The sequence below is a fragment of the Lactuca serriola genome, chromosome 3 (assembly GCF_051521515.1).
Source record: "Lactuca serriola cultivar US96UC23 chromosome 3, Lser_US96UC23_V15, whole genome shotgun sequence".
Classification (NCBI taxonomy): domain Eukaryota; kingdom Viridiplantae; phylum Streptophyta; class Magnoliopsida; order Asterales; family Asteraceae; genus Lactuca; species Lactuca serriola.
In genome coordinates this window covers 55,169,556-55,241,644 of record NC_136410.1, presented here as the reverse complement: position 1 = coordinate 55,241,644, position 72,089 = coordinate 55,169,556, and the positions used below count along the sequence as shown (strand labels likewise).

At 35.7% G+C, this 72,089-nt stretch overlaps 3 protein-coding genes across 5 annotated transcripts; all 3 read left to right on the top strand.

The window, feature by feature from the left end:
• Positions 1 to 21,984: 21,984 nt before the first annotated feature.
• LOC145092304 (external alternative NAD(P)H-ubiquinone oxidoreductase B3, mitochondrial-like) lies at positions 21,985 to 25,563 on the top strand. The gene is made up of 10 exons (XM_079030233.1): positions 21,985 to 22,195; positions 22,994 to 23,267; positions 23,334 to 23,540; positions 23,603 to 23,853; positions 23,945 to 24,164; positions 24,245 to 24,349; positions 24,427 to 24,696; positions 24,821 to 24,942; positions 25,012 to 25,131; positions 25,219 to 25,563. Exons 1-10 carry the CDS (start codon positions 22,101 to 22,103, stop codon positions 25,304 to 25,306), a joined length of 1,752 nt encoding a protein of 583 aa, XP_078886359.1. The 5' UTR covers positions 21,985 to 22,100; the 3' UTR covers positions 25,307 to 25,563.
• An 8,069-nt stretch (positions 25,564 to 33,632) lies between these two features.
• On the top strand, positions 33,633 to 39,665 carry LOC145092303 (zinc ion binding protein). 3 transcript variants are annotated; one of them, XM_079030231.1, is made up of 24 exons: positions 33,633 to 33,772; positions 34,112 to 34,253; positions 34,601 to 34,773; positions 34,919 to 35,131; positions 35,201 to 35,340; positions 35,431 to 35,526; positions 35,602 to 35,669; positions 35,770 to 35,871; positions 35,974 to 36,262; positions 36,358 to 36,477; positions 36,573 to 36,629; positions 36,721 to 36,780; positions 36,850 to 36,957; positions 37,064 to 37,203; positions 37,269 to 37,347; positions 37,447 to 37,509; positions 37,595 to 37,725; positions 37,803 to 37,908; positions 38,006 to 38,194; positions 38,268 to 38,495; positions 38,576 to 38,731; positions 38,833 to 38,994; positions 39,078 to 39,197; positions 39,298 to 39,665. In XM_079030231.1, the coding sequence occupies exons 3-24, from the start codon at positions 34,614 to 34,616 to the stop codon at positions 39,469 to 39,471; spliced, it is 2,961 nt and encodes a 986-aa protein (XP_078886357.1). In that variant the 5' UTR covers positions 33,633 to 33,772; positions 34,112 to 34,253; positions 34,601 to 34,613; the 3' UTR covers positions 39,472 to 39,665. The 3 variants fall into 3 exon arrangements, with proteins under 3 accessions (XP_078886357.1, XP_078886356.1, XP_078886358.1); XM_079030232.1 differs by having other exon boundaries at positions 33,640 to 33,772; positions 34,095 to 34,253; XM_079030230.1 differs by lacking the exon at positions 34,112 to 34,253.
• Positions 39,666 to 42,469: 2,804 nt separating this feature from the next.
• LOC145095273 (uncharacterized) lies at positions 42,470 to 43,456 on the top strand. Its single transcript, XM_079033184.1, has one exon. The coding sequence runs from the start codon at positions 42,470 to 42,472 to the stop codon at positions 43,454 to 43,456; it is 987 nt and encodes a 328-aa protein (XP_078889310.1).
• Positions 43,457 to 72,089: the final 28,633 nt, after the last annotated feature.

Below are 72,089 nucleotides of genomic sequence, written 5' to 3'. Positions count from 1 at the left end.
CCATTCTGGACTTAGAACACTCTAAACATGATTTTTGAGGATTAAACATGAGTTTACTGCCCAAGAACATGCTTGGGCCGTAAAATCATTATCTTGGAGAGTAAACTCATTTTCAAGTGTTTAAATGCCACTTAAACACACCAATAGCCTTTGAGTAAATTCTAGAACCAACCACAATCGATTTAGGGACCTTAAACATGACAAAAACAACTCCCTAAGGAGTTCACGGCCATAAACCCTCCAAAGATGGGTTCCTGGGCCGTAAACTCCTAAAACTTGGTCCATTGATGCCCTAAATTCCATCCAAGACTTGTAAAATGTGTTTAAATCACATGTAATTGTCCTAGTATCACCAAACTATATAAGGAATGTGTGTGGGGGAGTTTACGGCCGTAAACTCCTATTTTACTGCCGTAAACTCCAATAAATGGTCCTTAAGTGAGTTTAATCCATTCCAAGGCCCTAGATTTAATCCTAGCTAATTTTCCCAAGTGTTATCATGCCATTTAGCACCATAAAACCCTCAACCATGAGTTCACGGCCGTGAAATCATGTGGTTATAGTGTTTAGGGCCGAAAACTCCATGAGGAGTTTACTCTTGAAGAGTAAACTCATTTTCCAAGTCCCACACGTCCGTAAATGTCACCCGAGTCACTCCAAACACTTGATTTGAAGTGTTTTCGCTCATTAGAGTGTAATATCATATCTAATTAGTGATTTAAAATCTAATTAGATATATTTGTATATCATTTCATATTACATAGGAACCTCGCACGTTATCAAGCCCCGAACCGACACTTAGCATCCGAACCAACATGTTTTCTCGTCTAGTGAGTTCATACCCCTACCCTTTTTCAATGGTTTTTCAATGTTTTTAGGGGGGAATACAAGCAAAAGTACAAGAATATCTTGTACTTAAATTCATTATTTCATTTAAATGGTTTCATAATTCGCACACTTTTTAAGAATTGAAAACATATTAACGAACTATTTTGACTTGCAGAGTTGTTGTTCAAACCGATTTCAATTCTTATTATATAGTATTATACTTTATACTTCACAATTGATTGTTCACACTTTTACAGTTGAAATCATAAATCTTTTATATTGTCCTTAATAAAACACCCCCAGACGCGAGTGTGAAGGACATGTATCATTAGAACTTTAGTTAGGTCCTTAATAGTACTCCTCCTAGACACGAGAGTAAAGGACTAATAAAAACAGGGTTTTCATATTAATCATTTCAGTTTTAAATTCATTAATCTTAAGATTGGAGACACGTCCTTTGTAACACTTCTCTTAGACACGAGAGTGGAGGACCAGCCCTATAACCAGAATCTCCGGAAAGAGGGAGAGCGTGACTTGAGTGTATAGATCTATACGGGACTAACTATCCCGCACCTGGCTTCTAGCTACAGCCGAACCGAAAGGTTCAAGGGTGACGAAATTCATAAAGAGATACTGACCCTGGCTCGAGTCATATCTAGTCTGTAGTATGGTTATGGAACTCGCAATCAAGATTATGAATACTTTACACTTAATTATTAGTTTTATATATGTGTTAAAACTAATGTACATTTAAGGGTAATCAAACTTTCAGGAGACTTCACACACACACACTTTAAGTATAGTAGATACTTGTACAATACTTTCAGATTCGGTAACAATTCACACACATTTAGGAAAATATGGGATTTTCCTGGGTTAACATTTGTACATAACCAGAAACGTGTAATAACTCAGATAACTAAACGTTACAATTCACAAGGGTAAACATGTTGTTCAATGTACATCTTTTACATCACATTTTGGATTTGATAAACATTACTTTTAAGAAAATATGGGATTTTCTTGGGTGTAACTTTTTTCAGAAACAGAAAGGAACTCGTACATTTTCAGAAAACAAACCGCTTATGAACTCACCAGCTTTATGCTGATTTTTAAACTGCTTGTACTCTCAGGTCTGCATTAGACAGGTACACGACGATCTTTTTTGACGAAGACGGAGTACGTAGAAGACACGTCTTACTTTTGTTCGTATATACTATGTATCACACCTGTACAACTTTACTTTCAAACAAATGTAAACTTTTATATGTAATGTAATGGTTGTTTACTTTGCTTACTATGTACATTGGATTTGATACTCAACGTGGAGTCCGCCCCGAAAATGTTTCCGCCTTCGGTTTTCGGGGTGTGACAGATTGGTATCAGAGCCCTTGTTTATAATGAACTGAGTGTACCAAACCTTACATGGTATAAGACTATAAACACAAAAGGGCCTAAGTGCTCTGAACTAAAAGTATACCTTAAAGTATAAGTATTTTCAAAAGTATACAAGTATACCTAACCGTCGAAATCCATAACTACAAGTAGAACAAAACATAAGTAAATGGGTGTTGTACGCTGCGGTTAAACCTGGGTAGTTATGTCGTCGTGTCTAGGATCAATATAGCCTAGCCAACTATATTCATTCGAGACACGGCCAACATGTGCTTGGGAGTGACTGTGGTATGCGGCATGCCTAAAACTTACCCTAATACCACAAACATCGAGCCAGTGTCGTAGCGAATCATGAAATACTATAGGAGTATTTCTCGAGCCAATCCTTTGTAGAAATCCTCATTCACGTGTTATTCCTTGACCATTCCTTTAGCGATAATTTACCTGCTTTGATAACTCTTTCCTGCTTTATCGCTTATTCAAAATATATATGTCATATCTCTTGATTCAATTCAGAGGACTTATCATCCTCTCTTTCTTGATATTATTAGATCAAGATGCCGCCAAGAAAGAGACACAACTCCAAGACCAACAACCCCCCGCCACCACCTCCTCCCCAAATTGACCCTGTAGTATTCCAGGCAGTTGTTACTGCCGCAGTGGCAGCTGCCATGTCTCAAAGGAACTCCGGTTGTTCCGGTGGTTCGGGAGGTGGTACCCAAACCCAAAACCAAGAAAGCAGTCAGGGACACCGAAAAGAGGGTTCCTATAAATATTTCATGAACGCGAAACCCACGTCCTTTGATGGCACTGGAGGTGTCATTTCCCTCACCCGATGGTTCGAGAAGATCGAATCCATCTTTGAAATTTGCGCCTGCTCAGAATCTGACAAGGTGAAGTTCGCCGCCTGCACTTTCATCGACAAAGTCCTGACTTGGTGGAACGGCCGATTAAAATCCCTAACCTTACCTGTAGCCAACGCCATGGGTTGGGAAGCCATGAAGGAACTTCTGCTGGCTGAGTACTGCCCTCGGGGCGAAATGCTGAAGTTAGAACACGGACTTTGGAACCTGAAGATGAAGGGTTCCAATATTGCCGCTTACGCTTCCAGGTTCGATGACTTGGCATTACTCTGTCCGAGAATGGTTACCCCGGAGAGTAAGAAGATAGAGAGATTCATCTGGGGGCTGACCCTGCCAACAAAAAGAAACGTCCTAGCTGCAAGGTCGGATACATACGACAGCGCCAAACGCTTAGCACAAACCTTAATCGATCATAGTGATGACCTTGAGGAAGCAGCTACCACTCCTGAGCCGACAGAGAGGAGTGGCGAGAAAAGGAAAATTGGGAAGAAGAAGGAAAGTTAGATATCGCAAGAGTCTTCGAAGAAGCAACAAACGGTGGCAGTTCACGCTGCCACTTCCCCTGCGGCTGTTTTTGTTGTTGGATCCTCAGCTCGAAAACCTGCCAGTAGGTATGCTGGAACCCTTCCTACTTGTGACAAGTGCAACTATCATCACCTCACTTCCAGCCCATGTATAAAGGTGTTTTGCAACAATTATGGCAAAAAGGGTCACACGGCGAAAAACTGTAAGACACCAACTCAATCTACCAGGCAAACTTCCGGAGCGAGCATTGGTCAGGCCTGCTATGGAAGTGGAGAATTCGGACATTACAAGCGAAACTGCCCCAAGGCAGTAACATCTGGAAACACCGGAAGAGTTCTAGCGATAGGACAAGAGGAGACAGTCATCGATCCCACCGTTGCAACAAGTATATTTCCCCTCGATGAATCTTATGCCTGTGATTCTTTTCGATTCTAGTGTTGAAAGAAAATTGCTAACCATCCATTCAAACATCTTTCTAAACTCTGTCCTTCGTTAGTAATCGAAAACGTGTACCGTCGAGATGGTTAACAAGTGAGAAGGAGAACGCTAACGTCATATCCATAGATTGTATCCTCAATCCGGACAATTATTCTTTTCCATTCGATCTAATGGCAAACTTTACATGAAATGCTTTGATGCCATCTTTAACATGTAATGATCGAGCCTCATTCATGCTATTATTTTTGGTTTTGAGAAAGCCATCCGTCTTAACTTCCTTCGACCCGACTCTCATGATCTTCGGGCATCAAAGCATAAAAAGTTTTCCCATGTATTCCTCGTCCGTGTGATCATCGAGAAACGAGAAGTCTGCAACTCTTTCCCCGATGCCTTTTCCGAAGATTTCCTGAGAATTCTTTCCGAACGTGTAGTCAAGTATCGCATCGACCTAATCCTTGGAATTAACTCATAGCCAAAACCTCAGTGAGGATGATGTGCCCAAGACAGCAACCAGGGTTTGATATGATCACTACGAGATAGTAGTGGTACCCTTCAGTTAAACAAATTTTCCTGGTCATGTAGATAAGCAAAGCAGTCATACTCGTAGACCTTTCCAAAAACTAAGGCGATAAAGAATTAGTCGGCACCGGAAATACCCATAGAAACCCGTCAATTCTTGAGTTCGCCGGCTATTATCGCAGACCCACCTAGAAATTTCCTTTAGAACCATCAGACCCTTAGCTACTCTGCCACATGAAGATGTACCCTCTTGTTGGAAGTCTTACTCCGGAAAGACATAGTACGCCTTGGGAAGTGCGGAAAAACTTAACTAGTGGTATATTAGACCCTTCGAGATCCTTGTTAGGAATCGATTCCGTAGCCCTCTTCGAGCTATCTTCAGAACTCAGCAGCAACCATCTGGTATTCCACATCTTCGTTCATAAGGAGTGCCGACCCGAAGAAACCCTAGTAATCCCTTTGATGAGATCGAAATCAAAGGAAGTCCGAACCTCCATGGAAGAATCAATTGAGGTCATGGATTGAGAGGTTGAACGTACGAAACAAAACCGCATCCCGGTAGTGAGGGTTCGCTGGAATGTCAAGCTGAGACCCGATTCCACTTAGGAGCGTGAAGACCCGAAGAAGTAGATTCATACTCATCTCTCTTTTCACATCATGATCTGTATCCAAATCTTTGAATTTCGAGACGAAATTCCCTCTAACGGGGGGATAATGTAACAACCTGAAGTTATCCATCGTCGAAATCCATTTCGTCCGTAAGACCCGTTTTTAGCAATTCGTTCTGGTTTCGTTTTTAGGCTAAGTTATTCAAACTTATATGATTATTACAATCTAATGAGTGTATAAACCCCTTAGGAACTCATGAAATTGACCCAAATTATTGATTTGAAAATTTTTAGAATCGTTCCCGCCGGATTACGACAACTTAATCGGGTGCGACCAAAAGCCCCGTTTAACGTCGGTATCGGGTAGAATTCCACCGTGTCCAAATCTTAGAACATATTTAAAGAGGTTTAAGCTTCCATTTTAAGCTTTTGCTCTCTCTCACTACTCTCTCTAACCTCTCTCCTCAATCCAAATTCAAGGTCCAAAAACTTTGATTTAAGGCTCCAAATCCTTAAGGTAACTTCCTTGACTTGTTATTCAACCTCTTTAGCCTTCAAATTAATTTGAAGTTTGATTTTAGACCTCAAACATGAGTTTACGGCCCAGGAGCATGCTTGGGCCGTAAACACATAATAAGAGGGTTTTATGCCTTTAAACCCCTCCAAACTAACTTTGGGACTTAGATACGACTATATGGCTTACCATTCTGGACTTAGAACACCCTAAACATGATTTTTGAGGAGTAAACATGAGTTTAATGCCCAAGAACATGCTTGGGCCGTAAAATCATTATCTTGGAGAGTAAACTCATTTTCAAGTGTTTAAATGCCACTTAAACACACCAATAGCCTTGGAATAAATTCTAGAACCAACCACAATCGATTTAGGGACCTTAAACATGAAAAAACAACTCCCTAAGGAGTTCACGGCCGTAAACCCTCCAAAGATGGGTTCCTGGGCCGTAAACTCCTAAAACTTGGTCCATTGATGCCCTAAATTCCATCCAAGACTTGTAAAATGTGTTTAAATCACATGTGATTGTCCTAGTATCACCAAAATATATAAGGAATGTGTGGGGGGGAGTTTACGGCCGTAAACTCCAATAAATGGTCCTTAAGTGAGTTTAATCCATTCCAAGGCCCTAGATTTAATCCTAGCTAATTTTCCCAAGTGTTATCATGCCATTTAGCACCATAAAACCCTCAACCATGAGTTCACGACCGTGAACTCATGTGGTTATAGTGTTTAGGGCCAAAAACTCCATGAGGAGTTTACTCTTGAAGAGTAAACTCATTTTCCAAGTCCCACACGTCCGTAAATGTCACGCGGGTCACTCCAAACACTTGATTTGAAGTGTTTTCGCTCATTGGAGTGTAATATCATATCTAATTAGTGATTTAAAATCTAATTAGATATATTTGTATATCAGTTCATATTACATAGGAACCTCGCACGTTATCAAGCCCTGAACCGACACTTAGCATCCGAACCAACACGTTTTCTCGTCTGGTGAGTTCATACCCCTACCCTTTTTCAATGGTTTTTCAATGTTTTCAGGGGGGGGGGGGGAATACAAGCAAAAGTACAAGAATATCTTGTACTTAAATTCATTATTTCATTTAAATGGTTTCATAATTCGCACACTTTTTAAGAATTGAAAACATATTAACGAACTATTTTGACTTGCAGAGTTGTTGTTCAAACCGATTTCAATTCTTATTATATAGTATTATACTTTATACTTCACAATTGATTGTTCACACTTTTACAATTGAAATCATAAAAATCTTATATTGTCCTTAATAAAACACCCCTAGACGTGAGTGTGAAGGACATGTATCATTAGAACTTTAGTTAGGTCCTTAATAGTACTCCTCCTAGACACGAGAGTAAAGGACTAATAAAAACAGGGTTTTCATATTAATCATTTCAGTTTTAAATTCATTAATCTTAAGATTGGAGACACGTCCTTTGTAACACTTCTCTTAGACACGAGAGTGGAGGACCAGCCCTATAACCAGAATCTCCGGAAAGAGGGAGAGCGTGACTTGAGTGTATAGATCTATACGGGACTGACTATCCCGCACCTGGCTTCTAGCTACAGCCGAACCGAAAGGTTCAAGGGTGACGAAATTCATAAAGAGATACTGACCCTGGCCCGAGTCATATCTAGTTTATAGTATGGTTATGGAACTCGCAATCAAGATTATGAATACTTTACACTTAATTATTAGTTTTATATATGTGTTAAAACTAATGTACATTTAAGGGTAATCAAACTTTCAGGAGACTTCACACACACACACTTTAAGTATAGTAGATACTTGTACAATACTTTCAGATTCGGTAACAATTCACACACATTTAGGAAAATATGGGATTTTCCTAGGTTAACATTTGTACATAACCAGAAACGTGTAATAACTCAGATAACTAAACGTTACAATTCACAAGGGTAAACATGTTGTTCAGTGTACATCTTTTACATTACATTTTGGATTTGATAAACATTACTTTTAAGAAAATATGGGATTTTCTTGGGTGTAACTTTTTTCAGAAACAGAAAGGAACTCGTACATTTTCAGAAAACAAACCGCTTATGAACTCACCAGCTTTATGCTGATTTTTAAACTGCTTGTATTCTCAGGTCTGCATTAGACAGGTACATGACGATCTTTTTTGACGAAGACGGAGTACGTAGAAGACACGTCTTACTTTTGTTCGTATATACTATGTATCACACCTGTACAACTTTACTTTCAAACAAATGTAAACTTTTATATGTAATGTAATGGTTGTTTACTTTGCTTACTATGTACATTGGATTTGATACTCAACGTGGAGTCCTCCCCGGAAATGTTTCCGCCTTCGGTTTTCGGGGTGTGACATCAACTCTTCCTTCTTTGTGGGCTTGGGCCGAGAATGGAGAGGGAAAAGAGAAAGAATTGGGTCTTAAGTGCTTAGCCCATATTATGACTCACTTTAGATGATGTTTGGGCCCAATTAAATCAAAGTGTAATTTTTATGACCTAATAGGGCTAAATTAATTTGGTTGTGACCCATTAAGGCCCAAAAAATTATGTTTCATGTATATGGGTCCATTTAGGGCCCATTAGAGAGTTCTAGATTCATGATGGATAATTTGGAAGTTCATTAGTCCATTAGGCCCAATAAGGAAATCCTAGTCCAAAATGGACTCAAATTGGGATTTCAAAGGTTTCCAATTCTTTGTTGAGCATTTGTAGTGCTAGAATGAAGTATTTGATGAAGTTTTGTTGTTATAGAATAAGCATCATGCATGCTTTCGTGTTATTGATTCATAGTTGTTATAAGTGTTGTAGTTACAAGGCCTCAAAATTCCTAGTTGTGACATCATCCCCCCGTTAGAGGGAATTTCGTCCCGAAATTCTTTTGAAAGCTAGATTTGAGAATGCGAGAATAGATGAGGGTACTTCTGCTTCATTTGATCTTCACGTTCCCATGTGAATTCTGGTTCGTGTCGTGCGTTCCATCGAACTTTCATAATTGGAATGCGGCTCTGCTTGGTATGCTTTACCTCTCGGTCCATGATTTCAATTGGCTCCTCGATGAACAGAAGGTTCTCATTGATTTCGATTTCCTCTAATGGAATGAAGAGGGCCTCGTCAGATAAGCACTTCTTCAAGTTGGAGACGTGGAACACAGGGTGTACACTGCTGAGCTCGGCGGGTAGTTACAATCTATAAGCCACTGGACCGATTCGGGAAAGAATCTCAAAAGGTCTAATATATCGAGGGTTCAGTTTTCCCCGCTTCCCAAAACGAATCACTCCTTTCCAAGGAGAGACTTTTAGTAACACCCTATCTCCGACTTCGAATTCCAAGGGCTTTCGTCGTTTATCGGCGTAGCTCTTTTGTCTGTCTCGTGACGATTGCAGTCGTGCTCTGATCTGAATTATCTCCTTGGTCGTCTCGCATATGATTTCCGGTCCTGTTAAGGCGTTGTTTGGAGTCTGCCCTCCCGCTAGTTGGGTGTCTCCTACCTCAGCCCACCACAACGGTGATCTACATTTACGCCCGTATAACGCTTCGAAAGGATCAACTTTGATACTCGAGTGATAACTGTTGTTATACGAGAACTCGATCAAAGGCAAGTGGGTATCCCATGATCTTCCAAAGTCTATTACACACGCTCGGAGCATATCTTCTAGTGTTTGAATGGTTCGCTCTCTTTGACCATCCGTTTGTGGGTGGTAGGAAGTGATCATATCGAGTTATGTTCCCATAGCTTTCTGAAGCGATTGCCAAAAGCGTGAAGTAAATCTACTATCTCTATCTGAGATGATAAACACCGGTACTCCGTGGAGTCTCACGATTTCTTTGATGTAGATTCTTGTCAGACGCTCCATCTTGTATGATTCTTTTATTGGTAGGAAATGGGCGGATTTCGTTAATCTATCAACTATTACCCAGATCGTGTCCAAACTGTCCGTCGACTTGGGTAGTTTGGTCACAAAATCCATGGTAATCCTTTCCCATTTCCACTCAGGAATTACTGGCTGCTGTAGTAATCCAGATGGCTTCTGATATTCCACCTTAACTTTAGCACAAGTGAGGCACTTGCTCACTTAAGTGGCAATCTCTGCCTTCATATTTGGCCACCAATAATGCTGTTTAACATCCAAGTACATTTTGTCTTAACCCGGATGGATGGAGTATCGCGTCTTGTGAGCTTCATTCATGACTACCTCTCTGAATCCCCTAAGTTTAGGGACCTGTATGCGGTTCATGAAGTAATATGCTCCATCTTCCTTCACCTCCAAGTTCTTCTCCATTCCACGCAACGCTTCACTTGTTTTGTTTTCTGCTTTCATGGCATCTGACTGGGTCGTTCTGATTTGCGAGGTCAGGTGGGATTGGATGGTTATCGAGAGAGTTTTCACACAACGATTTGAGTATTCTTTTCGACTCAAGGCATCGGATACCACGTTATCCTTGCCTGGATGGTACTTGATTTCGCACTCATAGTCATTTAGCAGTTCGACCCAACTTCGTTGCCTCATGTTTATCTCCTTTTATTCAAGATGTGCTGAAGACTCTTGTGGTCAGTGAAGATAGTGCACTTGGTACCGTACAGGCAGTGTCTCCAAATCTTTAGGGCGAAGACCACTGCTCCTAGCTCCAGATCGTGGGTCGTGTAATTCACTTCGTGTGTCTTTAGTTGTGGACGCGTAAGCTATCACCTTTCCATGCTGCATGAGTATACAGCCTAAACCCTGATTTGACGTATCGCAGTAGACTATAAAGTCATCCATTCCTTCGGGTAGTGATAGCACCGGTGCACTGCAGAGTGCTTGCTTCAGAGATCGAAATGCGGCTTCATGCTTGTCCGTCCGTACGAAGGGTACGCCCTTTTGTGTAAGCATGGTAAGCGGTTTGGACGTCTTAGAGAAGTTATGGATGAATCTCCTGTAATAGCCTGCGAGACCCAGAAATTGGCGAATTTCTATGGGTGTTGTTTGGATTACCCATCCTTCGATAGCTTAGATTTTAGAAGGATCCACATGAATTCCTTGCTGACTAACAACATGTCCCAAAAAGTTCACGCTTCAGAGCCAAAACTCGCACTTGGAGAGTTTTGCGTACAACTTTTCGCTTCGCAGGGTTTCCAGGATTTGTCAAAGATGTTGGCCATGTTCTTCTTCGCTTCGGGAATATACTAGGATATCATCAATGAAAACGATTACAAATTTATCAAGAAAAGGTCGGTAGATTCGATTCATTAGGTCCATGAATGTGGTAGGAGCATTCGTTAGACCGAAGGGCATTACGACAAATTCATAATGTCTGTAACGAGTTCGGAAGGCGGTTTTTGGAATATCCTCCTCCCGGACCTTGAGTTGGTGGTATCCAGATCACAAATCTATCTTTGAGAAGTGACTAGCTCCTTGGAGTTGGTCGAATAGGTCGTCGATTCGTGGAAGTGGATATCGGTTTTTGACAGTGAGCTTGTTAAGTTCTCTGTAGTCGATACACATCCTGAATGTACCGTCTTTCTTCTTGACAAAGAGAACTGGAGCTCCCCAAGGTGAGAAACTGGGTCGGATGAATCCTTTATCCAGAAGCTCACTGAGTTGGCTGGACAACTCTTGCATCTCCGCAGGAGCCAATCTGTAGGGCGATTTGGCGATGGGGGTAGCTCCTGGTACAAGGTCAATTCGAAACTCGGCTTGTCTTTCTGGTGGTATCCCCGAAAGATCATCAGGAAAGACATCCGAGAATTCACAAGCTACTGGAATGTCTTGAACGTACCAGTAACAACAGTGGGATCCTGAACTGTTGGGTTTTGAGCATTCTAACACTCCTATGGTGTACATGCAACCCTATAAACCTTGGATCTATGTTTTCTCTATAATACATGCAAATAAGAACTTTCCAAGGCTTTAATCCTAACTAGCATATTATGAAGTTCTTATACTACAAAGTACTAGTTAGATGACATACCTTTTGATGTAGCTTGATGTCTTCAAGCTTTAAGAGCTTAGCCCCAATAGTGTGGAAGCCTCAAATGGAATCACAAATCACCAAAACACCTTGGAAGACTTTAGAGAATATGGATACTTGGTTCTCTCTAGTGAAATTGGCAAGCCCTTCTTAGTGTACCACACTAGTGCCAATTTCACCAACCAAGGACATCTTTATATAGTGTGGAGGATTAGGGTTAAACCCTAATACCCATGACCTTTCATTTCCTAGGATCCATGGGTTAAACACTCCATGGACTATCCATGAAAGCTTAGCCCAACCTAAATGAACTTGGCCCATTCCATATATATAAGAGTCCATATTTAATTAGTTCCTTTTGATCACTTAATTAATTATAAATTAATTCTTGATCAATACTAATTAAATAATATGATTCCATATTAATATATTAGAACTTATAATATATTAATATTAATCATAAACATACTATTCTCAAAAGATTATCCATATAAATTGTGTCGGTGAAGTGCAACCCAAATGGACCATGCCGGGTCGGGTCAAGTACATACCAAATATAGTTATGGACTTAGACATTAATCCAACAGTCTCCCACTTGGATAAGTCTAAAACTATTATTGCGTATGACTTCAAACCTAACTGGAAATCGTAGCTCTTAAAGCCGTTGTCGAACTCTGATCTTGTCAACGAACTTGTCCATTAGATAAGGGATCATATTTTCCTCCATTCTAGATATCATATGGACTGAGACATGGATTATAATCATTCTCTCTGTCCATTTGTTGTTTCCCGATTTCCGATTTATGACGACTGACTAATTGAACAAATCAAATCAGTCCTGGCCCGGCCGAGCACTTCCATTTGTCATCATCAAATCATCAAGGGGCCCACAGATATCACTTTTATCCCGAAGGTAAAAGGAATGGATAAACTTCGACTCATATGGCTTGTTCTACTATTTGTTGAATCATACACAAAGGCACGTTTTATAACACCGAGTTACCGAATGCGTTTTCATGCAATCAATGTACAACCAACTCATAGTAACAACTCATATCTCTAGGTTTGAAGAATATAAGATATTATCGTCTCATGATCACTCGTGATAAAATCCATGAAGTGATTCCAATGAGCGCGGGATGAATCCAATAATCAGAACTTATGAGCACTCATGAGTGTTGTAGCCCTTTGTCCAACACCTTAGACCTCTACAAGCCAACCCATGACAGTCTTAATTCATATCTACTTCCAACATATGACCGACTGTGGATGGTTTGAATAACTTAGTCATTCCGGAAGAATAACCTAGTTTATTCGGGAAGTCAAAACATGCAAAATGAAACACAAGAATAATTGAATCCAATATGGTATCAAAATCTATGAACATAAATAAAACACCTTTTATTTATCACCATATGATTACACATTATTCATTGTATATTGTTTCGGCTATCAACTTTATTCTTGAATTTAAAACAATAGTTGTCCCATGCTCCAAGCATGTACACTATGTTTTCTAAACACTAGTCATGCCACACACCAAGTATGCATACTATGTTTGTCTATGATCTTTACTTTGTGAACTAGATCAATCGAACATAACTTCAATGATTCTCTTTTCACACTCCCAAATCCTTACTGCAAATGCAAGAATTCCAAATTCATGCCATTTATTGAAATCTGTCAGATTCTAAACTTATATACATTGAACCTCTTGTAATGATTATGCACAAAGTCAGAAGGACTTGACAACAACCATTACAGACCATTCCAAAGGAGATCAGCTCCTTGGGAACATCCTTCTTGCATTAAGTTTCCTAATCTTAAACAGATTGAAAATTCTAACTTTGAAACATTTCCAGATTCCATTTTAACTATCACTTCTGAACAAGAGTTGCCTCCTTACAGATTATGTCAATATGGTCCTTCCAAAATTATCACTATACTTCCAACTGTCCTTGAGCAACCAATCTTTGGTAAACCTTAGATTGTCCCCGACAATTGTTTAATATTTTTAGTCATATCCAGTTCTAAACCTTTTCCCTTCTTAATGCCCCAGGCATTTGGAAAATTTTAGAAAGAATGAATATAGCACATATAATCGATCCTATATCCGAAGCATATGGGAAACGATTCATGATGTCTCACATAAAGACTAAACCAGTCTTTTGCTATACTATTACCATTTCAATTTGCCAAGTTCTCATAATTCATATTATGAAAAGTGATGCCGTAATCATAATCGAATTTTAGAACGCAAATAATGTATCCATATACAGAATTTCCTTATGTTGATCCATTCCAACATGAAATTCATATATATATATCCTTGACTAAATGATTAAAACCTCACGATCTAAGCTTATAGATTTGAGATGAAGTATAATTTCCTCTCCCTTAATTATAGCAAAACAACCTTTTTACCAATTGAAACCTTTTGTTTTCTATAACTAACATTGCTAACTTGCAACCTTTATCATAATTATCATGCTCCCACTAACATGATGATTATTCGCATAACACTTATGCTCCCACTAGCTTTGACATGTACTCAGAAATCAGCTGACTTTCTTACCAAAGTTCAGATTTCTAATACTAGATTGTTTTGATAAAACTTTATCAAAATCATACACCTTCCCTTAGATAGCACACTTGTGTGTCTAAACAATTATGAAGAGGGATGCCGTAATCATAATGGTTAGACCTTTTTGCCACTTCTCACAAGTCCAAGTTAGTGTGCCGGTAAACCACACACGCTCCACTAACGACTTTGAGAATGCAAATATCACAATTGCTATCTAAGCTAAAATCTACTTAGTGAAAGTGTTTCCTCACCATCATTTTCATGAATCGGAGAGAACCCTTATGAGACTTAGATTTAATGGTGTATGTGTTCTTATCTATGTGAATTATCAAAACCATAGTCGCAAGACAAGGATAATGACAAATCCAAACTCATATGGACTGAACTCAATCTTAATTCCTTGCCACCTGGCAGCTCAAGGGCCTGCCATTGCTTCCAAGTTGAGGTGCAACAAATTGAGAACTCTAAGAACTCATATGCAAAGCCAACTTTAACTGGAATGGGCACAGAATATGTCAACACGATAAGTTATAAACCTCAAGTCGTGTGCTAGTGAAGAACTTCAGGTTTTATTCTTGATTCGTTCTTGAGACTTTCAAAACCTTTAACACTCCCACTGTCCTCTTGACATATAAGACTCCCTTGTCAAACATCCAAGAGATAGTGCGGATTCTAATCAAGACAAACACTTCACACAATTGGCCTTAGTTCGTCTTTGTTTTATCCAAAACATCACAACTTACCAATTTCAAATGTACAAGAGTAGAAAACTTTTACTCTTACATTTAACAAGTGTTTTAAACCTTCTTTAAGACATGTCACTCAAGTTACACTCTTAGAGTATAACTCTAAGAATTGTTTTTGGAACGAAGTATGAATCATCTTCTTGATTTAACCACTTCAACAATTCAAGTTCCTCTTCTTAGCTATAAGAAGGCTCTTAGAGGATGAATTGTGATAAGGTCTCTAAATCATTAAGATGATCACAAAACTGATACGAAAGTACCCTATCCCATCTTTTCAGATTTGAGAAACTTTTATCCTTCTGCCTAATTTGATTCTTCTTATTCGCTCTGCCATACATTGGGACCTTTTCCAATGTCTCAGAATTACACTTAAGCTTGTAAGTATAACCATATTTACTGAGCTATAGTAAATTATGACGAATAATCTTATCGATCTTTTGTGGTGGACTTAATCAGTGCACAAGACTGTGTACTCGATCCCTTAGTCCTTCACTCGACTCACACATCCATGTGAACAGGTAATTAGTCTTAATTTTCCAATACTTGAAAGTTCTCATTCATCATGCTATACAACTTGCATGATTCCAAGTTCCGGTCCAATTGAAACTTGGGTGATGAGAATCTTTCCTTATTTGGTAAATTTAGACATTACCACAAATGAAAGAATTAATTTCATATTTCCACTCTTGCTATTAATGGAATCATATAAGCAACAATTTTTCCTCAAATGCCATTGTAAGGATATTTTAAAATAAATAAAATCTAAAATTTTCTTTTATTTTCAAACTTTGCAGAAAAAACTTATCCTTACAATCCATATGAAAACTTGTTGTTATCTATTCCTAAGCAATATCTCATAACTCCTAAGAAGTAGCTCAAGAATCCGATCTTCAAGCTACGCGATAGAAATCCATCTACGCGATCAAATTCAGCATATTCTTTCTTTAAGTTCCTTTACTTTTCTTTGATTCTTAAAACATCAACATGTGGCCCAGTCACATCATGTAATAAGAATCTCAGAATAGAAACTTAGCAGAGTTAGATAATGGACTTTACCTAAAGTAGAGTCAAACTTACTGACTTTAACACCCTTAGGTAAATTGGCAGATTCGCAACCAATGCCCCTTCCTTTGGCAATATAAGCATATGGACCCTTTGGTAATGGTACACGGGACTATCACAGACTTAGCCTTTCTCTTTACCATTTGGTCAACCCAGTTGACTATGGTCGATCCCTTTCCACTGAGAAGAAAGAGCTTTACTAGATATCCAATGTCATCATTGTCAATGTCCATAAAGTTTTAGGAAGTTGATCTTATCAAATAGATAATATCATTAAGGGTCTTGTCATAGTCTGTTTCATAGGTGTTCCAAAAGAACTCACTATGTGACTTAGAAAGTGATTGAGCCACCAACTTTCTCAAGACTTTGACACCCAACTCTCCCGGCTTGTCAATATGTGACTATATCTCCAAGATGTGACCACACATAGACCTTGCCTTGCCAATAGGGCTTGAGTGACCTTAAACTTTTCAAGAAATTATGGGTTAGGGAGAATAATTGGAGGAGGTGAATGAAGTATGATTTCCATGGGACATCATCTTCATTTAGGAAAGCTTGTTTCAAGAGATTTGGGAAGATCATAAATGTCTAAACCAGACATTTTTTGGGAGATATTCAAGATAGTTGATTTAAAGTCCTTAATATGATACCCAATATGAAATATTAAGGCTAGGACCCAACAAACTATTTTATAACTTAGAAGAGGGATGTCGTAATCCAAGCTATAAAATATTTGAAGGTAGGTGAATGACGATTCACCAATTTCCACCATGAAACACGAAATAATAATTAGGTTTTTAATTGGTTTTGAAACTCCTAGATCTTTGAGATTCATTGAACTATTCAATGACATGTTTCAATCTCGAGTGTGCCCTTCAGGATTTGTGACTGAGATGCCGAGGATCACAAAACAAGGTGTGAAGTAACCATGCAAATTACTTGGTACCCTTAAGTGTTTACCCCTCAATCGATGTGTCGGTTAACCACACACGCTCCATCGATACTATGATAAACATTAAGTTACCCTTTGCCTACCTTGTTAAATACGAGTTAGTGTGCCGGTTAACCACACACGCTCCACTAACCGACTTAAACAAAGTGCAAAGTGTAATTTCATGGATTAGCACCTTATTCACATTTTCCTAAGTAACTAAGATTGGGTATTATTAAGAGTTTAGTTACTTAGTATTTATCATTAATACTTTTAATGAAGGGAGAATTATAGTCCTGTCAAACCCGTTCGGCTAACGACCCTCCACCAGTCAAGCAAGCGGTGGGTGAGAGTGGACACCCATTAAGTTGCCATTTTATAGGCAACAACCTTATACCCACCTTATAGACCGGCTTCGTGAATGAGGCGTACTAGCGGTAAGACTGACTTTACTCTTATACATATATATATATATATATATATATATATATATATATATATTAACTTATAATATTATAAAGTATAAGGGTTGAATTTTAACTTTTTAAAATTCTAAGGGCTAACTTGGAATTAAAGTATTCATAAGTGAAAACTTTTCAAATTCCAAAACTTGAGGGCAAGTTTTGAAACTATTCAAAACTAATTAATTCCATAACTTATGTCTTTAAAGTAGTTTTAATCCAAAAACTCTTCAAGTTCCATAACTTGACGACAAGTTATGGAAGACTTTAAATTATTAAAGAATGTAACTTTTTCTTTATTTTGTAACTTATGGAATTAATTAAGGTTACATATTTTATTACTTAATGAAGTGACTCTTGAACCTCCATAACTTAAGGACAAGACTCTTCATCTTTTGTAACCATTGCCAACTTTTATGAGTTTTATGAAACTTAAATGTGACTTTTCATATAACTTGAGGACAAGTTACAAAAACACATTTTAGAATCAACTCTTAGATTAATTTGGATTGAAAACAACTATTTCACTCAACTTTTCTATGAATCTAAGCAACTCATAAGAACAAGATAATTCAAATCAAACTTTTTCATGTAATTAGTCTAAACCTTAAACTAATACAAAACATGAATCTATTGACAATTATCTTTGAAATTGGATTAGCATGAACATTACCACATCAAAAACAAGTTTATAAGTCCAAAAACATCTTAGGGTAATGTTCCTAGTCCAATTCCAGCCAAAAAAGTCGAATTTATGCTGTCTGGGGGTCCAACTCGTCGAGTGTATGAACCAACTCGGCGAGTTGGATCGATTTGATCACTTTTTAGGCATGGACTCGCCGAGTCTGATGATCAGACAGCAACAATTTCGATTTTTTAAGCAGTTTTGCAAGTATAACAAGAAAACAAGCCTAGGCTCTGATACCACTGTTGGGTTTTGAGCATTCTAACACTCCTATGGTGTACATGCAACCCTATAAACCTTGGATCTATGTTTTCTCTATAATACATGCAAATAAGAACTTTCCAAGGCTTTAATCCTAACTAGCATATTATGAAGTTCTTATACTACAAAGTACTAGTTAGATGACATACCTTTTGATGTAGCTTGATGTCTTCAAGCTTTAAGAGCTTAGCCCCAATAGTGTGGAAGCCTCAAATGGAATCACAAATCACCAAAACACCTTGGAAGACTTTAGAGAATATGGATACTTGGTTCTCTCTAGTGAAATTGGCAAACCCTTCTTAGTGTACCACACTAGTGCCAATTTCACCAACCAAGGACATCTTTATATAGCGTGGAGGATTAGGGTTAAACCCTAATACCCATGACCTTTCATTTCCTAGGATCCATGGGTTAAACACTCCATGGACTATCCATGAAAGCTTAGCCCAACATAAATGAACTTGGCCCATTCCATATATATAAGAGTCCATATTTAATTAGTTCCTTTTGATCACTTAATTAATTATAAATTAATTCTTGATCAATACTAATTAAATAATATGATTCCATATTAATATATTAGAACTTATAATATATTAATATTAATCATAAACATACTATTCTCAAAAGATTATCCATATAAATTGTGTCGGTGAAGTGCAACCCAAATGGACCATGTCGGGTCGGGTCAAGTACATACCAAATATAGTTATGGACTTAGACATTAATCCAACAGTACGGCTTCTCCCTGACCCATAGCTAGCACCTTCCTATCCATCATTCCCAAGGTTGTTGATGTTGGGGCAATTCCGACGGATATGCCTTGTCCTTCCACGTCCGTAGCAAGTGGGGCTTGATCCCATGTTATTGCTGCTGTTGTTGGTGTTGTTGTTGTTGTTGTTGTTGCGGTTGCTGTTGTTGTTGTTGTTGTTGCGGTTGCTGTTGTTGTTGTTGTTTCCTTGTGGCTGATTTTGGGGAGGATAGGTCCTGCAATACTTTGCAGTGTGACCCTTCCGATTGCAACTGGTGCAATGCATTTCCCTGCATTCACCATTATGGTGGTAGTTGCACCTGTTGCACTTTGGGAGATTCCTAGAATACTGCCTAGGAGCACTTGGATTAGCTGAGGCTGGAGCATGTGGTGTGAAGGGTACTTGAGTGGTTGCAGCATTGACCGTCACCGTTTGTTGCTTCTTTGCTGATTCCGAGCCTTTTCGCCCTTTTCTCTTTTTGTTCTTTCCTTTCTTTTTGTCATTCTCTTTCTTGCCCTCGATTTCCGCTGGCTTTTCGCCCTTTTTGTTGTTGTGGTTGTACATTAGTCACTATTTATAGGGGCTGAATAATCGAGTTACGCTGGGCGTAACTTTAGAGTACGCGGGGCGTACTGCCTCTTCCACCAGTACATTGGATGTACATCAAGTATGTTGGGCGTACAAAGAGATCAACCCGGACGCGTCAAGGCTACGACACGTGCCCATCATGCGAAAGAGTAGGGCTACGTGGCCAATCCTGGACCATAAACACGGGTATGTTGGGCGTACTCCTGTACGTTGGGCGTACTCCGAATTTTCAAAATTCAAAAATTCGTAACTTTCTCATACAAGCTCCGTTTTTTACGTTCTTTATATCCACGTGTAGGTGAGACTATGCTCTACAACTTTAGTTTAGACTTTGTCGACTAATTTTGACTTTATTTTTAAAGTTATATTTTTAATAGGCCGGGACAGGAAAAGTTCGTTAAAAATTCATAACTTCTTCATCCGACGTCTATTTTCATATGTATTTTTACCGTTGAACTACTATCAACAAGATCTTCGATTCTCGTTTAGGTTGTTTCGGCTAAAAATCAATCAATCTAAAAATCGAGTTTCGGGCTGCATACAACTAAGTTGAAACTTAGAAAAATCATAATTTCCTCATACGAAGTCAGATTTGGGTGTTCTTTTTATGCACACTCTCGGTTTAACGAACACTACGACTTTCATTTAGATTACTAAGGCTAAAAAACACTTTATCGAAAAATAACTTTTTTTACGTCACACAACGTTGTGTCGCACTGTCGCGAAACTTCGACAAGTCATAACTTCTTCGTTATAGCTCGGATTTCGGTATTTTTTATATCTCCGGAATCCTTATTTCAACCACCACAACTTTCTTCATAGATATCGGGGTTATCTATCATTTATTTTTTAATCCTTAATTCATTAAATTGTAATAATTATGTATAAAACACATAATACTTAAATTATACATCTTATTATTTCAAAACAAATAACAAAGGTTGACCTAGACTATTACATCATCATTAATGCCTAGCCTAGAAACACGGACGTTACACATATGACCCAGTTTCTTCTGTAATTTAATAAATAATAAATTTTATTAAAAAATGTCGTTTTTTCTTTGAAACAATGTATGAGTGCCATGTGATTATATAATGTATAAGTCAATACCAAATAAGGGTTGTGATTGAGAGTGTTTAAGCAGTTTCAAAATTTTCTAACAGAGTGTCGTTTTTTTCTCGGCACCATGTATGATTGTCACATCGTTGCAATGCCAACATGTTTTCAAAAGTGGTCCCATTACACCTGAATGATTACTTTATAAATATTTATAATTTTTAGAAATTTAAAGTATTCATTTAATCATCAATATTGGGGGGCGCTTCACTAGGCATCATTAATTTGTTTTCCATGTGTAAGCGTTATTAACAAACAAGAAATTGAAGAGTTTTTTTATTTATTTTCTCGAAGTTTTAGATTTTCTGCTTACTCCTTGCCATTGTGTCTTGTGTACCTGCTAAATGAGATTGTTAACCTAATTTGATTTGGGCCTAAGACTAAATGAGATTGTTAACCTAATTTGATTTGGGCCTAAGACTAAATGCAGGCTAATATAGATTCTAAAAAAATTTGAGTCCTATGATTTAGGGGACTCTGTTCATACGCACTATGTTGCACTCCCCATGGGTCGGCCTTGTTCGGACCAATTTTGCATTATTCAAAAACCTAGAACCAAACGTATTCTAAGAAATCGGTCTAGGTCAAAGTCTGGTAAACGTCCAGTATAATATAAGCACGGCTTGGTCTAGTCTACGAGGTGAAAAAGTCTAGTCCAAAACAAGTTGGACTTGTTTTGAAATAGACTTTTTCAAACGTGCAAAGACTAGTTCGGATCGACGGGTCTAAACAGACTGAATTTGCACCTTATAGACTAGACCAAGTTGTTCTTATATTATTATATTATAATAGACGTTTACCAGATTTTGGTCGGACCGAACTTTTAAAAAGAAATCTTATGGAGTCATAAGAAGTAGAAATGTGTAGTATTTGTACTACTTTTATATGCTTTGCGGCAAATGAGGGTGACAAATTTATATTTTCTGGACATACGAGAAAAGACTTGAGATGAGCACATTTTCCCCTTAGTTTCTTGAAATTAAAAATCAACAAAAATTAGTACAAACTTTCATTCTATAGGGGTGTAATGTAAAAGAGTAAGTTCTCCGAAATTACTTGGCTATCACTCCATACCGCTCGCGCCTCTTCTTATGTTTAAACACACACAAACATACACAGTCTCTAAAAAAGGGCAGAAAACCGCTCCATTGCCATATATACTTCCTACACAAACATACGCAATCACACACCTAGGGTTTGCAGAAAATTAATCGATCGGAACGATAGGAAAGGAAAATAGAGAAGAAGAAGAATGAGAGGATCTTACTATACGTTTTACCAGAGAGCTTCCCATGCGTTTCGTGATTATCCTTCTCTGTCCAAACTTGTCGTAATCTGCACCATCAGGTCTCTTTTTCGGTTCTTCTGCTTTTATCTGATCGGTGATTGAAATGTAGATCGTTATCCTGATCGAAATTGATTTTTATATTCGGTTAACGGTGATATGATTTTATGTGTTTCCGTTTGTATTGATGTTGTCCTCATGTGAAGATGTGCGTAGGTTTTCTGCTTTTTTCCATAGATACTAATCTAAAAAAATGCCAGGGGAATGAGTCAGAATTGTGGAACCTTTATACGCGAAACTCTGCATTGTTGATTAAATCATGACCATTTCCCTCTATTCACGGTGGAATTTAGGATGCATACTTAGCGTTTCGCTTGTGGAAACTTATTGTTGTGTTTCATCTTTTCATTTGCACATATACGATGGGATTACTGTATAAGGATACGAAACACATGATAATTACTCTCAACGGCTTACTAATGGATTCATGTTTCATCATGTATTTTATGTACCCAGTGATGCCCTCTGTTTTTAATTGATAAGAGGCATCATTGAAGCCGATGATGATTTGTCCCCTTTGTTTTCAAAACAAATCTGAGAAATGTTTTATGTACCCAATGATGCCATCTGTTTTTAATATTACATACATATCACTTTATGCCAGCCATAATGTAATTCACATAGAAAATAAAACGAGAACCCTTAACAACTTGCTTGAATTGAGGTATATAACTAATTTCAAGGCTTCATTATATCGTTTTTCAACCTGTTTTTTTGTTGTTTGATTGCTAACTATAATTGGACAAATGCTCTAGTCTGTTAATAACTCATGTATATATCCTCTGTTTTGTTGAATCCAGTGGTGGTGGACTTGCAGCCTACTCTGATGTGAGGCCATTTGGAAACGTTTATGCTGATGCAGCTCAACCTGCCATCAAGAAAAAGAAAGTGGTAGTTCTAGGAACAGGTTGGGCAGGAACAAGCTTCCTGAAAAACCTGAAAGATCCTTCCTTTGATATTCAAGTCGTCTCACCTTGTAACTATTTCGCATTCACCCCTTTGTTACCAAGTGTCACAGTTGGCACTGTTGAAGCCCGAAGTGTTGTTGAACCAATCCGCAACATTGTCAGAAAGGTACCTTTTTTCACTCATTTCTTTTTCCATTCATTCTTTGTTACTGAATTTGCTTTTGTATTGCAGAATAACTTGGACTTTGGCTTCAAAGAAGCAGAATGCTTCAAGATCGATACAGCGAACAAGAAAGTCCACTGCAAACCCACCCAAAATAATAGCATGGGTGGTAAAGAAGAGTTCACTGTTGATTATGATTACCTTGTCATTGCCATGGGAGCACGTGCAAATACTTTTAACACCCCTGGTGTCGTTGAAAATGCCCATTTCTTGAAGGTATATTGTTTATTTTATATATGTGTTTGTGTATTATATTATATTTGGTGATATGCATGTAGGAAGTAGAAGATGCTTTGAGAATCCGGAGGAGCATAATCGACTGTTTTGAAAAGGCAAGTCTTCCAAGTGTAAACGAGGAGGAAAAGAAAAGGATTTTGCATTTTGTAGTGGTGGGAGGTGGGCCCACAGGGGTGGAATTTGCAGCTGAGCTTCATGATTTTCTCCATGAGGATTTAATAAAGTTATACCCTGATCTTGAAAAGTACATCTCCATAACACTTCTGGAGGCAGGTGATCACATATTGAACATGTAAGCATTACACAAAAGAGTTCGAAACATAACAACATGTAAGTTTCCAGATGTTTTTATAATATTATATGATTATATCTACGTGTGAAAGGTTCGACAAAAGAATTACTGCTTTTGCTGAAGAAAAATTCCAAAGAGATGGAATTAGTGTGAAATATGGATCAATGGTGGTTAAAGTCGCTGATAAATCAATCACTCTTAAAGAACGATCAAGCGGCGAAACTAAGCATATTCCCTACGGAATGGTTGTTTGGTCAACCGGAATCGGAACTCGCCCAGTCATCACCGATTTCATGAAGCAAATTGGCCAGGTTTGACCTTTGATTTTGATTTTGACTTTGACCCGACCCGGGTTCTTATTTCTAATTTTGTTTTTTCAATTATATTATAGGGAAACAGGCGAGTTATGGCAACTGATGAATGGCTTCGGGTTGAAGGAGTACCGAATGTGTATGCTCTTGGTGATTGCGCCACCATAAATCAACGTAGAGTGTTGGTAAGTAAGGTGTTTTTTTTTTAAATATATTAAAAAGATTTAAAAATGTTGATTTGGTTTAATATATTACGTTACAGGAGGATATTGCAGCGATATTTAGTAAGGCAGATAAGAGCGGGAGTGGAAAGCTGAATGTGGAGGATTTTAATGAAGTGATTAAAGATATTATCGAAAGGTATCCACAAGTGGAGATCCACTTAAAGAGTAAAAAACTGAAGAATTTTGTCCAGTTGTTGGAGACTCATCAAGGTGAATCTGCAAAACAAACAACTCTTGATATTGAAAAGTTCAAATCAGCACTTTCTGAAGTCGATACTAAAATGAAAAGCCTTCCTCCAACAGCACAGGTCATCCATCGATTTTATTTATTTTAATCAAAATCATTCTACTAGTTAAAAAAATAATAATAGCAATATCACACGTGAGTTGAGTTTAACGTTTAATGTTTAATGTTGTTTTGTTTTGTCTTAGGTGGCGGCTCAACAAGGGGAATACTTAGCTGAGTGTTTTAATAGGATGAAGGAGTGTGATGAGAATCCTGAAGGTCCGATTAGATTCAGAGATTCTGGTCGCCATCGTTTCAAACCTTTCAGGTATATTATTAATTGATTTTTGAAAATTAGTCAAACAATCGAAACTGAAATTATTTATTTAATTTTAAGGTATAAGCATCTTGGGCAGTTTGCACCACTGGGTGGTGAACAAACTGCGGCCCAACTTCCTGGGGATTGGGTTTCTATTGGTCATAGTACGCAGTGGCTGTGGTACTCTGTGTATGCCAGGTAGTACCTTCTTTTTTTTCGTTATATTATTATATATTGTTTTAAATACTAATTTTTATAAAATTATAATGAATGAATGATATGCAGCAAGCTAGTGAGTTGGCGCACTAGGTTTTTGGTGGTGGGTGACTGGGGGAGGAGGTTTGTTTTTGGAAGGGACTCCAGCAGAATCTAAATAATACAATGCCTACCTACCTACCTCATCATCAGCAAATTGGGAAGGGGGATATGTTTGTCATTTCACTTTTCTTTTTTAAAGTTTATTATGTATTTTTATTATGCATTATATAAGGTTCTATTACAGGGCAAAATCATTGTTGCTGTAAGAGAGAATTTGCATTTTGCAAAATTTTGTAACGTGAGGTTTATTGCTCTTCACATTCATTGTTTTGGTTTTGTTAGAAGGTGGCATGTCATATGCTTTCTAGTTTACTGTAATTTAGTTATAACAGTTCAATCAAGTGATTGGAATTGAAATAATAATGGTTTTTTTTGTAAAGTAATTAAAAACTGTTTTATATAAAAGATATTACATATAGAGCATGGCAAACATAGAAAATCAAGTAATATCAACAATTAATGAATTTGTACATTACATATAGAGCTGGATCACATACCTTTAATTTCAAAGAAGAAAGGAAGAAAGTAAGATGTAAATATAGTGATCCAGCTTAGTAACAATATCAGTAGCACACAAACGCTACAAATATGCTGTTTACATGATTTGTTAAATATCTAATATACACTTAATTTTTTTTATGTGAGTTATATCGTTATAAATATCTCCTCTGACCATCCAAATAATTCCTATATTGTATAAATTTTGTATTTTATTTTCAACAAATATTCAGAAGAAAGGGAGATTTATGAAAAGTATAGAGACCAACTTGCAATTTATGAAAGTTGAAAATTAATTTGATAAAGTTGTGGAATTTTCTCAATTCATGGCGGTGGTTGAATCGGAGAAAAAGGGAGAAACCGACATTGAATTGTGAAGAAGGGAAAATGTCAAAATGAGATATAAGAAAGTTTCTGCAACAATTAAACATCTATCTAGAAGGGAAGGAAATTGTGTTCCAATATTCAAAAATATAATTGTTCGACAATCTCCTTTTCCAAGATACAGTTTTGAAATCAATGAACAAGAAAACGTTATGAAGCAGTAGCACTTGACATTCACTTTGACGACTGTTTGGATTCAATGGTAGAAGAAAGTAACTGAATAATAGACAGAAATGAAAAGATGTGAAGACTAAAAGATATTGTTTTTGTCCCACATCGGCCACAAAAGAAACTTCTTCGTTGCTTATAAATTTCAGATGGATTATACTTGTCGCCGAGCTTGGTAACGTGAGCTTGTGACTCAAGTGAGGGCTTTAAAGTGGGCAGGACTGAGATTGAGCCATGTTTGGTTGGGTTAAGCTGTTGCAAAATCTGGCTTGCCCGTTCCAAGTTTGGAGTTGGATCATGTGGCTCGAGCGAAGGCTTGGGCTTCATGGTTCCTAGAGCAGAGGGCAATGCGTTAGGCTGGCTTCACAGAGCTGCGAATACTTCTCGCTCCGAACAGTGGAAGGATTACAAGCCGGTGCTCTCTTGGCCCATAATAACCAGCCTCGTTCCTTCTAATGGACTCCCACTTTTTTTAATTTTGAAAGTTTTAATCAAAAAATAATCATGATTTTCATTGGTAAATATTTGGTGCAGTCTAAAAGTAAATTATGATTAACGTATTTAATCTTCAATTGTAATATTGCGTTCTTATACTTGTATCTATATTATAATACTAGGCGAATTGCCCGCGCGTTGCGCATAAACACTTATATAGTTGAAGCTTTTACAAACATATGTTTTTTTTAAATATAGCAATAACATTACTGTTAAATTTGATATAATAATCCGTACACTAAATTGATATAATATATTGATTATTTTGAATTATATGATAATATATACATCCATTATAACTATATAATCTCAATCGTTTGAATGACTTCTACCCGCGAGTTACACATGAATAAAATTAAATATAATATATGGTTAATGTTATTTATAGTTGTTATTGTTAACTAGTTTTTAAAATTTATTTTCTTAATGTTTTAATTTCTATATAATTATTTAAAACGTCAAAAATTATTTATTGATTTTAAAGGTAACAATATAATCATTTATATTTATTTTAAGTTGCTTATTTAAAAACTTTTAACGACTATAAAAACATCTTTAAGAAATATTTTAGTTAAATTGAGATTACAATTTAGTTTTTTCATTTATCAGTACAATTTATCACTTTTATCTATTTACAAAATAGTCTTTGGTTTTTTAAGTGGAACCGAAATTTATATTTAAGTTGATACTGTAATTTTATATTTAAATTAACAATTTAAGTATTTTTACCAAACTGTTTAAAAGTTGTAACTTTACACTGATAATCGTTTACATACAATAACATTTTATATCTAATATATTAAGTATAATATGTTAAACGTTAAAGACATAACTTTATAAGTAGAAGTAAATATATTATTTTAAAATTGAAATTTTGTTTATTTATGATTACATTTTAGGTTTGATATTTATTTAACCTTATTAACCAACTTATAATCATTATTAGAAATATACTACAATTTATCATTTTTAACTATTTACCAAATATTTTTTGGGTTGTTTAAGTTAAACTAAAATTTATATTTAAGTTGACCTTGTAATGTTATATTTAAATTAATACTTTAAATATTTTATACAAATTGTTCCAAAATTATATCTTTAAAATGATAATGGTTTACATCCAACAATATATTAAAACTAATAAAGTATGTATAATATGTTAAAACTTAAAAACATGACTTTATAAGTAGATGTAAATATATTGTTTTAATATTGAAATTTAGTTTATATATGATTACACTTTAGGTTTGATATTTATTTAACCTTATTAACCCACTTACAATTATTATTAGAAAGAAATTGAAAAATCATGAGAGTTTCAAATAAATATGATAAAAGAAAAATGCATCAGAGTTTCAAATGAATGTGGTGAAAGGAAAAATATGTCATTTATAAGTATATAATGATTAGATATTATCACATTATATAGTTCGTAATTTAACTAGACCATATGGTGTTTGCATCGGAATATCAATCCCAAATTAAGACAAAGAATTTGGATTAAATGATGTCGTACCCAAGAAATAAAATTGGTCACTTTCTTTTTTGGAGGCCAAAAATTATTTCATTTTTCTTTTGAGAATAGGTTTTAGTCTACTGTTATAGAGGTGTCAATTATTCATTCGTTGTTAACATTTTAAATCATTCATGTTAAGAATTTTTAGGAATTATTGTTTTCTTTTTTCTTGTTTAATACTTTAATGATATCAACATGTCATCTAATATCCTAGAGTATAAGTAATCACAAAGGACAAACAAAGGAAAACTCAATGCACGAAAGTGAACGTTGGCAGCATAGTAGACAATAAAGATTTTGTTGTGTACGCATATAACTAAATGTCATGCTCAAGGGTGCCCAGAACGGTAAGAGTTATACGTGGTTGTAGTAAAGGGTGTCGGGATGGGGATAACGTGTGGTTTGATGTGGTTGTGGGATGTGTTAATGTTGAATTTACAACAAGACCATATCATAACAAAATGGTATGTATGATCTCGAAAGTTGGATAATCGTGTATCAAGAAATCTAATTGGGTTATTAACCATTAGTGGTTAAGAAATGATACCTTTCAGGTGCACTACATATGATGTAGGGTGGACCAAAATAACTCCATAGTAGTATCCATACATGAACATATTCAAACACCAACAAACGAGTGTTAGCTCTCAAACGGATAAACAAAGAAATTTAGGGTTTAGATCTAACAATAATTTATTTTCTCTCTTAACCTCAATTGACTACATAATTAATCGGTAACCATTAAATGGTTTATTACGGCTCCTTAAATATGGATGAGCATTTAGGTTTCATTAGGTTAGTTGATTCATACACAATAATGACATACTTTCTTTATATATTGTACAACCTCTTTAAAGTATAAATTGTTGTATATGACAAAAAAACCGATGTATATAAACCAACTCATTTTCATTAAACATTGCTTTCCTTCCCTAAGTGACATCTAAATGTACGTTACACCTCCTTGGAAATGAAAGGACCTATTGACTCACTTTTTTTGATTAATTTATTATAAATATTTTGTATGATTAATTTTATTGAATGTTACAATAGTTATAACATGTGCGTCCTAGTAGGGTCGGATGACAATGAAAGTGACGTTAGTATTGTTATCGGTTGACAATGAAAGTGATGTAAGTATGTTATAGTGTACATAATTCCATCAGTCTTCTTTGTCTCCATGGTAATTCCAACGATTTTCACAACACTCATTTCTTGAGCCCTGAGCCCTATAATTTTTGTTTGGAGGATTACCCACATGATTAGGAGGAAACTGCTCGTGTTATCATGGGTGGGATAGTTGTAGTTCATCAATAAGTAGTATGGATCGCGCTTTAAAAAAAAAGTGGGAAACGAGATGCTATGACAAATACTTGTTGCAGTGTCCCCATATTTATAAGATAACATGTTAATCGTATAGGCAATACACGATTACTGATGGAAAGAGATATACTACTTATTGATGAACTACAACAGGAACTACGACATCAGTGTTGGCAAAGAGATATACGTAGGTTTTTAGTTTATGGAAGTAAGTCATGATGGAAAAATCAACGACCATGAAATTTTTGAATCTTATTTGTAAGGTTGAATTGTGTGTGCATCTTTCTTATCACAAGAATAAGCCTTTTAGGTGGGTCTAAAGGTCATGTGTTGTGACCCATTTCTTTAGGATCATTTGGATCAAAGACTTGGGGATAATGTCATCTATCCATAGTTTGTCAATGGAATCGAGTTAATTCCATTGTGTTGTCGGTTTGTATGGTTGTAGTAGACATGTTATTTATGTGATAGTGGACGGCAAAATTGTTGTAATGGGTCTTAAGTAGTCCGTACCAATCGTCATGATTGAGTTCATAAAGAAAAAGGGTAAGATGGATGAATACCTAGAATAAATAGTTGTTACCGACCAGAAGAGGGGGGGGGGGGGGGGGGGGGGGTTATAGGGTTTGGGTCGTGCTATTTGAGAAAGATATGAAGAAGTTATTGAAGGATTAGATAGATGCACTGATACTATAAAGATAAGAAGGTTTACGTGATGATGTATTCTTAATTTCTCATCATAATACTATAAATACAAGATACACGAGGCCATATGCGAAGACTAAAAGATGTACCAAAATATAGTCTAATGAACGAGACTCATATCCAAACTCAAATTTCTAGTAAAAACCTCAATCTTATCCTCTTGTACTACTTATATCCTTTAAATTCCATGCATATTTTTTTCATTTCTTTTATGGTGTAAAGAAACGATAGTGGATCGTTGAGAAGTTTATATTCCATAATCATAGAAAACCTGGATTATTAAAACCACCCCGTCAACATACTCCTTTCCTTCTTTCATGACACCCATCCATATTTTTTTTGTTGCTAAAAAGCTTAGCAGGTTTGGTCTTTGCAATACAACAAAACTACTCTTACAAACATTCATCCTTTTACAGCCACATCTCTTAACACTTATATTGCCGGTCATTCTTTGTCACAAATAACACCATTAAGATCTTTTGTTATGCTTTTGAATCTTAGATTCTACATTGTCATTGCAATGTTTAAATGACAAGTTTGTATTCTTATTGTTACATAAGTAAAAAAAAAATTGTAACATGGCCCTTTGGCTTTGAAATTAAACATTATTATAACAAATAAAAAGTTTATGTTACATAAAATTTAGAGATAACTACACATATGGTCTTCTGATTAGTATTTTTTTTATTAGAGTCCAAGAAACTTGAACGTGTAAAAATAGTTTTTCAGCAGTGTTTAATTATAGTTTTGGTCCATGATTGTAATTAGGGATGTTATTCGGGTCGGAACCGAACCGATTCGATCCGAACCCGGATAACCCGAAAATTGAATAAGGGTAATTGCATGAACTGAAAACCGAACCGATTAACCACTATGAGTTTGGTTCGGTTCGGGTATTAATCGGTTCAGTTCGGTTATTATCCGAATAACATGTACAAGTTGATTAAGGGCCTAATATGTCCGAAAAAAACGAATAACCTGTATTAGGATTCTATAACCCGAATAATAAAATAATAATGTACTTTAATACATCAACATAAAACATTCAAAGACTAACATAACACAATAACACATTGAAAGAATAACATTTACATAGTAGATTAACATAATGAGAATTAATTTCTTACTTGAGTTTCTTGAGTTGAAGCCCAATTTTCTTTGACTAGACAAAGTAGGAATTCGTGAATCCTTAGAGAAAATAGGAATGATTGATTTTTGAAAGTTTGAAACAAGAGAAATGATCGACAAAAGTGATTTCGAGTTTGGAAGTAGATGAGAATATTGGTCGATTTTGAAAAGACGATAACGAGTGTCGTTTTTTTATTTATTTATTTATTTATTTTTATGAACGAAGATGACAAAAATGTGAATCATAATTTTGTATTTTTTCGATTAGAGAAATGGGAGGAAGAATGTTTATTCGGGTCGGGTATTTAAAACCGAATAAACTCTTGTTTGGGTAACCTGAACCGAATAACCTAAGAATCGCATAAGTATCATATACATACCCGAAACTCAAATCAAATTGTTTATTCGGGCCTAATCTGGTTCGGTTCGGTTCGGATTTTCGGACCAAAATTTCATCCCTAATTGTAATACTGTTACTTTTATTTTGTTAAACCATTATAAAGATATTATTTTGCCCTTTATTCTATAATTTTATTAATTTATTAATATTAATTTTTTTTATTATCACATAAAGATTAAATGTGAATTTTCCTTCTTACAGTCACTTGAAACCTCTGTCCATCTCATCTCTCGTCTCTGGAGTAAGGGTGAGCATTTACTTCTAGACCGAACCTGGACTCGTGTTTTTAGGTCCGATTCTTGGTTCTTTGAATCATGGAAAATGGATTTAGGTACAAAATCGAATAAGTCTGGTTAAAGTCCATGTGTGGTCCAATAGGTATTTATTTTAAAGTAATAAATAAATTAACTTTGGTAGGGCTTCAACAAGTTGTACCATATGCACCTAAAATTGACTGGTCCAACAAGCACAAGAACCAAAAAATCCGGACTTGGACCCAGTAAGTTTCAATAGGTCCGTTCCATAGTTTAGTAATTTCTTACAAACTGGTTCAATCCAAAAACCGATTTCATTCCGATCCAAAAGGTCTCCCGTGGTGTCTCTATTTTATGGCATAAGAAGAAGGGTTTTTTATCGACATAGTAGCTCTTTGCAATGTGTTCAAATAACTAAATAGAAGATTAATATTTAAATTAAATATTTACTTAAATCTTCCCATTTTAACTTCTTTCGCGAGGTTTTGTTGTATGAAATTTAGACAGAGACGAAAAATAGATATTGCGGAGAGGGGGGATCTTCATCGAGTTGAACCAGGTTTGATTTCATCTTCTCAGAAGATTAATATTTAAATTAAATATTTACTTAAATCTTCCCATTTTAATTTCTTTCGCGAGGTTTTGTTGTATGGAATTTAGACAGAGACGAAAAATGGATATTGCGGAGAGGGGGGATCTTCATCGAGTTGAACCAGGTTTGATTTCATCTTCTCAGAATCAAACCAGATTAAAACTATAACCTAAAAATGAACATGTGCTTTTGAAAGATGAATTGGGCTTTTGAAAGAGAAACATGAGGTCTGTGAAGTCATTCAGTTGAAGCCAATTATGAACCCCTTCCCCTTCTCCCTCCAATACCCCAAACTCCTGAGATCTCGTTTCTATGCTACACAAATGGCGCCTGTTATTGCTTGCTCGAACACTTCCCCCCCCCCCCCCCCCTTTTTTTTGTATTTTTATGTAAAAATTAAAATGTCTTGTTATATTTAGGGATGTCAACGGAGGTAAACGGGATGAGGAGTGTATCTCCCGCCCCCACCTCCGAATCTCCTTTATTACCCCCACCCCCGCCCCTGTTCCCCGCCCCCGATTGCTTTTGGGTTGTCTTTTTTATTTTTTTAGCTAAAAGAAGTTGTTATTAAGGCTAAAATAAACTATTTTTTAGGTAACAGATAATTATTTATAGCAGAATTTTATATGTTAAAAATAAAAAAGTTACGACATTTTAAAAAATTATACTAACAACTTAAAAACATGTTTTTTGATTATTTTTTGAAGCTCAAAATACTGTTATTATTTATTATATTTATATTTATTAACGGGGCCGCCATAAGGGTTTCGGGATGGGATTGTCTACCCTCACCTCCACCCCTGAAATTAAAAATGGGGTTAACCTTGCCCCCACCCTGTCCCCTCCCCCAAATTTTTTTAGGGGTTTCATTTGAATTTATAAAACTAAAGGTACCTATGTTGAACATTTATCCTGAAAATTTGCTAATCTCAGTCCTACGCTCTTGGCAGGTGGCGACTTCCTCTCACGAACTCCTCCCTTCACCTCGACGGACGGCGAGCAGAGTTCGTATAAATCGATGATCTTCGTTTGATCCTGTGGTCTTCTTTTCATCTTCTGTAAGCCTTTTGTTCCACAATAGTTATAATTTACTGTAGTTCGTTGAAAGTTTCAGATAATAGATTAATTGTTAATTGATAGTATTGTAGTGATACTTGTAAATTGATAAGTAAAATGAACGTAATTGGAGATGAAATTCTACTTTCTGAAAGTCTATAATTGAGTCTTGTTTGTAACAAAAACGGTGAGTTGGATTATCTGTCTATCATAGGTATAGAATCAAATTGCCATTGCACAGGGCTCCCTAAAAATAAAGGGCCCAAATTTTCTAACATCCGTATGCATCTCTTGATCTGAAATATTGAGCGACAAATCTTAAAGGGGTAAAATGGTTATAGAAAAATAAGCAAAATGAGGGAAATAAGGAGGAGATAAGTAGACGAACTCCCTACTCCAAATCAAAATCTCGATTCTTCAGCTTCCAATCAGCAATCGCAAAAGCAGCTAAACATCATACAACAATCGGCAATCTGAAATAAGGTGTGAATTGATTTCTAGAATTTTATATCGGCTTAGCCTGGGCAATCTTTTGATTGTGTTAATCGTTTCAGTCTATTTCATCATCTTCTTCCCCAATTCTTCCCTGTCTCCTGTTAGTTAACTGAACCCTAATTTCCAATTCTCATCAGTTTCATCAACTAACAGATTCACATTTCCGCATAACAACATTTATATGTGAATAATGTTGGATGTATTTATCTATGGATGTGGTACAAACACGGAACACATAAATTTGGCATCATCCATGAAAAAACCATAACTGCATGATGACATTAGCGAAGCATTTCTTTTCTTTTTGAAGTTTTGATTTTGTCCCCTGGATACAGGGCTCTGGAGAAGATGGACTTAAGACAGGTATTTACTGTAGATCTTCTAGAAAGATATGCAGCAAAAGGTCATGGAGTTATTACTTGTATGGCATCTGGAAACGATGTCATTGTTCTAGGAACTAGTACTGGATGGCTAATCAGGCATGACTTTGGTGGTGGTGATTCTTATGGTAATCTCCTTAATCTTTTTTCCTTTATTGTTGCATATAAAGTTTTTGTTTTTCTGAAAAAATACTAATGAGTAGCTATATATATATATATATATATATATATATATATATATATATATATATATATGCCATTATATATGTATAGATACTGATCTCTCCACTGGTCGAGCTGGGGAGCAATCAATCCACAGAGTTTTTGTTGATCCTGGTGGGAGTCATTGTATAGCCACTGTTGTTGGCACAGGAGGTTCTGATACATATTACATGCATGCAAAATGGTCAAAGCCCAGGGTTTTGGTCAAACTCAGGGGCCTTGTAGTCAATGCTGTTGCCTGGAACAGACAACAGATAACAGAAGGTGACTTCATATTTTAATCCTTTTCTTTTTAAATGGATAATCATATCCCTCATCTGTTTCTTCAAACAGCTTCCACACGAGAGGTTATACTTGGCACACAAAATGGCCAACTTTATGAAATTGCTGTTGATGAGAAAGATAAGAGGGAGAAATACGTAAAATTTCTATTCGAATTATCTGAATTCCCAGTGCCTTTCGAGGGTTTGCAGGTGTAATATATTCACTTCACTATTCCTTTTCATCTTTTCTCTAAATCACAAGTCTTGTTCTTACTTTTCTTAATTTGTTGTTTTCTGTAGATGGAAACAGCTAGCTCAAACAATGGAACTAGATACTATATTATGGCTGTAACTTCAACAAGACTTTATTCATTTACTGGTATTGGATTGCTTGAGGTAAGTCAACACTTGTGTTTTTAATCATAGAATAAAGTAAATAATTCTTATTGAACCTTTTTTTTTTCAACGTAGACAATCTTTGCAAGTTATGTAGAACGTGCAGTGCATTTTATGGAGCTTCCTGGAGAAATACCAAATAGGCAAGTGCTCTATACTCTATAGTCTATGTATATTCTTCACTTCATAGTTCATACTCTTTAAACTAATATAAAATCTGTTTCCATTTTGGTTATCATGTAGTGAGTTGCATTTCTTTATTAAGCAAAGAAGAGCAGTGCATTTTGCTTGGCTTTCTGGAGCTGGTATTTATCATGGTGGTCTCAATTTTGGAGCACAAAACAGGTGGAGTTCAAATGAAATGTTTATTAGTTGAAAATTTTGATGATGATTTTGACTTTACTAATTGAAGTCTCTGTTGTTGAAACTTGAAATGATGATGAGAAGAACCCCAAATGGGGATATAAATTTTGTGGAGAACAAGGCTCTTTTGAGCTATTCAAAGTTAAGTGATGGTGGGGAAGTGGTTAAACCTAGTTCTATTGCACTTTCAGAATTCCACTTTTTGCTCCTAATTGGAAACAGGGTCAAAGTTGTAAATAGAATTAGTGAGCAAATTGTGGAAGAACTGCAGTTTGATCAAACTTCAGAGACAGCATCAAAAGGGATCATTGGGCTTTCTATTGATGCATCTGCTGGCTTGTTTTATGCGTATGATGAAAACTCAATCTTTCAGGTTTCCTTTATGAGTTTTCAGTTTCCATTACACTTAAATTATCATTCACCACATTTTTTTCTTTTAATTCTGATTAATATTTTACCTTCCCTTAGGTGTCTGTAACTGATGAAGGGAGAGATATGTGGAAAGTGTATCTAGACCTGAAGGAATATGCTGCTGCTTTAGCAAATTGCTCTGATCCTTTCCAGAGAGACCAAGTATACTTAGTACAGGTCAGCAACTCTTCTATTATTATTATTTTTTTTTATCTTTATAGATATTATTAGTTCTATTTACTTAGCTTAAAGTTAAACAATTTGTATTGTAGGCTGAAGCTGCTTTTTCATCAAAGGACTTCTTTAGAGCAGCATCATTTTTTGCTAAAGTGAGTGTGATTCTATACTCTAAACTCTAAACTGTAAAGCAATATTAGGGTATGTTAAGATTATCTGATTACTTAAGTAATTTTATTTCAGATAAACTATGCATTGTCATTTGAAGAGATTACATTGAAGTTTATAGGCATAGGGGAACAGGTAAACGTCATACTTTTTGTCTTTTTCATATAATTGAGTCTCATTTTGTTATTTTTATTTTCCTTTTAGGATGCATTAAGGACATTTTTGTTGAGGAAGCTTGATAGTCTTGTGAAAGATGATAAATGTCAAATAATGATGATATCTACATGGGCCACTGAACTCTACCTCGACAAGGTTTTTTTTTTTCTAATTTAAATTCAATGGTTTATCCGTTTATGTATTTAAAATTTTTAGTATAATAGTTAATTTTGGATGTGATTGATGTATGAAATGTATATAGATCAATAGACTACTACTGGAAGATGACTCGCCACATAAGCGTAATTCAGAATACCAATCTGTCATCATGGAATTTCGTGCTTTTCTCAGTGATAGTAAAGATGTGTTGGATGAAGCAACTACAATGACACTACTTGAAAGGTTCATATTTCATTCATTTTATTACTTCATTTTACAATTTCCATAACAAATGTATATATTTTCAGCTATGGTAGAGTTGATGAATTGGTATATTTCGCTAGTCTAAAAGAACAACACGAGATTGTCATTCATCACTACATTCAGGTTTTTCTTCAATTTATTCCAAAATTCAATACTCTTCTTATCACACACACACACACACTGCTTTTTGAGTTTAACCAAGCTTTTGTTCCACTTGTGTAGCAAGGAGAAGCAAAGAGAGCATTAGATGTACTTCAAAAACCAGGTGTTTCTGTTGATCTTCAGGTAATGCAGAAAATTAATCATCTTTTGGAATATATAATGGTAATTTAATTTATTTTTATTTTATTTATTCTTTCGTGTGTTGCAGTATAAATTTGCTCCAGATCTGATAATGCTTGATGCATATGAAACTGTTGAGTCATGGATGACCAGAAATGACTTGAATCCAAGAAAGCTTATTCCTGCAATGATGTCTTATTCAAGTGAACCCCATGCAAAGTAAGTCTACCATTTTAAATAAATAAAATACATTGCCTATATTAGTAAAAATTAATATTTACCTCCAAAATATGCAGGAATGAAACACATGAAGTAATCAAGTATTTAGAATATTGTGTTCATCGGTTACAAAATGAAGATCCAGGTGTTCATAACCTCTTGCTCTCTCTATACGCAAAAAAGGTTCTTTCCTCATCATTCTCATCTATGCATTCATTTTATATGAATTAAAAAAAATAATAATAATAACAAATTCCATTATTCATTCAAATACATTCAGGAAGACGATAGCGCCCTTCTGCGATTCTTACAATGCAAATTCGGTAAAGGACGATCTAACGGCCCAGATTTCTTCTATGATCCTAAATACGCGTTGCGTCTTTGCCTAAAGGAAAAGCGTATGCGCGCATGTGTCCATATTTACAGCATGATGTTCATGCATGAAGAAGCTGTAGCACTTGCTCTTCAGGTAAAATATATATTTATATAATATATAATTATATTACGTACCATGTTCTCATGTTTGACTTTTGTTGACCAAGGTTGACCCTGAGCTAGCCATGGCTGAAGCAGACAAAGTGGAAGATGATGAAGACTTGAGAAAGAAGCTTTGGCTTATGGTTGCAAAGCATGTTGTTGAACAGGAAAAGGGCACAAAAAGAGAGAACATTCGAAAGGCAATTGCATTTTTAAAGGAAACCGATGGTTTGTTAAAGATTGAAGATATCTTACCTTTCTTTCCGGATTTTGCACTAATTGATGACTTCAAGGTAACGGTTTTTTATTTTATTTCATGCTCTACACAAATACGTTCACATAATAAAACAATTTTCTTTTTTTTAAAATATAGGAAGCGATTTGTTCGTCTTTAGAGGATTATAACCAGCAAATTGAGAAACTGAAAGAGGAGATGAACGATGCGACACATGGAGCAGATAATATAAGAAATGACATCAGTGCCCTTGCTCAAAGATATGCAGTTGTTGATCGCGATGAGGAATGCGGGGTAAGTAAATGTAATTGTTTTTCTTGAAATGAATATTTTTATTTTTATATTTGTTATCAGAAAAAAAAAAATCATGTTCATGTTTGTAATTTTTTGAATAGGTTTGTCGGAGGGTAATTTTGTCCGCAGGGGCGGATTATCGAATTTCAAGAGGCTATACAACAATGGGGCCCCTGTCCCCTTTCTATGTGTTCCCATGTGGACATGCGTTTCATGCACAATGTCTTGTTGCCCATGTTACCAAATGTACTGACCCAAATCAAGTAAGTAGTTTTTTTTTTTAAAATAATATTATTAAACATTGTTTATTTTTTATAAAATGAATTTATATTATTTTGTTTTGAAGGCGGAGCATATACTGGATCTTCAAAAGCAACTGACTTTAATGAGTGTTGAGCCGAATGTAAATGGCGGGTTAAATGGTGTTGCTGATGACTCCATCACAAGTGTGGCCCCTGTTGATAAGGTCTGTATAAATTGTCATTTGTTATCATTACTTTACACGTTTTAAACATGATTTTATTTTGTCATTTTTCAAGTTAACTTTTTTAATGATGAACAAACAGATACGATCAGAGTTGGATGATGCAATAGCGAGTGAATGCCCATTTTGTGGGGATTTAATGATAAGTGAGGTTTCAAAGCCATTTGTTTCACCTGAGGAAATATATTTGGCTTCTTCGTGGGATATTATGTCCAAGAATGTTGGACCTGAGAAGGGAATTTCTTTTGTCGTATAGAACACACCATGAGTTTTTTTTTTTTTTTTTGTGTGTGTGATGTGTTTCTTTCACTTGTGTCGATATGTAGTGTGGGTTTTACCTGATAGAAATATATAAACACCATGATAATTATTGTTCCTAAAATGTTATTTAACCTGAGTTGTATTTTGAGTTTTTAAGGCTTATTTAAATTGCAGCATTATTTTTTGCTATTTTATGATGTAATTAGTTCTTTCATTATATTTTATAACTCAAGAAGAAAAGGGGAAATTGTAAAAATAGGGTTTTGTGGTTTTACATATTTAAGTAATTTCTAAATTTGAATATGGACATGTATTTTCCTTGTTTAAAATTTGAAGGGGGGAAATTGAAAAAGGTTTTCATATAGCTTAAAGCATAAATCACTTGGTCTCACACATTTAAAAGTTGTAATTTTGATACGAAAAGATTTAATTAGGACAAGGTTTAGTCAGGCTAGCTACTAAGCTTAGGGATATTAAAACTACAACAATCGCTCGAAATTCTTTATGGAAAACATTTGGATCATGTTCTTATCACATTAAATCTGGATCCTCATTACTGAAAAAAAATCATTATCCATTGTTGTCATATTCATAAAAAATGGTAAATAGTATGTTGGATCCATGCAATACTTGTTTTCAGGAAAAGTAAATCATGAAACATGAACGTGATTGTAAGGCTCATCGGAGTGGAGTGCGGTTTGGAACCGCGTTCGTGCAACGTCGACAGCAAACACCGCCCCCTGGGTGTGGTTTCGTGTGGTCTTGGCCGCACTACAGCTAGAAAGAACCATCGCCTGTGATTGGTTGGTGCTTGATTCCCTTTTTGACCGTTGAACGGTCCATTGACTGAGTTTGTTTGTTTTTTTTACACAACCTTCAACCAAAATCTTTACACTTTTCCTCCAACTTTTTTTGAAAATGTTTTCTTTCAAAAGGCCCAACAAAGAAAAAACACCCGTTAGAAACACTACCACCCCAATACTTTAATATGATCAACCAATTTTTTCACCTCCGTATTACCATTACGGCGGTATGCTTCCGTATTTTCCACAACGACCAGCGTAACCACTACCACAACCCGACACAGATTTTAATCCATTTGATTTTCTCTCAACCTGAGTTTGTTCAACAAACACAAACACAACCAGAAACGGCCGTTTCTGATTCTGAATCGGAATTCGTTACAGAAACTCAGTCCACTCGAACAACAACTAAAAGAAAAGAGAAGACGGAGGCTAAATGTTGGGAACCACTAGAAATGTTAATGTTGGCACAATCTTGGATCGATATTTCAGAAGATGCGACGGTTGGAAAAGACCAAAAGCATGACCGCTTTTGGATTCGCGTTTTACATAGGTTCCATAAAGGAATGAACCGTGGAGAATACCGTTCAAAACATCAAGTGTACTCCAAATTGGGGAAGATGAACAAGGAAATCATGTTGTTTAATGATTTGTATAACAACATGAAGCGTCAATGGAAAAGTGGAGAAAACGATAAAGTGATTTTGAAGAAGCGTTGAAAGTGTATCAAAAAGAAAATCTGAAGGCTTTCAAGTTTCTTGAAGTTTGGAATTTTGTGAAAGATAACAACAAATGGCAAAGTAGCAAAACAACATACAAGCATATCGACAGTGGTTCAAAACGCAGTAGAACATCTGAGTCTGACCACACTACATCAGATGCTCGTGTTCAATTTGATTTGAACGAAGATGAACATGTTCCAGTTTCACCACCTTCCCGACCAATGGGAGACAAAGCAAAAAGCAAAGGCAAAGATAAAGCGTCGGATTCAAATGAGTTGAAAGAAATGGGTGCCGACATGAAGGGTATAAAAAAAAAGAATGGACAAAATTTTGCAAATTGCTTCTGAAAGAGAACTTCGGAAACAAAGGGAGAGCGATATGCAAATACTAGCGATGGACACATTGAATATGACTGGGGACAAGCTTCAAGTTATTTTGGCGATGAACGAGGAAGTGAAAAAACGTTACGTAAATCGTGGCTAATTTCTAGTTTTTTTTTTTTTTTAAGTTTTTAATCGTTAGGTGTGTTTTTTTTAATAAGTTGTAGGTTTTATGTTTTTAATATGCTTTTTTAAATTTTTAGTTTTTTTTTAAACTAAGCAATATATGGTATTTGTATTTTTAATTAATGAAATATTATCTTTTTAAAATTATGTTTTTTTTGTTAAAAAAGAAATTTTATTAAATTAAAATAGCTAAAAAAACAAAAATAAAAGAAAATAAAAATGTGGCATCACTCCCTTGGTGAGGTAAGAAACTACACTAGTATAATAAAAAATGACGTGACACTTATGTAAGAGAGTACGGTTTCGGTGGCACCATTCCCACCAACATATGGTTTTTGAAGATCGCTACCATAAAAAACCACAGAAAAAAGTTTCTTCAAAAGAAAATCATGAATTTCGTAAAAATATGAATAAATTTACAATATGCAATATAAACTTCGTTGTACTAAGAAAAACAATATTTATTTTTGGTTAATAGTGACATTTCGCAGTAAATAATGGCATTTCATAATACTATTTTTTTTTTTTAATATTTCCTTTTGATGAGTAATGGCATTTTTGTATAGCGTTTAACACCAAATCCTAGCGAACTCTATGGTTACATTTATGAATTTGATTAATTTTTGTTCGGATTTAATTAAAAAAAAATAATGGTGTTTTTTCCTTTTACTATTATTAGGCCGAATGGTATACTAACCACGAGCAACTTCGTGGTTGAGGTGGCCACGAACCACGATCGTGCACACCGCCCCGGTGGTTCGTGGTTAGTCGTGGTCGTTGTCATTCGTGTTCCCGACGACGGACTCAAACGAGAATGGTGATTGGTGTTCGAATTTTTTGGCCGTTGAACGGCTATTTTGGCCGTTTTTTTTTTCAAACACAATTTACTAATATAAATAACACTTCTATTATACCAAAATTTACACCCCATTCTATTCTCTAAAACCACAAAACACATTAACATGGATCCAACAATACATATGGAATTTTTAAAAAGTTTTGATTCGGATGACGACGTAGAATTCGTCGAGACATTTTTCAATGTTGTGCAACACGTTCGCGCCGAAGAAAGTTTGAATGCAGCGCGTACAAGGGCGGTCGTCAATCGTGATCGCCAAGCCGCACACGACTTATTGGTACGTGATTACTTTGCCGATAATTGTCTTTATAATGACGACTCATTCGAACATCGTTTCCGTCTGAATAAGGCTATATTTTTACGTATTAGTAATGCTTTAAAATCTCGTTATGATTTTTTCAAACAAAAACCCGACGCTAGAGGAAGAATGGGTTTTAGTAGTATACAAAAATGTGCGGCTGCTCTTAGGTATTTGGGATACGGTATAGCATTTGATGCATCTGACGAATACTTGAAAGTATCCGAGAGGACCGCAGTTGAATGCGTAGATTGGTTTTCTGCATGTGTTTATGAGGTTTTTCACGAAGAATATTTGCGTAAACCTACTCAACGTGATATTGAGAGATTATATTCGGCTCATGAAGAGAGGCATGGATTTCCTGGTATGCTTGACAGTCTAGATTGTACGCATGTGGCTTGGGAAAAATGTCCAACTGCATGGCGTGGTCAGTTCACTCGAGGAGATATAGGTGAACCAACTATCATCCTAGAAGCTGTTGCATCTCAAGATTTGTGGATATGGCATGCCTTTTTTGGAGTAGCGGGGTCTAACAACGACCTTAATGTTCTTGGTCAGTCTCCACTTTTCAACGATATTTGGACCGGCAAAGCACCTGATATGACGTTCACGGTAAACGGGCACGCGTACAAATACGGTTACTACCTTGGTGATGGGATATACCCGGATTATTCTACATTGATGAAGGCATACTCGGTTCCTCGAAGTGAAAAAGCAAATTTTTTTACAAAAAAACAGGAATCGGCGAGAAAGGATATCGAGAGGGCATTTGGAGTCCTTAAGCAAACATGACATGTAGTGAAATATGCTACACGACTCTGGGATAAAGAAAGAATTAAACGAATGGTCCTAGCATGTATTATAATGCATAATATGATTATTGAAGATGAAGGTCGAGCGATTTGCACGTATGATCCGAACGACGTTGTCGTTCCAATTGAGGAGTTCGTACCCGGAAGGAATGCTTTTTTAGAGCGAGTTGTTGAAATTCATAACAGTGAAACGTGTTTCAATCTTCGAGAAGATGTCGCGGAACATTTGTACCAAAATAGCATGAACGACGATTAGGATTTTTATATGTACGTTTGTTCGTTTTCTTATTAATGTAATGTTTTTTTTCTAGATTAACTAAGTAATGTATTTTAAAGTTGTTATTTTATTTTTATAATTAATGAAAAAATAGTTTTAAAAAAATGAATGCTTTTTAATTATAAAAAATGTAATTTTATTGTAATTTTTGAATTAAAAAAAAAAAGTAATTTTATTGTATTTTTGAATTAAAAAAATAAAAATAATGATGTGGAGTGGTGTGTTAGTGGTAGGTATCCCATATTAGTGGTAGTGGAATGTGATGCTAATGTGGCACCCACCATATATGTTATGTGGTAGATATAACGGATGGTCTTATATTAGTTTTATACACTAATATCAATTCTTTATTTTCTTTGGATAACCAAAGTCTTGTATTTAAGTATTGTCATTTTGTATAACCATGGCCATACCGTACAAAGACAGATGGATGGGTTGCAGAAACGACGGAAAAGGACCACACTAAAATCCAATGACTCATACTTTTGTGTCAGGATAAGTTTGACACATGTCTTCATAATTTATCGCGATATTTTCATAGGTAAAACTCTAATTCATTTATGCTTATTAAAACCAGGGATGAGCATCGGAACCGGGTACTCGCTTTTGGAACCGGAACTGCCGGTTTTGGAATCGGAACTGCCTTAAGCGGTTCCAGTTCCGGTTCCTAAAGTTATGGAACCGCCTTAAGCGGTTCAGGTTCCGGTTCTCATTTTTTTGGAACTGCTACCCGCCGGAACCGGTTATATATATATATATATATATATATATATATATATATATATATATATATATATATATATATGTGTGTGTGTGTGTGTGTGTGTGTGTATGTTATTTAGACCGGTTTAGAATATATATTGGTCCGGTTTTGTCCGTCTTTGGTCCGAATTGACTTGATTTGAATCGAACTAAATTGCGGTTTTATCGACAAAAGTTAACAAAATTAATGTAACCGGGTTATTCGCTCCCGGAACCGGAACCGCCAGTTCCGGGACTGGTTCCAAACATTTAAGAACTGCCTAGAACGGTTTCGGTTCCGGTTCTAACTTTCTAGGAACCGCCGGTTCCGGTTCTCGCCAAATGAGGCGGGTACCCGCCTATGCTCATCCCTAATTAAAACCACATTAAACTAATTAAAACCACATTAAACAAGAAATTATAATTGCTAATTCAACGACTTAAACCCTACATTTTTATTAGATTTTTAATAGAATAGTATTAGTTAAACTAGCCAAATTATATTTATTTTCAAAAATAAAAAATACACAAGCTCTAGAACTTTCAAAGAACCACTAACCAATATCTCACGATATACACTGAAGTCTGAACCTCTGGAGACGATGTATTCTGCATCTGAGATTCATATTGATTTTGACACCTCCGTCGACAATCCAAAGCGCCTCGAATTCCGAGCTCACTCTTTCTTTAACGGAAACCATTAATTCTTAAACTATGGTTTCCGATTTCATCAAAACTACTTATACAATTCATTTTATCAGACAACAAAGCTCGATTCACAAATCACAAGAGCTTGACAACATGAGCTTTATGATCACCCGTGTATGTATGGCCGCCGGAGTTGCTGCTGTCAACGGACACACACACACCGATCAAGTCTACAAAACGAAATCAGTCGTCACCTCCTTTCGGCATGGCAAGAAAGCGTTCGCCGCTTCAACCGGAGTTGACTCGTCTGATCTCCGGCCAGTTTCCGGGTTTCTGAATGAAGGAATCGTTGGCAGCGGAAACAGGAAGACTACAGATACCGATGAGTCTCTCCGGCAAGTCATGTACTTCAACTGCTGGGGACCGAGTTAAGGATTGTATTTCGGGTTATTATTGGTTCCCGGTTGGTGATCGAAGTTTTCTCGAAGATTAATAGGGATTTGAGGAATCGATGATGTGAGTTGACTCGTTGTTTGGAGGTTTGGAAGTGAGTCGTTGAATGTAGGGGTTGAGAATAACATTTTCTCAAAGAGAAGACCCTCAAACTGTAAATTATGTTGGCTCTTTGTAAACTTGTCACTTTTTACAAATGTACAGAATGACAATCTGCCAAGAATGCACATTATTAAATTTACTCCCCTTAATGGAAAAAAAAAATACTTTCACCTATTCCAAAAACTTATGACATGTAAGGGTGTTTGGGTGTCTGGGATTGTATTTGAGAAAAAAAAAAGGTAAAGATGTTTATTAGTTTATCTGTAGTAAATATATATATATATATATATATATATATATATATATATATATATTTGAAAAAAGTTTAGATCCACTTAAATGATAGCAAACAATATTTAAAAGGTTATAACCTTTGTACACTCTTTTATGTTTGGTAGAATGAAAAAAAAAATAGAAGGAAGTCAATCAAGTCATTGTAGATAGCCAAACATCTTTTTTAACTTATTCTTTTAAAGACCAATAAATCAATAAATCAATTTAAATCACAATTCCAAACACCCTCATAATTAATTAGATAAACTTAGTAACTGAGAATTTGGAAATAAGTAAACTTTGAAGTGGAAGTAGCATGTGAAAGCACTTTGGTTGGAAAGTATGCATTGTCCATGACATTATATATTTTTTCTCTATATTTTATTGTGTGAAATATTTGTTTGATAATTTATAAATGATCGGATATATTAAGGATCATATATTTTCATTTTCGGGATTAATATGTCTAACATATATATTTCAAAAATTCAATATGAGACAATTTTTAAGAACATTATTAGTTTCAACACAACATAGAAAGCAATATTATAGTAAAATAGTTGAATCTTATATCTACACATCTGAATTTTGGATAAGATTGACGAAAATTATATTTTTGTAGTTAGAAAACATTATGTGAAATATAATTGTCATATAGCTCGAGTTGGTGGAAAGAATTGATCAGACTAGCAGTGTGTCAGTCACAACCATCTTCGTTGTCATCCACTTAGGTTATGTTTGACGTAGTAGCTGAAATGCTAGATGTTAGCTACAAAGCTAGTTGATAGCTGAAAAAGCTACTTGTTAAATGAAAAGCTAGTTGATAGCTGAAAATGTAGCTGATAAAAAATGACGTTTGGTAAAAACTAGCTGAAAAATATGAAATGACATTTAAAAAAATATGTTTTTATAATTAATTAAGGGGTGTATTTGAAAATTTATAAAAAAGCTCCTAAAAAGCTAATCTAAGTAGCTTTTTAAAAAGGTAGCTTATATGCTATTTTTTGGCTTTCCAAACATGACAACTTAAAAAAGCTCGAAAAATAAGGTAGTTTTTCAACTAGCTGTGGCACGCCAAACATAGCCTTATGCTATGGGAAGTGGTCACCACCAACCCACTGAAAAAGTGGTGTCATCTCTGCGTCACGTCAGCTTCGCCACTAACCCACTAGACATAGGAAATGGTTACCACTCCCTAATTATCTTTTTTTAATGATTAAATTAAATAAAAACATAATTTAAAACATAACAAAATATTTTATATTAATTGAAACCACATTACATTAATTTAAAAAACTTAGAAAATTCAACCTAAAAAAATAGAAAATTAAACCTAACATACTAAAAAACATAAAAACACATAGAAAATGAAAACTAAAATACTAAAAAAAACATAAAAATAACATAGAAAATTAAACCTAAATTACTAAAAACCATAGAATCTAGTTGTGATATTTGTCAAGAACTTCTTGTTGAATTTTCAAAAACATCCTTAATTTTTTCGGGTCGAGATTCGGTTGCGGCACCGTGTTTATAATTTGAAGATCGGTGAGTGTCAATTGTCGCTGCTGTTGTACCTCCGTTGAATCATTTTTTTCTGAAAAAATTAGAGTTTTGTTGATTTTCCGCTAGAAGACGCCCCCGTTCTCGCTTTGTCCCTTCCCGGTGGTCGACGAAGCTGGATGTCCAGTGGACACTCCCCCTCGGTGGCGTCAAACTCATCATTAAGGTCGAGGTTAATACCAATGTCCAACTCGGACATTCATGACCTTTTGTTGGAACCGGTGGTAGATCTCGAATGCATCGTTTCGGGACAAAGAACTCATTTTGGACCATTGTGACAAACTTCCCACACTTTTTGGTTGGCAAACGGTTTCCTATTGTTGGTAATTCTGTATTGGTACAACGCGGTTGATAAAATGTTGAAATCGTTGCTACCACTGCGATGCATATTTTTAAAATTGTCAAACACGCCGTTAAATTTGGTGCAAGCCGCTCGAATGTCACGCCATTTTGCATTGAACAAGTTGTATTTCCGGCTCGTTTGCCTTCCTAATAACATGTGGAAATGGTCTAAAACACGATTCCAAAAGCTTTAACCTGATTGCGAGTTGCCGACATCCCTGTCTTGTGATATGAAAATCCAAGCTTTAGCTAAAGTTTCCTCCTCCTCCTCGGTCCATTACGTGTTTTTCTTTTTCCTTGGATCTTTTGATTTTTTTTTGCCTTCTACGACTTGGGTATGTTTCTTTAGCTCGTTCGTCATCGTCGTCGTCGTCATTGTCGAGGTTTACGGGTTGAGATTGAGAAAATGGAATTTGAGATGGTTGTGAAGTTTGTTGACATTAGGAAGTCTGAGATTGAAATTGCAGAGAAGGTTGTTGTTGAAAGACTTGAAATTGGGGTTGAATGAATTCTGGTGGTGGTTGTTTGTAGTAGTGTGGGTGGTATGAAAGATTGGTGAATAGAGGTTGTTGTTGAATGGGGAATGATAACAATTACATTTAGCCAATATTCGCTAACAGATCACTTGGAGTGTTTGAGGTGTTCGGGGTAGGTGGGGTATTTTGGTTTGGATCCATGAGGATAGAATTTTTTTTTTTGGTAAATATGTGTTTGTGTTGAAAATATGTTGTGAGTTTGAAATGAAAAAAAAAAGATTGATACATACATACATACATACATACATACATACATACATATATATATATATATATATATATATATATATATATATATATATATATATATATAAAGAAGGTATGGTAATTAATTAATTATTTTTTACAAACTGTCACAGCAATGCAATGGTTAAATATGGAATAAACAATCACATCGTCCGTTCTCTCTCGTCTCTGTGAAGACGCAAAACCCAACCCACTGGAGTTGGGGGCGGTGTTCACGCGTCTTGGGGCTGACACGTCAGCCTCCACACGTCTTCCACCTTCCTACTCAGGGTGGCCTTAAGCTGGTAGGCAGTTTGGATATTAGGAAGCATGAGTTGCCTGCATTTTTTTTTCCAATATCCCATTCATTCTAATTATTTTCCAACTAGTTTATAACCCGTGAGAACTGAGAACCACGGTTATAAAATTAATTAAACTTTCATATTAAAAAAATCAAAATTATTAATCAATTATTTAAATAAATTATTATTTAAGAGATTTTTTTTTGTTATATATAAAATTATAATCGTTGATTTAAATAAATACGTGAAGTTATATCACCTTATAATCTGTATTAATTTTATTCTATTTTTCAATCTAATGTTATTAATTCAATATAATTAGAGTGAAGAAAATTAAAATTTAAAATTTAAAATGAAGAATCAGTTATTAATTTAATATAATTATAGTAGAAAATTTGAATTTTGAAATAGATAAGTAATTATTAATTTAATGTGATTAGAGTGGAAATTCAAAATTCAAAATTTGAAATGGATAATTAATAGATTGACAAGTGACATGATATGTGATATATAACATTAATGAAAAGTTCTAATTTTATTACACTTGTTAATATGAGATTAAACATATTCTTTTATTAGAATAGGAAGAAGGGAGATATCTCATTCATTCTAATTATGTTTTTCGATTGCATTTTAGGTCTAAAATTAATCATAAAAGGGGACCTTGAGTCTCTCATTTCGCAGTGTTTAGAATCAATTCACCTTATATAAACGTATCCACTCCACGTCATCAAACTTAGATTCGTTCTGATTACACTAAATGGTGAACGACATTAAAATTACCAACATTTTAAAAATGACCTAACTATTAGCGAAAATGATTTCAATATAACTTTTATCACGTAATGCACAAATAGGTGTTTTTTTTATCTATTACAAGCAAGTAATTAGCAATTACCGAGAGTCTATAAATTTTTTTTTATGAGCAATGAACAGGTAAAATAGAAATTAATCAAATAGATTGATCACGTCAATTTTTGTAGAAAGTTGCCTAAGTGTATTCAAATCAATATATTTAAACAAAGCTAATTTAGTATTTTGTAAATTTAGAATATCTATCATTTATAAAATTTGGTTTTGGACTACCATTGTGCAGAAAAAATGTATGAAGCGAAAGTAACTTGGAAACTTGTCATTATTAATACGTCCGGTGGTTAAAGTTGTAATTTAATCTCAAAACACATAAAATGTCAAACAATTCAATTTTGGGGTATAATAAAAAACTAGAATATTGGAAGCTAGAGAGAAAGGGATAAGAACGGACCACTTTTTAACTACTTGAAATTGATCGATTGGATATATCCTTCATATTTCCTTTTCAGGTTCAAAGTCTTGTTTCTTCAATTTTATGAATTATTTACATAAATCCTTTTTATAAACATCAATCATGCTTCATAACCCAACTTTAAAAAGAAAACACTTTTTTTCTTTCTTTTGAGTTGGTCAAATTATTTTGTTAAATGTGTTTGATAAAGATGTTACTTTTACATATACTATAATTATTTGCAACTAATATCTTTTGATAAAAATATTGATAAATATTCAAGACAATCATCAAATCATGTACCTTGCAATTATCGTTATAAGTGATAAACATGTACCTTGATATCTAAAATTCATTGTTTTGGAAAACTATTTACATTGTTGTCCCAAAACTTATCTAACTATTACATAAACAACCCCCAATCTTTCAACTATTAACTTTCGCCACATCAGAAATCCTTCATTTGCGATGCAGTCCCAAACCCCGAGTCAACTCACATCATCGATTCCTCGTAACCGAGAAAACTCCGATCATCGTCGCATATCTCCGATCACTCTTTTAGCTCTGGCCCCAGCAGTTCAAGTACATGACTTGCCGGAGAGAATCATCCGACTGCTTCATCCTCTCCTCTCCGCCGACTAACCCTCCGACATCAGAACTTACGACGCCGGATAACGGACGGAGATCTGCCGGATCGGTGGAGGAAGTGAAGGCTTTCTTGCCTTGCTGAAACGATTTGATACCTGACTTCAGTTTGTGACCTTGGTCGGTGTGGCCGTTGACGACGGCAACACCGGCGGTCATCCAAACACGGTTTAAATAACTCATGTTTGAAATTCGTTGATATCTTATCTAAAAACCTCCGGTGGGAAATTTCCGACGATTTTTTGTGTCGTAGGTGAAATAAACGAAGGGTGAAGGGGGTATTAATAGAGGGGGAGGTTCTGTGGTGCTCTATGAAACCGGAAACCGGAAACAAGAAACCAGTTACAGGGGGGAGGTGGTTTTGAGAAGTAACAGTGAAAATTTTGGACGCATTCTATATTTTCTATATAGCGGGTCCTGGAGTGATTGAGTATGTCGTAATGGGTGATAACTCCTTATTTGTCTGTTCTAGTAACTTCCATTCTTATTCATTTTATAGGATAATAGTAAAAATAGTAAATGATATCTTCATAAAATAATGTTTTGGCATTAATAGTATTTTGGACTATGTGATTTTTTTTGAGATACGATATATTCTAATAAACAAAAATAATTTTTGTACTTTTCATATTTTTATTTATTTGATCATATTTTATTTTATGATTATTTTCAATTAAAATTTTTACACATGAGATTTTGTGGCTTTTTTCATTTTATCATATTCCATATAATATTTAAATTTAAATGTAATAATAAATGCATATCAATTTCATTAATTGACTTTGTTTTTAATTTTAAAATTTCTAAAACATCATTAGTTTCCTTTGTTTATTTATCTAAATTAATTGTTTAAATTTAAAAAAAAACAAAAAAAATATTAATTTTAATAATTCAATATTTTTCTTTTAAACTTTTAAATGCTTAGAATTTCATATTTTATTTTTCTTTTAAATGAACTCATGTAATACATGGGTTGTACACCTAGTATAAAATATTTTAAAATATGATATTTTGTAATTGCTGTATAAAAATTTCGACTTATTTTATATGTATTGTATATTTTGAACTTATGTTACTTATATGACAAATCAATCATATAAGTTTATAAGTTTTTTTTGAACGTATTGTATTTATAAGTTTTTTAATCATATATGGGTTTAGGTTTTAACAAAATTATTTCAAGCACCAACATTACACAATTCTTTTGTTAGAAATGAGTTCATGCAGTCAAATCTTGAAAAAGAAAAGGTTTTCTAGTCTCCATATGTATTGTTATAATATGGAAAAATTAAATCTTGGAACAGTTAGGTTACATTAAGATGAATGATTGCTATTGGTTTGAGTTCTTTGCATTCTTTAGTTGCAAGATGAGATTCATTTTGAATATGACATTAGTTTGTAGTCTCATTTTAAATAAGTGTTCTCATTGATGATCCGATAATTTATAGATTTCATAGTTTCTAAATTGTTTGCTTCAAAGGGAAATACTTGAAAACCATATTTGTATTGGTGGTCATGGACATAAACAAACTAAATCTTGTTCCTTGCTTGTAGAGTGGAAAAACAAAGAGTGAAGAGTTATGAACATGTTTTTTATCGAGACTGAAAGAATGCATCATGGATATTTAGAATTTAATCATCATATCTTATATATACAATTTCACTTACATGACCATTAAACATGTCTTCCTAAATACATATCACAGACTTTGTTGTTAAAAGTTGCTAGTTGAACCAGGATATAATCCATAAGTGGAAATCTATTCTATAAGACATCCAAAGCATACAAAAGAAGAGAGTGTTGGTTATGATAAATACTAAATAAGGAAATGATGTGCTTCTCTATGGTGTGTTGTTACCTTGGGGAGTGTTTAATTGATTCCAAAATCATTACGAAACCAAGAAAGTAGAAAGAAAAATAACTTTAAACACTTTAACTATCCCAACATGATGATCCAATTAGAATGCAATATATCAAATATCATAACCATGAGGTATTTGATTTTGCTATCTTCATTAAAGTTGGCATTTGTTGTTGGAGAGTAGTAACCATGAATGTGTTATCTTTAAAGAAATCCACATAAAGCCTGGAAGAGTAGCATCTAGACAAAACCAACTATGATAAAATCTAATTGATAGGTACATTTATTTATTTCTTTATATAGTTTATTTTAGCATATTTTATTTATTCGTTAGTCATCATACATATTTTACTTTTATTTATTTTATATCTATGCTAGGTACTTTATAGTCTTTGTGTTTCATTTTAGATTTTTAGAAGACTAATATAGAGCGAGAATTGATCGGGAGGTATGTGGGATTTATATGGACTTGACTATATTCAATTTGGGCTTGAAGATGTTGGTGAAAAGGATAAAGATTTAGGTTGTTAATGCCTTAATGGACTAAGGAGAATATTGAAGGTGTTTGGGCTTGTTTGGAAGACTTATTAGGCCAAACTTTCAGATCATGGTATTGATGGGTTTTAGCCATAAAAACTTTCCTATGTGCGCATGCAAAACCCTAATGTTTGGATCTAGGCTTTCTAATTAAACATGCTTTGAATCCAAGACATCTAATGACTAATTAGGTATAAGAACAATACAAAATCAGATCTAGAAGCATACCTTTGAATCTATTGTTTGATCTTGTTGTTTTGGAGCTCTAGAGTCACAATTGTCACTCCTCTAATGGCTTACAAACACCAAATAGCAAAGAAGATGATTTGTGAGAGAGAGGCTAGGAGGAAATCGGCCAGGGGTTCTCTATTCTTAATGAGATGTCGATTTCCCTAAGCCATGGGGTCTATTTATACTTGTAGACTCCTTAAGGGATTCATCTTAAACCCTAGTTGAATAATCTTCTCTTAAAGCAATCCATATCCTTACCATAGATAGCCTTGGACGATTTTGAGCTATCCTTAGCTCTAGAATTCGTCCAACCCTTGTCTCTTAAGGATTTACTCTAAAGTGTAACTATCAAACAATTGACAGTTTATATCATCTTATTTAATTAATCTCTTTAAGTCACCAAATTAATTCTAATTAATTCTATGACTTATATTAATCAAATAACAATATTATTATTCTTTATATTATTCTCATAATATATTAATAATATTTATTCTCTCTTAATAAATCATCCTATCAAGTTGCTATGGTGAAGGCAACCCAAAAGGACCATGCACAATCGGGTCAAATACTTGCCTAATATAGTTGCAGCCTTAGACACTATTCCAACAGTCTCCCACTTGGATAAGTCTAGTAACTATATGCACAAGTACAATTCGATTTGCAATCGTAGCTCTCAAAGACGCTGTCAAACTCTGATCTAATCAATCTTGTCCTTTAGATAAGGGATCGTATAGTCCTCTGTTAGATATCATGCTGGCAATTCTATGGAATGATTAGTCAAGCATTTAGGTTTCTCGATCTCTGATTTATTTGACATAGAACTTAATCGAACACATCAATTCAGTTCTGACCGGGCCCGACACATAAGTCAAATCAAATCATCGAGCGGCCGAGATATCACTTTTACCTTCTTAGGATAAAAGTTATAGATAAACTTCGAATTATATGCATTTACTTATTCATTAACCAACTATACACAACAATGCGTTTTATAACACCGAGTTACTGGTGCGTTTTCGCATTATCAATGTACAATCAATTAACAAATAACAAACCATATATCTAGGTTTTAAGACTATATGATATTATCGTCTTGCGATCACCCTTTTATATCATATTCCATAAGGTGATTCCAACAAGCGCGGGTTTGTTCCAATGCTCAAAACTAGTTCATAAGCACTCATGAACGTTGCAGCAACCCTTTGCTATGTTTAATACCATTTAGACAATCTACACACCGATTCATGACAATCTTCATTCATATCTACTTCCAACATATGAACGATTGTGGACAATTTGAATAATTCGATTATTCTTAATAAACTGAATTATTCTGGAAGTCAAAACATGCAAAGAGAAACAATAGTTAAACAATTAACATAAGACAGTAACATTACTCATAAATAAAACTCCTTTATTTAATCATCAAATGTTAATTACATTTATCTATTACACGTTTCTAATACTATCTATCTAATCTATGCTAATATCATCCTTCAGCCCAATACTCCTAGCATGCTGCAAGTGCTTAACTCCACTCAGTCCCTTCGTAAGCGGATCTGATGGGTTATCTTCTGATGATATCCTCTTCACTACGAGTTGTCCTTCTTCTACACGATGTCTAATAAAGTGATATTTTCTGTCGATATGTCTTGATCTACCATGATCTCCCGGTTCCTTGGTCAAGGCAACCGCTCCTTCATTATCACAGAAAATCTCCATGGGCTCCTTTATGGCAGGTACAACTCCAAGATCACCAATGAAGTTCTTCAGCCATATTGCCTCCTTCGACGCTTCGCTCGCTGCAATGTACTCTAATTCGCACGTTGAATCAGCTACGGTTTCCTGCTTGGAACTTTTCCATGTCACTGCTCCTTTATTCAGGGTAAAGACCCAGCCCGACTGTGAACGGTAGTTGTCCCTGTCGGTCTGAAAACTGGCGTCACTATACCCTCGCACCTTCAATTCATCACTCCCTCCGAGGACTAAGAACCATTCCTTCGTCCTCCGAAGGTACTTAAGGATATTCTTCACCGCAATCCAATGGGCTCTGCCAGGATTCCCTTGATATATGATAACCATGCTCAAGGCAAAGGCTACATCAGGGCGAGTACAATTCATAGCGTACATGATTGAGCCAACTGCGGAAGCGTATGGTACTCGGCTCATTTATGCTATTTCAGCTTCGGTACTTGGACTTTGAGTCTTACTCAACTTGGCGTTACTTTGTATCGGTAATTCTCCCTTCTTTGAGTTTTCCATACTAAAACGTTTTAGTACCTTCTCTAAATAAGTGTTCTGACTAAGTCCTATTAGTCTCTTACTTCTTTCTCTTACTATCCTTATTCCCAAAATATAAGAAGCCTCTCTGAGGTCCTTCATAGCGAAGCACTTCCCGATCCAGGACTTAACTTCCTGCAGAGTCGGGATGTCGTTTCCTATGAGTAATATGTCATCGACATATAGAACGAGGAAGCTAACTATACTCCCACTGGCTTTGACATATACACATTATTCATCTTCGCTTCGTACAAATCCAAACTCTTTGACTTTCTCATCGAAGCAAAGATTCCATCTGCGAGACGCTTGCTTAAGTCCATAAATGGACTTCTCAAGCTTACACACTCTATTCGGATGCTTCGGATCCGCAAACCCCTCTGGCTGAGCCATGTAAACATCCTCAGCCAACTTTCCGTTAAGGAAAGCGGTCTTGACATCCATTTTCCAAATCTCATAATCATGAAATGCGGCAATAGATAGCATCACTCTAATAGATTTTATCTTTGCAACTGGTGAGAAGGTCTCATCATAGTCAACTCCGGGAGTTTGAGTAAAGCCCTTCGCAACCAATCGCGCTATATATGTGTGTACATTTCCATCCACGTCGGTCTTCTTCTTGAAGATCCATTTGCACCCAACGGTCTTACGTCCGGGCACATTATCAACCAAATTCCAAACTTGGTTATCATACATGGATTTGATCTCGCTATCCATTGCCTCTTTCCATTTTACAGACTCCGGGCCTGCCATGGCTTCCTTGTAGCTATTAGGTTCATCAAGATTTATTAGTGTACCATCACTAATATACGTGTCCCCTTCAGTAGTGATATGAAAACCATAAAACTGGGGTTGAACTCTAACTCTATCGGAACGTCTAAGAGGTAAGGACTCGTCAATCGGTTCAACCGGAGTTTCCTCCTCGGGTTGAGTGCTAGCGGTAGAGGTTCCTTCATCTATCGACTCTTGAATCTCTTCAAGCTCGATTTTCCTCCCACTGTCTCCTTGGCCTATGAGTTCTCACTCTCGGAAAACTCCTCTTCTCGCAACAAAGACAACATTGTCCTTCGGTCTATAGAAGAGATATCCAAAGGATTTCTGCGGGTAGCCGATGAAAATACATCGCTCACTTCGAGGTTCGAGCTTGTCGTGAGTATCTCGTCTTACGAAAGCCTCGCAACCCCAAACCTTGATATGTGCCAACGAGGGAGCTTTCTCTGTCCACGTCTCGTGAGGTGTTTTGGCAACCTTCTTAGTAGGGACTCGGTTAAGGATATGGGCGGCGGTCTCTAAGGCATACCCCCAAAAAGAGATAGGTAGTGAAGCACGACTCATCATAGAGTGAACCATGTCCAACAAGGTTCGATTACGCCTTTCTGCCACACCATTCAACTGCGGTGTCCTAGGAGGCGTCAATTGTGAAACTATTCCACACTCCTTGAGATAATCGTGGAATTCAAGACTTAGGTACTCTCCTCCTCGATCGGATCGAAGCATCTTGATTTTCCTGCCTAATTGATTCTCCACTTCATTCTTGAACTCTTTGAATTTTTCAAAGGTTTTTGACTTTTGCTTGATTAAATAGATATACCCATATCTACTATAATCATCGGTAAAAGTCATGTAGAAGCGGTTCCCATCCTTCGTGGTTGATCTAAATGGTCCACATACATCGGTATGTATTAGGTCCAACAGACCCTCACCCCTTTCACACGTACTCGTGAAGGTTGATTTAGTCATCTTTCCAAGCAAACAAGACTCGCACGTGTCATCTTCCCTAAGGTCGAATGACTCCAACACTCCATCCTTTTGGAGTTGGGCTATGCATTTCTTGTTGACATGTCCAAGACGAAAATGCCACAAGGATGCTCTATCCATACTATTGGAAGAATCTATGTTTAAAACATCATTTCCTAAGTTATCAACAATCATAACAGTTTCATAAATTCCATTACATGGTATAGCTTCAAAATAAAGACACCATTTAGATAAGCCAAAATAGAACCATTCTCATTATTAAAAGAAAATCTAAAACCTTGTCTAAACAAACCATTAAATGAAATGATGTTTCTAGCTATTTCTGGCGAATAGAAACAATTGTTCAAATCTAAACATAAATTATTCCTAAGCACTAAAGAATACACTCCAATCTTGGTCACAGGCGACGATCTTCTGTTCCCCATGATTAGATTGATCCTTCCTTGCTCCACATCCCTACTTCTTCTTAGTCCCTGCACATTAGAACAAATGTGATAACCACAACCGGTATCAAGAACCCAAGAAATAGCATGATTAGAATCGTTAGATTTAATTGTGTATATACCTGTGAAAGATGGCTTGATCTTTCCTTCCTTAATGGCTTGCAGGTACTCCGGGCAGCTTCTCTTCCAATGTCCTATCTTGTGGCAGTGGTGACACTCTGCCTCCTTAGGGTTAGAGCAGGGCTTAGCGGGATCAACTTTGGTCCCACTAGAAGAGGCACCATCTCGGGCTTTAACCTTGCGATAGTTCTTTGACGAAGCCTTCCTCTTCTTTCCCTTCCCTTGACCAATAGCCAAGACAGGAGCAACGAGTGGATTGGGAGTTGGTGCAACAGACTTGTCTTTGAAGTTTCTCTCAGCGACCCTCAAGAGACCTTGGAGTTTGCTTAGGGTGACCTCCTCTTTGTTCATGTGGTAGGTCATCCTAAATTGATTGTAGCTCGGAGGAAAAGAGTGAAGCACCATCTCGATCGCCAAGTCTTCCCCAAAGTCAACATTCAACTTGCGAAGGCGGTCGACATACCTTTGCATCTTTTGCAGGTGCACGGTAAGAGACTCTCCATGACCCATCTTAGCAGAAATCATGTTAGTGAAAATCTCATAACGCTCTTGTCTCGCGTGCTGGTGGTATCTCTCCAATAAGTCTTGATGCATTTCGTACGGGTACATGTCCTCATAGGACTTTTGGAATTCGGAGTTCATGGTGGCTATCATGATGCAATGTACCTTCGTTGCATCGCGCTCATGAGTTTCAAAAGAGGTCATTTTAGTCGGAGTAGCGATTTCAGGGTTGATTTTCTCGAGCTTCTCATCGAGGACATACTCCTTATCCTTATAGCGAGCAATGGTGCGAATGTATCTTATCCATTCGCTAAAGTTCGTCCCATCGAAAGTGACCTTTTAGCAAAGGCTCATCAATGTGAAAGAACTAGCAGCAACGTTGTTTGCGTTCGACATCTACAAATAGAAAGGACAAAGATAGATTAGAATATGAATCCCTAATTATCACCCAATAAGAAAAATTAGGGCTAGGATCCAACAACAATATTTACATATTAGAAAAGGGATGCCGTAATCCAATATGCAAACAATTTGAAGGTAAGTGAATGACGATTCACTAATTCTCCACCATAAAAACCTAACTATAAGTCCTAAATATATTGAGAATTCCTAGGTTCGGATGAGATTCATTGAAACTATTCAATGGCATGTTTAAATCTCGATATGCCTATCTTGTTTGTGACTGGGATACCAAGGATCACAAAGCATGTGTGAATTACCATGCAAATTCACATGGTGCCTTCATTGTAACGATCACCTATTCGATGTGCCGGTAAACCACACACGCTCCATCGAACTATGATAAACAATGAATCACCCTTTGCCACCTTTGCTTAGAACCAACTAGTGTGCCGGTAAACCACACACGCTCCACTAACTTCTTAGCAAGGGTGCAAAGTGTAATTTCATGGGATTGCATCAATTCACTTTTCCTAAAGTAACTAAGATTGGGAAATTTTAAAAAATGTGTAGTTACTTTGTATTTCATATTATACTTTTAATGAGAGGATGAGGTTGCCCTATCCTACCTGTTCGGCTAACGACCCTCCACCGATCAAGCAAGCGGTGGGTGTGAGTGTACACCCATTAAGCGCCATTTTATAGGCCGCAACCTTATACCCACCTTATAGATCGGCTTCGTGAATGAGGCCTACTAACGGTAAGACTAGCATTTTAGTTATACATATATATATATATATATATATATATATATATATATATATATTAATCTTGTAATATTATATTAGTATAGGGTTGTATTTTAAACTTTTAAAAACTTAGGGTTTGAAATTTAAATTGTCTAAATTAAAACTTTTAATCACAAAACATAAATTTCAAAACTTGAGGACAAGTTTTAAACATTTTAAACATGGAGGATCAAATAACAAATAATTCTAATTAACAATTAATTTCCTAATTATCTATATTTGATTTATTCAAGATTTCTTGCAAGATAATTACCAATTTAATCAAAATAATTAATTAATTATCATATAAGGAAATTAAATATTTTATTAGTTGATAAATATCTTTAATTAGATCAAGATTATAGTCATATATATCAAAAAATCGGATTAGGGTTGATCTAATAAGATTAAGGTAAGTTTCCATAAGATAATCATGAAAAAAATCCCGAATCTGGCCTTTCCTGACGCTTGGACTCGCCGAGTGCACCAAGGGACTCGCCGAGTCAGGCCAACTCGCCGAGTCCACTATGGAACTCGCCGAGTCCATGACTCAGAAACACAAAATTCGAATTTTGCAAACAAGATTCAAACAAACAAGCAACAATTTAATAGAAACCAAGCTAGGCTCTAGTACCACTGATGGGTTTTAGCCATAAGAACTTTCCTATGTGCGCATGCAAAACCCTAATGCTTGGATCTAGGCTTTCTAATTAAACATGCTTTGAATCCAAGACTTCTAATGACTAATTAGGTATAAGAACAATACAAAATCAGATCTAGAAGCATACCTTTGAATCTCTTGTTTGATCTTGTTGTCTTGGAGCTCTAGAGTTACAATTGTCACTCCTCTAATGGCTTACAAACACCAAATAGCAAAGAATATGATTTGTGAGAGAGAGGCTAGGAGGAAATCGGCCAGGGGTTCTCTATTCTTAATGAGATGCCGATTTCCCTAAGCCATGGGGTCTATTTATACTTGTAGACTCCTTAAGGGTTTCATCTTAAACCCTAGTTGGATAATCTTCTCTTAAAGCAATCCATATCCTTACCATAGATAGCCTTGGACGATTTTGAGCTATCCTTAGCTCTAGAATTCGTCCAACCCTTATCTCTTAAGGATTTACAGTCTAAAGTGTAACTATCAAACAATTGACAGTTTATACCATCTTATTTAATTAATCTCTTTAAGTCACTAAATTAATTCTAATTAATTCTATGACTTATATTAATCAAATAACAATATTATTATTCTTTATATTATTCTCATAATATATTAATAATATTTATTCTCTCTTAATAAATCATCCTATTAAGTTGCTATGGTGAAGGCAACCCAAAAGGACCATGCACAATCGGGTCAAATACTTGCCTAATATAGTTGCAACCTTAGACACTATTCCAACAGGTATAACTGGAAAAGATGGAGTAAGAGAAAATGAGATCAAGCTGAAAGGGACGTTTGTATGCAAGTCAAAGTGCTTCCAGGGTCACTATGTTGCTCACATTGAAAGTAATTTTTGAATATTTAGCTTGTATTGAAGACTTTATGAACTTGTAGTGTTAAATTTATGGATGCATTTTGCTTTTGAATTTCCATGTCATGCACATCAGCACATGTTTTTATTCACGAGTTCAATTATTTAGATGATAACTTGTTAGTTAATTTATTGATTAAGTAACCGATCTTCAAATTAACTAGTAACAAATAGTTTTTATGTATGTTTTCATTTCATTTGAAACCATGGAAATGTATAATCCAAAATGGTAGTGTGAGCTTTAGACTCAATTTGGATTTAGTGATTCTTAAATCTTAAAGCTAATCAATTTTCATGAACTAGATGTTTATTTGGTTTATAAACTTGATTAAGAAGGTGTGTTAAGAGTTTTCCTGACCACCATATCAATTAAAAAGAATCTATGTGACTTAAACACTTAAGTTGCTATGACCAAATTAGATTAAGTCACAAGTATTGAATCATAATCTTTAATGATAAACTAGTTAAATGTTTATGTGTTGAAATTCCAATGTTAACCATCTCAGTTTACATCAACTTTTCTTGTGTACTGCTCATTTGCATTGTTCACTTGTTTTTGTTAAGTCTAGTTTTATAATCAAACAACTAAAATCCCCCAATTTAATATAGTTTTAATACAAATGATAAAAAAAAACAACATTTCGAACTCCGAAATATGATACCTAAATTACTATACAAAGACATTTTAAAGGTAAATATCGAAAGAAAAATGTGTTTTGGTATTAAAATCAAATGAAGGGGGATTAAACATTATATATCTAAAAAACTAAAATATACCGATTTCGAACGTGATTTTCATTTGAAAAAATAATCAAAAGTTAGGTCATTAATCATGTGACCATGTGTGTGATTAGTGATTAAATTCGTCTTAGTGCATTTATTAGTTAAAATTATATTTATCGTTGTTTTGATGCAGTGTAAGCATTTTTTTATCCAAACCATAATTATATTTTTGTTTACAGATTTATCTAAAAGTAACATGAAAACTAGCTGATAAGTTAATTTATGAATTAATAATGTGTTTTAGGTACTAAAATCAAATCGAGAAGAATTAAATATTATATACCAAAAAATTGAAATAGACAGATTTCGAACGTAATGTTCATTTGAAAAAATAATCAAAAGTTAGGTCATTAATCATGTGATCATGTGTGTGATTAGTGATTAAATCCATCTTGGTGTATTTGTTAGTTAAAATTATATATTAAAATTGTTCTTAACCGTATTTTAATAATGTTTTAAAAAGCTTACCAACAACTCGAAAACATAATATCTTTTTAGAACTTATTTATCGTTGTTGTTTTGATGTTGTGCTAAGCGTCTATTTATCCAACCCACAATTATATTTTTGTTTACAAATTTAGATAAAAATAATTGGAAATCTAGCTGAAAAGTTAACTTATAAATTAATAATGTTGGTTAAAAAAAAAGTAGTTTATAAACCGGACTGCAATGCAAAATAACATAAATAGATATTTAGATGACAAAACTGCAAGATTGGTCCCTGTGGTAATCAATAAACTTTGGATAAGGTCCAAAAACTTTCCCACTTGTATAGAATGTCCAAAATCAAGGTTTTTCTGTAATTTTAATCCTAAACTTAAGAAATTTCTGCAGTTTTGGTCCATGGAGCACTTGAATTGACTGTTTTGCCCTTTAAATTTCTTTTTTGTATTTTTTTATATTTCTATTTTATAAATATTAATACAAAAAGGAATTAAGTTGGCTCAGCCCATCTCTCTCTCTCTCTCTCTCTCTCTTAAAATAAAACGTCATGGCTAGACTTGTGTGCTTCTTTCTTGCCTAAAAATAAAAACTAATCCACATAAACCAACCACATACACATACATTGTAGATTACCCATCGATTATGTCCAAAAGATCCTATTAGAAAACCCAGAGATGTGAGAAAAGAGAGAGTTGTGTTCCATTTGGGTTTCGTTTTGCAGGTTGTGAAGCTACTCCAACAAGAAAGAACAAGAAAGAAGGTCTATGTGCTTTCAGTTATGTTCCAATCCTCCTAGATTATCCAACCCTGATCACATGTGACTTTAATGTATTCACCTAATAGCTAACTCGCATCACTCGAAGTCCCACAAAGAACAAAGCAAGCAGCATTCAGACAAAAGGGAACGATCTCAAGCAATCCTATCCTCATAACAGAAAACTATACTAGCATACAATGTTAAGCTCATACTATCAGGCATAACCTATACAGGCTATCCTACTGTTGTCTACTCAATACTAGCATGCAATTCTCATAAGCTGAAACACATAAAGCAAACACATAAGGCATCATTCCTAGATCCTTAGTCCTATGCTAGCATGCTGTTCTACTGAAGCTGATAAACATAACATAAACTTGTATGGGTACTTTGGGGAATACTTACTTGAGCTCAGCCGGTCGCGCACATCACACACTTCGTTCTTTCTCAAAACTCCTTTAACTTATCTTTTCGAAAACCATTTTCTTGTAAAATCTTTTAATCCCTCGATTTGAGTCCAGACACCCCCGAGGGTGTGTCTGAATCCCTCAAACCAAGGCTCTAATACCAACTTGTAGCATCCCAAATTTCGAGTCCAAGAATTTCATTTTAATTAACTGAGTATGAAAACATTCATAAGAAAACTACGTAGAAATATATCATTTCGTAAATCAACATATCATGTCTGAAAACCCAAATCATAAAATAGCAACATGTCATAGTACAATCCCAGAATATGTCAAGTGCGGAAAATCAATGCGTGTGTGTATGATGTGCTGCTACCGCGCAAGCTCCTTCCCTTTCGCTGAAGAGTTACCTGAAACCAAAACTGTAAACTGTAAGCACGAAGCTTAGTGAGTTCCCCCATCGTACCACACACCATACAATCACATAGCATACATACTACCGGGCAATTCTGGGGTGCCCGACCTACCCGGTAAGGCCATTCTGGGGTGCCGACCTACCCGGTACGGCCATTGTCAGGTGCCGACCTACCTGTGTCAAGCCATTATGGGGTGCTGACCTACCCGTGTCAAGCCATTCTGGGGTGCTGACCTACCCGTCGGTCCTAACAACCGACCCTCAGGGACTATTCCACCCCTACTGTTACTATCACATATAACATATCATGCCAACATATAAACATATCATCACATACTGTCAGACATATCTGGGGTGCCTGACCTACCCTTCGGTCCTAACAACCGAACTCTACTACTGTCACATATAACATATCATGACAACATATAACATATCAGGTAGTAGCAAACCTAGATGATATCACAAAGACGATCATCTAACATACAACTCCTACTGGTGGGCCGGCATTGTGGCCGTAAACCCACCACTACTGAAAGGTAACTCACCTTGAACGAGTAGTTGCTGATAATCTGCGCGGGAAATCTCTGTCTGCTGCTGCTCCGGAAATCCTCCGGCTATAATCCCCACAAAACACTTAGTCAGAGTCTGATATCTATTCTTAGGATAAAATGACCATTTTACCCCTGACCAAGTCCAAGTCAAAGTCAAAGTCAACTTCCAGGATGCCTCTCGTAATCTCAAACGTGATGAAATCGCATAATCCTTTGTCAATTGGTTTGGTGCCCGATCCCGAACCAGACCCAGATCCCGAACCTCCTACTTTGCCACGTGTCATCACCATGTTGAAACACAATACATAAACAATCAATATACACACGGTGAGGTTCACACTCTTGAACTTTCTCGAAATCATCAAGACCTTCTTTGTCTCAGATATAGATTATGTGTTTTCGATAGTACGGGCCCAATACTACCTTCCACACCTATCTATACCTTCCTCAAGGACTGTCTCAAATCCTCCAAGTCACTTCCCTACTATTAATTATTTCACTCATACTATAGAGCGCCCTACATGCTAAGACATATCCTAGGATTTACTAGGATTCCTTTTTCCCATCACCCTCTTCCATCAGCTACAGGAGAGACTCTTTCCAACACCTTCTAACTACCTCATGAATATAGTTACATGTTATTGATATCAGATAATTTTTGAATGCTAGATCCCACCCTACAATGGTTGGAGTCAAATAAGAGATGCACAATATAGATGAATCTAACCTTCAAAAATTATCTTATCCCCATAACATGTAATTTAATGCATCTGATTAATAATTAGCCGACATTAGCGGAGTCCCTAGAAGCACAAAGCTAGCAACATTCGAGCAATGGGTTCTAGACCAGTGCACTACCTAATCAGGACATCTTATCTATTCATATGAATTCTATACTAGCATGCAGTTCTAAAGGCTCATACAATCGGCATACAAGGCATATCTCCTAGCATCCTACCATGCAATTACAAGCAAATCATTAGCCCTAATCTAGCATGCTCTACACATACACACACACACACACACACACACACACATATATATATATATATATATATAGAAAATATAAACATGAATGGGTATTTTGGGAAATAATTACTTGCGCTCAGATGATTGCACGCATCACACCCTTTCTTGTAAAAATCTATTTAAAAAATCCATTTGCTTTCAAAAAGTTTAACAATTCCATGGTTTGAGTTCAGACACACCCAAGAGTGTTCCCAAATCCCTCAAACCAAGGCAATGGTACCAACTTGTAACGTACCAAAATTACTATGTAAAAAGTTCATTTTTAAAACCAACAGAAACATCATTTACTAATTTCAAAGTCCATCAAAATGTAATAATGTATAAAATAGTTATCAGAGTACAAATCATGTCATAAAAAGCATAATGTTGCTGGATGTGGTGCGATCATGTCAAACCCTTCCCTTTCGAACTAGAAGTACCTTTAACCATAATCATAAAATAGTAAGCACAAAGCTTAGTGATTTTCCCCAAAATACCCCATACTAAACATACATAACAACTCGAAACTAAAACTGACTCTATTTCACCCCTTTTGGTATCTTTCAACCAGTACTGGGTCTGTTTCACCCCCTTTGGTATCTTTCAACCGGTACTAGGTCTATTTCACCCTTGCGGTATCTTTCAACCGGTACTAGGTCTATTTCACCTCCTTTGGTATCTTTCAACCGGTATTGGGTCTATTTCACCTCCTTCGGTATCTTTCAACCGGTACTAGGTTTATTTCACATACAAGCATATCAACAAGTGAAGAGAATCACCTAAAAAACGATGCTTTCGACCCATGAGTATAGTGAAGAGACTCACCTAAAAAACGATGATCAACTGCAACTGCTCCTACTTGTAATGTCCCAAAACTCAAAACCAAATTTTTTTGTTTGTATATTAAATAAAACATCAACCAAACGTGTTTATCAAACCAAAGGAAAATCATAATGTATTCATAATCATCTGAAACGCAACAAAGTCAAATAAGCAAATATTCATGGTGTGTGCAATGAGATCATCCCGGGCTCTTCCCCTTCGATCATAAAGTACTTGAAACATAAAATGAAATTCGTAAGCATGAAGCTTAGTAAGTTATCCAAAATGCCGCATACCATACCTATCTGCTATCTCAAGGTTGTGCCGGGTCTATTTCACCCTCAAGTCTATTTCAACTCATGTGTCTGCCAAGGCCATACTGGGTCTATTTCACCCTGAGTCCATTTCAACTCATATGTCAGCACAAGGTTGTACCGGGTCTATTTTACCCACATATCTATTTCACCTCATATACATATAGCAAACCTGCACACATGCATACAACACATACAACATGAGTCACAGAGACTACAAACACATAACATATCCTAGTGTCCTACAGTATAGTGAACAAAATCACCTCAGTATGTTGCCAGTCAAACAGATGCTCGGGTTGTTGAACCGGTAAATCCCCACACTAACCAATCAAATAAAAACCCCAATTAATAATTGGGCCATAAACCATAATCGGGAATCTAGTTCATTTTTCTAACATCTAGAGTACAAGACCATTTTAACCTTCCCTCACTTGGCCTAAAAACCGAGGCCCAAATTCAATGGCACTAAAAGCCCAATAGTGACCTAACTACTAAAGAGCACCTAAATCCTAATATGGGCCCAAATCTAAGAAGGCCTAAAGCCTAACAATGGCCTAAAGTCAAAAAGGAAAGTAGCCCAACAAAGGCCCAAAACCCCATAGTCCAAAAATGACCCAAACCACAAAATCCCATGACCAAGTCACGAACGCTAAATGGACATAGACACATGCATGGTTGATCCTCAACCATCAACATGCTACCTTTATGGACTAGGGACCTCACAAACATAAAGAAAAGAAACTCCTAACTTCTAGAGTGGAAGAATCCCACTAGATCTCATTCATGGGACCAAAAAGTGACCAAAACTCCATAATAACTACATCTAAGCATACAATGAGCAAGTTTCAAGCTTTATACCTCAATGAAGTTGTAAATGATGAGTGGAATCTGGATCTATAAGCTCTCCTTTGATCAAAGCTCCTTGTTCAAGTTTCTTCTTCCTCAAGGCTCACCAACATACACTAAAACACACACAAAGAGGCCAAATCTTCTCTAGATGGGTTAGGGTTTCGAAGTGAGGATCAAAGGGTAATGGAGGCTGAGAAATGAGAGGATCATAGTGATGGGTTTTAGCCATAAGAACATCTTATGTGCTCATGCAAACCCTAATGCTTGGATCTAGGTTTCTCTATTGTACATGCAATTCATCCAAGACTTTAAACCCTAGATCTAGCATACTATTAATCATATTAACATAAGAATGGGGTTTAGATCTTACCTTGATTGTTATGTAGCAATAACAATCTCAAATCCTCCTTGTAATGGATTTTGAAAGCTTAGAGTCACAAGTGTCACTCCTTTAATGGCTCACAAACACCAAGAGCAAGAGGATGAAGAATGACAAGAGAGGAGGCACCCAAAAACGTGTGGAAACCCTAAGGAATAAGTTGGCCACGTTTTTGGTGCCCTAGAAGTCCTTAAATAGTGAGGCTATTAGGGTTATCTAACAAGGAAACCCTAATTTGACTGCTTAGGCCCTAAGCAACCCATGGACTCCCTCCTTAGAGGCCTTGGACGATTTCTAATGGGTTTCCCCATAGAATTCGTCCACTCCATCTTCTATGGAGTCCATTAGCCCAATATTCAGCAATCACACAATTGACAGTTCTAGTCCCCTTTATTTAATTAATATCTTTTAGCCACAAAATCAATCCTTATTAATTATTGACTAATATTAATTAAACAATATGATTTCTCCTTTAATATATTATTCTTATAATATATTAATAGATCATAATTACTCCTCTCTCTCTCTCTCTCCATAATTCATCCTATCAAGTTGCTTTGGTGAAGGCAACCCAAAAGGACCATGCACCATCGGGTCAAGTACATACCAAAATAGTTATGGACTTAGACACTAATCCAACAGTCTCCCACTTGGATAAGTCTAATAACTATTCTGCGTACGACTTCAGATCCTGATCTGCAATCATAGCTTTCAAAAACTGCTGTCAACTCTGATCCTATCAGAAGCGTGTCCTTTAGATAAGGGATCATATATTCCTCCATTGTAGATACCGTATAGACATGAGACATGGATTTCAATCATTCTCTCTATACTGTTTTCCGATTTCCGATTTATGACGATTGACAACAGACTATAATTGAACACATCAAATTAGTCCTGGCTTGGCCAAGCACTTATGTGTCATCACTAAATCATCGAGGGGCCCTCAGCTATCGCTTTCATCCTACTTTGGATAAAAGGAACGGATAAACTTTGATTCAATGCTTTCTTGCACTCACTCACCGAATCACACACAACAATATGTTTTATAACACCAAGTTACTAGTGCGTTTACATATTATCAATGTATAACCGAATCGCAAGATACAAATCACACATCTCGGTTTCAAGAATATAAGATATTATCGTCTCACCAATCACTCGTGATAAAATCCATGAAGTGATCTAAGTGAGCGTGGGTTTAATCCAATGCTCAAATCATATTCATAGGCACTCATGAACGTTGCAACAAACATTTGCTTATGTCTAATACACTTTAGACAATCCACACACCAATTCACGACAGTATTCATTCATACCTACTTCCAACATATGAACGACTGTGGTTCGTTCGAATAATTTGATTGTTCTTAACCAATTAAATTATTCAGGAAGTCAAAACATGCAAAGTGAAACACAAGAATAATACTAATCCCATATGCTTGGATAATCTTTTATCTAAGCTTCTTAATCTTATACACCTTTGTCTTAGATAGCTCATATGTGTGTTTAAACAATTCAGACTAATTGCCAAATCTCACAATTCGGATTATGGAAAGGGATACCGTAACCATAATCGAATTTGAGAATACAATTTCACAATCACTATCTTCTTAAAATCTCTCTTAGTGAAAGAATTTCCTCACAGTCATCTTCATGAAGGAGGGAATCTTATGACACTTAGATTTTAATGGTGTATGTGTTCCTTTCCATGCGAATTTGTCAAAACCAAAGTTTGCGACAAATCCAAACTCATATGTACCGAACCTTCTCAATCTTGATCTCTTGGCTTATGGTAACACGGCTGCCCACCATGTCTTCCAAGTAGTTAAGTAGCTCACCCTTTCCTATCAATGTACTTTTCATTGATCAAAGTGCTTGCCTTTTATGCTTTCAAATGAGAACTCATAGAACTCACATGCATAATTAACTCAATTGGAATCGCACAGAAACAAGATAGTGTCAACACGATAAGTTGTAAACCTCAAGTCATGTGCTAGTGATGATCGATAAGGTTTATTCTTGATTAGTTCTTGAAACTTTTCAAGACCATTAAGACTCCCACTGGCTCCTTGACATATAAGATTCTTTTGTCAATAAACATTTCTCGACAAACAAATATTTAAGAGTTAGTGTAGCTTTTATCAAGACAAAACACTTCACAAAATTGGTCCTAGTTGGTCTTTGTCTTATCCAAGACATCACAACTTTCCAATTTCAAATGTGCAAGAATAAGAAAACCTTTTCAAATTCTACATTTTATGAATGTTATAAACCTTCTTAAGACTTGTCACTCAATGTTACAATCTTAACTCTATGACTTGTTTTTGGAACGAAGTATGATTGGCTTCTTGATTTAACTATTTCTTCAATTCTCGATTCCTCTTCTTAGACATACAATTGCACTAAGACTCACTTAGAGGATCAATTGAGATATGGTTCTTAATCATTAAGACCTATCATAAAACATAATAAAAGGTACTCTCCCTTCTTCTTAGAATAGAGAAACTTTTATCTTTCTGCCTACTTGATTCTTCTTATTCGTTCTGATATTGATTGAAACTCTTTCAATCAATTCAGAATTACACTTAATCTCATAATTATAATCATATTTACTTAACCTTAGTAAATCATGACGAATATCTTTGTTACTCTTGTGGTGGATTTGATCAACACACAACTTTGTGTACTCGATCTCCCAGTCCTTCACTTGACACTTTGTCAAAGAATTTGTCTAAATTTCCAAATATGAAATTTCTCATTCATCATGCAACCAAGTTGTATAATTCCAAATTTATGTCCAATTGAAACTTGGGCGATGAGAAAATTTCCCTATTTGGTAAATTCTTGACATTTCCACAAATAACTTAATTAAGAATCTAATCCATTATTGATAATAATAGAAACTTTCAAACATCAATTTTTCATACATGCCATTGCAAGGATAAATAAATAATATAAAATCAAATTTTATTTTATTGCGGAAAAATTTGTCCTTACAATGCAATTCAATTGAAAAACTATGTTAATACATATTTCTTAGCAATCTATTCTAACTCCAAGTAGTAGCTCAAAATCTAATCTTCAAACAATGCGATCGAAAACCATTTCTTCACGATTAGATCCCGCTCACTTCTTCCCTTAAGCTTCCTCTCTTTTCTATGATCCTACAAAACACCAAATGTAATCTTATCACATCATGTATTAAGAATCTAGAATAGGAACTTAAAAGAGTTAGTTAATGGATTTTACCTAAAGTAGAGCCATACGTTTTGACTCTCCCATCTCTTATCTCTTAGGTAAATAGGGCAACTTCGTCTCCGACACCCTTTCTCTTGGCAATAAAAGAAAATTGACTCTTTTGGAACAGCACATGTAACTACTTCAGACTTTGCCTTTCTCTTATGATCAAAATTTTTGATCATGGCATGCCTTTCGTTGCTATTACCTATATCCATAGAGGTCTGGAAGGCGGATTTACCAATCAACTTTGCTTTTCCAGTGCGCCAAACCATTGCTGATTCAGCAGCAATAAGCATATAGGTGAAATCGATGAGGGTCACATCGTGGTTCATCATATAGTACTCTCTTACGAACTTACTATATGAGTCAGTAAGCGACTGAAGAACCCAGTGAACAGCCAGCTCCTCACAGACAACGGATCCCAACATTCTTAACCTATCAATGTGTGACTTCATCTCTAGGACATGTGCACACACTGACTTTCCTTCTTCATGTTTACTTGCCAAAAGAGCTTGAGTGAGCTTGAACTTTTCAAGCCTTTGAACTTGTAGGTTAGGGAGAATAATTGGAGGAGGTGGAGGAAATGAAGCATGATCTCTTGTTCCTCGATCGAATCGTGGAATATCATCTTCATGTGGAAGGCTTATTCCACGGGATTTGGGAAGACCATAGTTGTCATACTTTGACATCTACAAAACGGGAGAAAAAATTCAAGTCAGTTGATTAGAATCCTCGATGTGACACCCAAATGAAACATCGAGGCTAGGATCCAGCACAATACTCTACAACCTAGAAGAGGGATGTCGTAATCTA

Excerpts from the sequence above, each read along its gene's own strand:
- LOC145095273 (XM_079033184.1), top strand. The coding sequence starts at position 42,470 with ATGGATCCAACAATACATATGGAATTTTTAAAAAGTTTTGATTCGGAT.
- LOC145092304 (XM_079030233.1), top strand. The coding sequence starts at position 22,101 with ATGAGAGGATCTTACTATACGTTTTACCAGAGAGCTTCCCATGCGTTT. Across the intron at positions 24,165-24,244 it reads TCATGAAGCAAATTGGCCAG|GGAAACAGGCGAGTTATGGC; the intron begins GTTTGACCTTTG and ends ATTATATTATAG. Across the intron at positions 24,943-25,011 it reads CATCGTTTCAAACCTTTCAG|GTATAAGCATCTTGGGCAGT; the intron begins GTATATTATTAA and ends TTTAATTTTAAG.
- LOC145092303 (XM_079030230.1), top strand. The coding sequence starts at position 34,614 with ATGGACTTAAGACAGGTATTTACTGTAGATCTTCTAGAAAGATATGCA. Across the intron at positions 35,872-35,973 it reads AATTTTGGAGCACAAAACAG|AACCCCAAATGGGGATATAA; the intron begins GTGGAGTTCAAA and ends GATGATGAGAAG. Across the intron at positions 37,204-37,268 it reads ACAATGACACTACTTGAAAG|CTATGGTAGAGTTGATGAAT; the intron begins GTTCATATTTCA and ends ATATATTTTCAG.